Source organism: Talpa occidentalis, unplaced genomic scaffold (assembly GCF_014898055.3).
Source record: "Talpa occidentalis isolate TD23 unplaced genomic scaffold, MPIMG_talOcc4v2.1 talOcc4.4, whole genome shotgun sequence".
In the NCBI taxonomy this organism is placed as follows: Eukaryota; Metazoa; Chordata; class Mammalia; order Eulipotyphla; family Talpidae; genus Talpa; species Talpa occidentalis.
In genome coordinates, this window is record NW_023604295.1 from 135437940 (window position 1) to 135510028 (window position 72089).

A 72089-nucleotide genomic window follows, 5' to 3' on the forward strand; every position below is an offset into this window, starting at 1 on the left:
TAAAGTATTATACAAAGTAAATAAAGTAAGGCTAACTATTATTTAAAAGTTATAGAATCCTTTTATTGCTGTGTAGGGTTACTCTAGGATTTCCAGGGATCTTCTCTGCTCTAATCTGTTATGGAAAACTTGCAGACCAATGCAAAAACCCTAAGGCAGTTCTCTAAACTGTGGGCATAATTGGAGATTCTAAGGTCACTCATATTTAAAAAAATTTTTTTTCAATCCATATTCAGATTTTGCTTGTTATTGCCGGTGAGCTTAACTATGAGGATTTTAATTTCTGAAGGTTATTATTAACAAGTACAGTAATTCCAGCTGTATTCAGCAAATGAGTTAAGATTCTTACAGAAAAGCAAAAAGGAATGTCAAAACACAGAACTTAAAGCTAAAATGATGACTTTTTAAAACTTTTATATAATTGTTTTTATTAAGGTAGCATTGGTTTAAACACTGTATATAATTCAGAATTATATGTTCCGTCTACTTCAGGTATATGTTACCACACCACACGCACCTCCAGGACACCCATTTTCCCCCACCAGAGTCCACTGTAAAATTACAAATTCTTGGCAGCACATATTCATTAAGTTAAAACATTTAGCGTATGTTTATTTAATTCACATTTTAAAACTCATAGTTTCTATTAATTTAAACATATATCTTGACTTCATTTCTACTTACCTAAAATAATGGATTAATCAGTAAAACGATAGATCTTTGAGATTAACTTGTAAACATTTGAGATAAAATATACTAGGGAACTGAAAAGATAGTATTAGACTAAAGTTGCTCTCAGAAAGAGAAAAAAGGGAAAAAAAAGTATTTCTGTCTTTCTTAGTTTTCTCATAAATCCTAACAAAGACACTCATAGCAATTAACATTTGCTCATTTTATTCCAAATTTGCTGTATACAAATAATTTTAAAATATTAGAGAAGTGAACAATTTGAGCAGAGATATAAATTATAATTTAAAAGTTGGTCACTTTTATTATAATCCATATAGGTAAAAACTTGTATGGCTCCAATATAAACTGAATCTGAGATATTTATGGTAATCACTTCTTTAATTTCTGTGACTTTAGAAGATGTTCCTGTATACTATATTCTCTCCTGCCTCAAGTTTTTTTTTTTTAATGATTTCATTAAGATATATTGATAGTTCACCTTCATGCAACTCAGTAGTTTCTACTATATCCACAGACCTTTTAATGTTTTTATCTCTTCTTTCTCCTGTTCTTTTATTAGCCTTCCTCTGACCTACTTCTCAACTAAAAAGTAGTTTTATTAGAAAGCTAATGATATGAAATGACCTAGTATTGCTGTTGGTAAAATACCGCAAAGAGTAGCCCTAACTGAGCAGTATTGTAGTACACTGGGTAACTGTTATCACTTCACTTTATTAAAACCCATATAGGCTAAGGAATAGGAGTAATAAAAAGATGTCTTGAGGATAATAAGAAAATATCAGTGGATACATTTGCCTCCAGTAGACTCGGCATCTAAATTAAAAGTACTAAAGGGAAGTCTGGAGTCCCTTTATATTATCCACAGTGGTAATTCTCGTGAAACCTAAATTCATAAATGCCTGCCCTGAATTTACCTACTGTGGTAATTTATGAATCAGATAGTAGTAATGTTGCTGTAGTAAAGTTTTCATGCATTTCTGACACCACATGGAATTGTATATAATTGGGAGGATATAAATCAGGTTTCCTATTAATGAAACTATGTGACCTTCATCCATGACACATATCAAAAGGAATGACTGTTAGATGTGGATTCATAAATTATAGGTTGTTGATAATTCTTCACACATTTAATAAGTGATTCTGAATCTGAATATTGGAACGTTTTAGAACCTGAAAATATCAAAAGCATTTTAAATTTTCTTTTAGACTAAGCATTCATTTTACATTATTCTGCATTGTCTCAAAACTAATTTACAAGTGTTAAATAATTTAATGTCATCCTGATCTCCCCTGTACTTCAGTCAGACACTGCATAATGAAAACCCCAAACAGATTCACTTCTTTGAGTTAATGCTTTCTTTAGGATTTTACATGTAATCATCTAGAACTGAAATTTACATTATCCTACTTTAATTTTTTATAAGATGTATTTCTTTATGCATAGAAGAACTGGGGTGTAGTCCAGGGTGCCAGGGGGTGAGAGGATTCACCAGAGACAGAGTGGGGAGCAGAACAGGCAGATCCCCTGAAATACACTGCTGAGAGGAACAGCAGGCAAGACAGGAGAGGTCTGTTGCTCCATGTGGGTTAGCTCCCTGGCAAGGATCTAACTCAGTCCCTAACCGCTACGCCGTCAGGGAGGCCCAACATTATCCTACTTTCAATAGAAAGATTTTATTGTTCTCTAGGATTCTGAAGAGATAAATTGTTAGGAAGATTAAAACCAACTTATCTATTAATGATAAATTTTATTCTTTTCTCTCACAGGAGGTTTCTCCAACAGTAGAAAGTATAATTTAAATATTTTGCATAAATTTAATTTGTGAGATAAGTTTTGAATGGCATGGAAAGACAAAAATATTTAAGCATCATTATTAGAAATTTATGTGTCTTCTAAAAGACAATAATAATCCATTGCATTGTATCTTACAAATGTATGGAAATAATTCTATGTGGAAAATAAGTCCACTAAACTATATTAGAATACTTTTCAATATCACATAAAATGTCTGCTAAACTAATGGTTAGTATTCATAGATTGTCTCTATTGACTAAATTTTTTGATTGACAAGTTAAGCTACCAGAACATACAAATATTCAGTTTGAATCTTCCATCTTCTAGCCCTTCGAAATTTGGCTCAGAAATCTGAAATAATGGGGCATATTCAACCTCATTTTGTTGTGGATATTCTAGATAATAATACACAAGTCCCATAATGTGTATTAATTTTCCTCTGATCTACTTCTCATTTAACCTGATGTTAAATATTAAATTATATATTGCATGCTATTTAGATAAGAACTACCCTTACACTTCAAAGTTCTACAGAAGTTTTACAGAAGGAGTAAAAGGAAAAAGGCATTTGTCTATAAACACACAGGAACATTTACACATTCTCTCTCTCTCTCTCTCTGTCTCTCAAGGCCAACTATTTATAAACTTTCTTCTCTTCTAGATTGAAATTATTGATGCCAGAGCATGTTTACACTGTTGTCATTATTTTATTATTATATTTCATTAAATATAACACGCTGGTATGGATGAGCAGACAGCCAGAAGTTATTGTGCAGCTGCATAGCAAAGCTAAAATTGTGTTCTTCATTGGCTTGTATCTTGACAAAGAGAGTGGAAAGTTTTGCAGGAAAATTTTAAGGCAGGTTTTTGAAGTAATATAATATACAGAGTTTAGGGGGAAAAAGACAAACTAATTCTATTGCTAGGTTACTCATCCCTTCCAGATCTATGAAAGATTTTACAAGCAAAAAGGAAAATAAATAAGGGGAATGAAATTTGTTCATTGTCTGGATATATAATAGACCCTTGTAAATAACACCAGTGATGTTTTAATAAAGGTTCCCAGTTGCTTTTGACATCATAATCTTGGACCCATTTAGACCCAGGAACCCAAAGTCTCCTGAGCATCTGTGTTCAAGAAATGGGAGGCCAAAGCTCTTCAAATATAAAAAAAGCTTACTTACTAGGGGACTCTAAGGACTTACTAAATTTAAGAACCACTATCTTCAGGGCAAAGAGCACATGGTCACCTACTGAAAATTGTTAGAGTTTGGTTAAATTGCTGCTTAATGAAATTTTATATGTGCATGTCCAACTCAAATTAAAAGGAAATCTCTTCTATTAAAGTGATTGTGATTTGGCTATCAAAGGAAGTCACCACCTGGCCTTTTCACTTCTCTTTGTGGCTTTTGTGCTTACTGCAGAAGAAAGGGATGTGTGGAGGGTTGTGGTAGTTCTATTTAGTAAACATGGTGCTTATTCAATTTAGTTTAGGACAAAATTAACTGGCCCTTCTTAGTTATTTTTATTTTATTATTTTATTTTTTAAAGTTTTATTTATTTATTTTTTGATTTAATAGAAAACATTTTATTTATATGTTTATTTTTTTAAGTCTTTATTTTTTAAATAAATTTTATTTTTATATTCCCCATACAATTGCAACCCCCTTATTTTGACCCCGATCCCTCCCTTCCCCGCCCCCCACCCCCTATAGAATGTCTCTGGTTCATAGTTTTTTGTTGATTTTGATTTTCACTTTCTTATAGTTATACATTTTCCTGGTCCCTTATTTAAGTTTTCTATATTCCTGCTATGAGTGAGACCATCCGGTATTTTTCTTTTTCTTTCTGGCTGATTTCGCTGAGCATGATCCCTTCCAGCGCCATCCATGTTGCTGCAAATTGCATGTGTTTATCTTTTTTGAATGCTGAGTAATATTCCATGGTGTATATGTACCGCATCTTATTTATTTATTTATACAAGCACTGGGTACAGTCAGAAGCGCGGGAAGGTGAGATAATTCACCAGAGCCAGAGTGGGGAACAGAACAGGAAGACTGATGAAGAAATACACTGCTGAGGGGAGCAGTGGGCACAGCAGGAGAGGTCTGCACACCATATGGGACCTTCTCCGGGGGTTTGGGGATCGAACCAGTGCAGCAGATGCTTCGGGCCCAGTGCTCAACCGCCACCGGGGAGGCCCAGTTATTTTTATTTTAGCTCGAGGTTTTCAGTTAAAAGGGACAGAAATTAGAGATTGATATATTTTATAAAAAAACTACATACAGCAAAGAAATAATATAAAGAAACTCTTCATTAGCCTCACAGGCACACTCATAAAATTATGTGTCCTTATCATTATATGTCCCTCTCATTTTTACTAGAAATTCTAGTAAGTTAAATAACTTCACTCATGTGTGGAATATAACAAAGCAAAGGAAAGGATCAAAACAAGTCAAAACAAACCTTTGAAGCCTGACAGCAGAACTCAGGCTTCTAGAAGGGGAGGATAGAAAGGGTCAAAGTGGGAAGGGAGCTCAATGGACTATGATGGAAGATTTTTGGTGCCTTGGTTATGGGCGCACACAGTGTTGTAAAATAGTCTTACCTCAATAAACATAATTAAAAAAAAAATGAACAAAAGAGAAATTCTAATAATCCAGCATCAACTTCAGGAGTTCAACCTTTTCAATTTCCTCCACTGTTAAGAAGCAGCTAACAAGCTGCTTTATTACTAGAGATTTAAGAATTCAGTTTCACAGTCCACGTTTGATTTGTCTGTTTATTTCTGCTTCTATTGCTATCCCACACTTTATAGTTTCCTTATATTTCATATCTGAACTATCTTGAAACAGCTATGATTTGATTCATTTTTTAAAATCTATATAAGAATCAATTAAAAGGGAAGATAGGTCTGTGAGAACATTCCAGAGCACTGGGCCTTACTTATGCCCAGTGTAAGGAAGGCTGTTACCTCTGACTAAGAGGCAATATGAGATAGAGACAGTAATGATCTCATCAGAGAAATCTACCAGAAATCCTTAAAGGAGATTGCTTTGGAGGTTTTCTGGGAGTGTGTGTACGTGTGTGTGTGTGTGTGTGTGTGTGTGTGTGAGAGAGAGAGAGAGAGAGAGAGAGAGAGAGAGAGAGAGAGAGAGAGAGAGAGAGAGACACTTTGAATGTGTTGGTTTAGGTTTGCATATGAACAGAGAAAGGGGAGAGAAGGGGAGGGGGAGGCAGAGGAGGGGTGGAAGAGGTGGTAGAAGATTTTCTTCATCCTTAGAGGTGATGCTTTCACTAATCGCAGAGTGTTCACCATCTGGTGATTGCTAGCCAGTGAATACAGTAACCAGGTGAGAGATCTGTTCCACAGCACCTTTTTACTTGGAGTTGTTAGGGGGAGCTACTTTTAAAGCAAAGTAGGAGGCAGAGTTTCCTACTGGGTTGAAGCTGTTAAGTGTCTTTTCACATGTCAGGAGACTGTGCAGATTCACACGGGTTTGGCTAGTTTTGCAATTTAACCTTCAACTACACAATTCCTGCAAAAAATTTCACCTGGAAAAGAATAACTGAAAGGTCATGCACTCAGTGAAATTTCACATATTTCAATTTTCCATGGGTAAAATTTTGTATGGACTAACAATACTTCTCACCTATGTGTGTGTGTGTGTATGTATGCATGTATGCACACACACATATACCAAATCCATTAAAACAGTTGAGATATAGGTGTTTTGTGAACTATGCAGCAGTTGTGAGTTAATGATATTATTTAGTTTTCTGTGTTAGATAGTTCGGGTGTAAATGCCAAGTCTTCCATTACTCCCTGTGGTTTAGAATTGTAAGTATTTTATTAACGTCTTTGAAGATTTTAGGAACAGCAAAGCAGATTGCAGTTCTCTCTACTAAATAGGTTGCTTTTGTCAAATGATAACAATTGTCACACTAAGAAATGCTCATGAAGTTGCCCTATCATTTCCTACTTGGTCCCTGATTATCTTTTATAACTTGGGAATATTTCTGAGTGAAAACTACAAAGAAACAAAGAATCATGACTTTTTGCAGAAGCCCGTAACTAAATGCTATAACCCTGCGTTTTCATTCCATTTCATTTCATTTCATTCTACTGCACAGTTCTTCTGAGCAAGACTGGGGAAGAGACTGTTATTAATGTAATTACATGATGGCACTTAACTGAATATTGTCATTTTACTTTCACTTGTCCAGTGACATCTGTTTATTAAATGTTCTACCTGTAAAAAAATGTGATTGGGTATATTATCAGCATGAGTAATGAACAAATTGTACAACTATTTTGTAGAGGTTCTTTCAGCAGATTCTCTTTGTCCCAATATAAAAAAGGAAAGAACTTTACTACTTATTGAAATGCTTGTTTTCTTGTCATCTCTTCTTAAGGTTAAGGGCTAAGTTCTATTCATTATATTTAATACCCATCAGAATGTCTAATACAAGACAGATTCTCCACAATTATTCTTATAATAGCTGGAGTAATGAATGAGTGGGTGAGTGACTAAGTAGTTGGAAGGGATTTAAATGTGTTTCTCTGTCAAATTAGTGCACTACATTCAAATTTGAATGTGAATCACCTGGGTATCTGGGTAAAAAGTAGTCGAATCAGAAGCCCTGGAGTAGGCCTGACATTCCTGATTTCTAACCTATATAATGTCAGCTCTTTCAGTATATGGGATCCATTTTGAGAAGCAAGGTTGAAAGTACTGTTGCAAGCGGTAGATTCCCTAGTTCTGGATTTTCTTGAATAAGATGAACAGTTTCTAACATTTTAAATGAGGGGCCTCCCTGGTGGCATAGGGGTTAAGTCTCAGTGCTATCACTACTATGCCCTTAATTCATGAGTTTGATCCTGGATAGGGAGCGAATCCATATATGGAGCAGCAGACCTCTCCTGTATTGCCCATTGCTCCCCTTAGCAATGTTTCCCACTCTCTCTGGTGAATTCTCTCACATCCTCTGCACCTCTGGCCTATACCCCAGTTCTCTATGCATAAATAAATGAAACAAATCTTACAAAAATAAATGTATGCCAAGTCCCACTACAAGACAATGTTTTTAATTTTCATATTTGAAATTTAATATTAGAGTTTAGGTAGCTGCTTTACATTTATGTTTTTAAATTTATCTACACTTTATTTTTTCACAAAGCCACAGCAAAATACATATATGTATGCAACACAATAGTTATTAATTGACCAAGAAATTATATATATAATATATATATTTTAGAAGAAAATATTAAGTCTACTTAAGCAATTGTTCTCAAAGTATATGTTGTGGAACAGTGCAAATACTGAAACAAGACAAATCTAAAAATTATTTAGATTTTAAAATTATTTTCTTGGTAAAAATTATTTTCTTGGTAATACCAAGATATTTCCACAAAAATATTTGTGGAACAGTGCAAATCCTGAAACAAGACAAATCTAAAATTTATTTAGATTTTAAAATTATTTTCTTGGTAAAAATTATTTTCTTGGTAAAACTAAGATGTTTCCACAAAAATATTTTTACAAAACTAAGATATTCTTTGCTTTTTCATCATGTTGATAGTTGTTCTGACAGTGCAAAAGGACTAACTTTTTAGTTAGTATGAATCAAGGCAGTCAGGTGTACTTGTTATTGTATTCTTGGCCTTATGGTGTTCAGTCAACACTGCTCCAAAAATGTGGCACCTTGGTATATTGATTAAATTGACAAAAGTTACTTAAGATACAGCAGGTGCTGAAAGAACTCTGTTACACTCCTCTGTGCCTGTAAGTAGGAGGTAAGCTCCCCTTGTGAAAAAGTACCTTCTCTGTAGGGGAAAAGTATAAGGCATCTTTATCAGCACTTACAGAAAATTTAAGGCGTAAAAGACTAAACAGACTATTTATGATGTCTTTACTTCTCTAGAAGCGCAAATCATTTTTTTTTCTTTTCAATTCTTGTTTACAAAAGACATAAAAGCAAAATTTTCCACTCACTTCTCTAGTTCCCATACATACATCTTCATATATTTGATTTTTTTTTCTCTTGTTAATATGTCAGTATCATTATTAGATTAGCCAAAGAACCTACAAGAAGGGAAGAAGAAAATTTTTTCTTCTCTCACTGCCAATCTCACTGAAAAATGTCATGGTGAAGCAGTTCAAATTGTATTTACTAAATCTTGACTTCAGATCCATGTCTTTTAATATATTCTGTATGCTGAAAGAGGAAGTATGCAAATGGCACATTTTCTGAGTAATGAAACACGGCACTTGTCTTAAGGAAAAACTCTTGTGCAATTGTCTGATTTCTGAGCAAAACCAGTGGCTGTTTTCACAGAACACAGTTTACCTTAAAGGAATTACAAACTATAATTTTTCTGATTTGGGAGTGTGGCAGATATTTTTTTGAAAATAAATTACATGAGCATGTAATACATGTCAATACAAACAACTGACAGTATTTTGTTGCCAATGATAGAATTTGATATTTCAAAGAGGACTAGACTTTGGAAAATTGTATCTGCCACTTTGAGTTTGACAGCTTACTTATACCTAACACTTCTGTGATGAGAAAGATGGTGATATTTAAAAGTGTGATTTATTTTGGATATTATATAATGAAATCTGTCAACATTTGGAAGATATGAGTCATTTACTAAAGCAATATTTTCCAAATGACCAATGCATTATGTTAGAAAATCATGCTTGGTAAGAGCGCCCTTCATAAATAAGACTGATAGAATTTAATGTAATAAAATACAAATATTTCATTGATATGGTTTTAGATTCTTCACTGCAGCTAATATTTTAAATAACATTTGTCAAGTGATTGGATATAGTATCAAATACATATAATCTACAGTATCAAGATGTTCTGCTAGATGAATAAAATTTCAAAGGAATCAATCCTGCTTTCCTACAAACTGATATAGGTTTGTGAGTTTATGTGAGTCTATGAAACCGTTTTATAATGCCTATACATATAATCATATATGTATAATAAATGTCTTAAATGTGTAATAGTTAATGACTCATATAATTATATCTAGTTTAATTTTAAGTCACTATTTATTGGCACATTTGTGAGTAGGTATTTGTGTTTGGTTTTATGTTTATTGCAATCTTAGGCATATCCACAGATTCTGCAAAATTGTGAATACACATCTGAAAATGTAATGAAATAAGTAGTTTATAAAATTTATTTTAATGCTTTCAATATCTTCACTAGTTAAAAATTTAATTTACTTACTAATCTAGGTATATTGTTTTAAACATCAAAATTATTCAAATATTTGTTGATGCTTTTGTTAAGTTTAGAGTCAAATTCAAACTATTCATTGTTTTTAAGAGTTCTCAAAATATTGGTTTTATTTTCTTCTTTTTTTCCAATATTCAGACAGAACAATTCTTTTAGAGTAAAAATAAAATACAGTACAAAATTTGTCAGTCATAATGTGTGTAATGATACATAAAAACATATTTTTGCCTCTTGGCTGTATAGTCTGTGTTATAGCTACCTCAACTTTGTTGCAGCATGAAAATAGCCAAAGACAATAAATGAATATGTGAATTAATGTACTTTTTTGGTTATTATAGCTTTGTAACATAGTTAAAAGGCTGGGAGTATACCACCATTCTTCCTCTTTTTCTTGGAATAATTATTAAAACAATATGGTACTGGTATAAAAATAGACAAATACCACTGGAACACAAAGACCAGTGGACAGATTGAAAGCGCAGAAATAAACCCACACTAATTTGATAGTTAATCTATTACAATGGAATCAAGAATATACAATGGAGAAAAGAATGAAGATTCAACAAATGGCATTGAGTAAATCTGACAGCTACACTATTTTGCACCTTAAACACCCCCCTCTCCCACACACACATACTAAATCAAATTGAATTAAAGACTTGTATATAATACCTCCAATCATAGAAGAAAATTTAGGCAAAACACTCCCTCACTTCAAGTAATGTCCACCAAGGGAAACAAAGCAAACAATAAACAAATAGGATTGATTACATCAAATTTAAAAGCACCCACTCAATGAGGGGCTTCCCTGGTGCATTAGGGGTTAAGTATCAGCACTGTTACGCTATCACCTCTGTTGCCTGAGTTCTATCCCTGGCCAGGCAGCTAACCCACATATGGTGCAGCAGACCTCTCCTGTCTTACCTGCTGCTCCTCTTAGCAGCGTATTTCAGTAGATCTGCCTGTTCTGCTCCTCACTCTGTCTCTGGTGAATCCTCTCACATGCTGCATCTCTGGCTTACACCCTAGTTCTTCTATAAAAAATAAATAAATAATTAAACAAACAAATAAATAAATAAATCTTTTTTAAAAAGCTTCCACTGAATTAAAGAAATTATCATAAAAATGAAAAAAATAATCTGCTGAATGCAAGAACATAATTTTACATCCTATATCTGATAAGTAGCAATTATCGATTGTGTGCAAGAAACTCATACAACTCAACAAAAAGAAAACAAAGAAACCAATCAAAAAATGGACAGAAGATCTAAATAGATACATCTCCTAAGAGGATATACAAATGTTCACTATGCATATGAAAAAATGCTCATCATTGCTAATCTCCATGAAATGCAAATCAAAACCACAGAGAGATACTACCTGATATCTTTGAGTATTCATATGTAGAATGCAGAGAAGCAAAACTATGGCTCAGATAGGACTAAACAATCCAAAACAAATCCTAGAAATCTGAATGCAACTATTCCTAATAACCTGGACATGGAAACCCCGAAATGTCCATTGATAGATGACTGGATAAAGAAGTTTCAGTGTATACTCAATGGGGTATACTCAGCTAATAAAAAAGATTAAATTTTGCTGTTTACTGCAACATAGATGAATCTTGAGATTTTTATGTTAGGTGAAGTAAGGCAGAAAGTAAAAGACAAATACTGGAAGGTTTCACTATGCGTGGGATATAATAAAAAAGCAAAGAAATTAACAAAATACAAAAATAACTTTTCGTGTCTGAGCAAAATATGCTGTGATTCTTCCTCTCAGAGAGGAAGGGCAAGGTAGACATGAGGAATGAGTGTGGGGTGTGATTTGATGGTAGTGAATGACCCTAAAACTGGTGGTGGGCGCAGTATGTTACACGCATGTCAAAATATGAAGCTGCACCTTTGATATTGACAGAGTATTGTAAACCAATGATAAATCAGTTTTCAGGAAATGAAAATATAAGATGGCTTTTGTATTTATGAAATGATAAATTTCATGTGTAGTGCGGGTATCAGGGTTTTGAGTGTAACTGACATTGCTTTGCCTGGTTTTGATGTGTATTCCTTTATATTTCCCCTGTGATGTCAGCTCCATGGGGACAATGACTATGTTTTGTTTGTTGTGTTTTCTCTGTAAGTGACTTGTGGAGAGCTGGGGTCCCTAGTGATGGGTTCAGTGTCCCATAAGCATGTCTCTTCTCTGCTGCAGTTCCCAGTGAAAAATGGAAAAATGAACAAGCAGACTGGGTTCTGTGAATCTCTGTATCTTTGTTGATGGGGACCAATAGCCATAATAAATTATTTATTTCATAGGATTTTTGTGAGGATTCAATAAGAGAATACTTTAAATAATGTACTTACAGTAGTGTGTATTCTGTCTATTCAATAGAAGTTACCTATTACTATTAACCAGTTACAATTATGTATTTGAATAACCACTAATTAAATTAATATGGTGTTTTCCCCATGGTATTTTTTATTACTTTAATTTGTATACATGACAATATTTAAAATTAAGAAAACAACAACACATTTAGGCTCTTACTGTGTTAATGGGAAATTTAATTCTACTTGATTAAATTTATACAGGAATCCTGGATGTTTTCCTCTTTAACCGAAATGTTGGCTTTTTCCTCCCTGAATTATTTGCTGTGATACTGTAATAGCTTTAAAGTTCCACTTAAATAGTTTTTAATTACTATTATCTTTTTCACAATAATACTTAAAATGAAAGATAAAACCTATCAATTTAGACTCATATTCTCTTAATGGGAAATTCATCTCTAATTGTTCACAATTATAAGGAAAGGCTCAATTTATCCATATATTGTACTGGAATAGCTTAAATTTTCCCTCTAATTGCATACTGTGGAAGAGAAAGAATTCTTAGTATCATCTATTATAAAACTCTGTGCTGAAGAGCTTCTGTTGTCCCACCTGATTTACTGACTAATGTTAACCCTTGACAAGTAGTCTAGGATCCTATAAAGCAACTCTTTTTACACAGTCCTCTCATTTCATGCATAGACAAATGTTCCCTGCACTCCCATGCTGGCATGGGGGAGGTAACTGCTCCCCACTTTAATTACTCAGGATACTGTCCTATGCCATGTGGGTTTCTAAACCCTGCCACAATTTTGAAATGATTCTTTTGCTAAATTCTCCTCCAAATATCCTAATTTCTCAGGCTACCGACTGTGATTGCACTCTGTACAAATAAGAGAAAAAGGTTTTGAGAATAGGAAATATTTTTTTTTCTTTACACTGTAGATTAGAGGCAGATAAGGACCTAGAAGTAAGACCTTCAGTTATGATTAGGATGTTTTTTGAAGATTTTCTTAATTGTCTTTATTAGCAACTCTGAAAAAAATGAATAGAGTCATATTTCTGTTTATTCACACACATGCGCACACACACATACACAGAGTTTATGTACCACTGTGGACGCTGAAAGGTAGTGGTTCAATGAGGAAATCTAGCATCAGATTGCTTCGATAGAAATTCAGCCTTTACCACATTCTAGCTATAAAAGGGTAGAAATGGGTAAGTCCTGGATTTCTATTTATAAAGGAGGAAGAGAGGCGTAGCTACCTCACAGAGGTTTTTTGAGGTGAATTGAGATTTCTAAGACGCTTAGCAGATCTGAACTCACATAAAAACATAAATATTAATAAATGCCTACCATGTTATCATTCTTACTGATAGTATTAGCAAACAATGGTAATATGATTTTGATAAAATTATTTAGTATAGAAACAGAATTTACTTTGTTCCCTTTTATCTCATTTACTGAATTTGTTCACTTGAGTTACTAGTATTAAATTATTCAAAATTGGATTGTTACAATTTCTTCCTTTAATGTACCCACTGTCCTTAAAACAACTGATTTTATGTACAATTTGAAGGAATGTATATTCTTTGGGTTAGATGAAAAAGAAATATAACTACATAAATAGTAGCTACATTTGCATCATTTTATATTTGAAAACCATTATCTTTTAACAGAATCTCTCCTCTTCTCTCTGGGTTAGGATATATTGGATACATTTACAGTTTGTATAAATTTCCTGAGTCTAAATTTTAGACTATAACTGTAGATTTGTATTTTTCTTAAGATTTTATTTATACGAGAACTGAGTTATAGGCCAGATGTGCGGGAGGGTGAGAGGATTCACCAGAGACAGAGTAGGGAACAGAACAGGCAGACTGATGAAATACACTGCTGAGGGGAGCAGTGGGCGTGACAGGAGAGGTCTGCCGCGCCATGTGGGACCCTCGCCCGCTGGCTGGTATCAAACTGGTGCTGCAGAGGTTGCAAACAGGTTTACAGGACTGCGCTCAACTGCCTGCCACCAGGGATTGTATTTTATAGTCACAAAGATGTATGCAGTTAAGGAAAATATATTTATTGTGTGTGATAAAATATTTAATCAAAATTTGTAAAATGGCTCTGTTTTTGTTTTAAACAAACCCCACTCTGATGAAAACTATTTTCGCATGCACAGATATATATTGGACACTCTCCTACTTATTACTTTCTCTTAATTTTATTTATTTTTTCTTTTTCTTTTAATAATGTTAGTAACCATACTGTGCTAATACATAGTGAAATGCATTTTATTTAGTTATTTGTACAGAAAAACTGGAGTGTAAGCCAGAGATACAACGGGTGATGAGAGAATTCACCAGAGACAGGGTAATGAGCAGAACAGGCAGATTTACCAAAATGCATAGGTACTTAAGAGATGATGCCTCACTAAACACTTTTCATTTGCAACAGAAAGAAATTGCTGCTCTATCACAGTAAAATTAAGTGCTTCTGATTTTGGTCTTATTTTTCAGTACCCATTTAGTAACTTCCTCTTTGTCCTTTGAGCTTAATATGAAATGGAGTGATGATATGGTAAGAATTTAGAATTTCAAGGATTCCCATGGAATGGGTATATTGACCGATTGTTGAGTGCTATAAATGATTAATTGCATTTTATGTGAATACATCTGTGTCCATAACGCTGACTTTAGTTGTTGTTATGTTCTTGCCTTGTTCTATTCATTGAAGCAGCTGACTTATTTAATTATATAAAGCAGCTGTTGTACAAGGGCAGCAGCTGTTTTGCATAATGTTTATTTACTCTGCCATAATATAATTTAAGAAGCCATTATGATTTCATTTTTAAGGCCAATCCCATATTCCTTTGTAGACTTTGTAAGCAGTGAACTTCTATCTTCATCAGACCTTGAAGTGACAAAGTACTTCAAATGAAATCACGATATACTGCTCTGATTTCATGCTTTATGAGTTATGAACCAAAGTGTGTACTTTGTTCTCCACTTTGCAATAACTATCTGAAAAAGTAAGTGTAAGAATTATAAAGCACTCAGTGAAATAATACATTTAAGCATTTATATTATGACACGAGTGTGTGTGTTTAGTTGGTCTTCTCTCTGTTCTTGTCTTACCCTATTTGGCAGGTCAAAATGAGTATATAATCAACATACCTAAACATAGTAAAGGTCATACTTGGCAAACCCATAGCCAACATCAAACTTAATATGAAGAACTGAAAGCTTTTCCTCTGAGATCAAAAATAGGACAATGATTTCCACTTTCACCTCTCCTGTTTAATATGCTGGAAACCCAAGTAAAAGCAGTTAGACAAGAAAAGGATATAAAAGGTATCCAAATTGGAAAGTAATAAGTAAAACAATCAATATTTGGAGATGGCATGGTAATATAGATAGAAAAGTTCAAATAATCTAGTAGAAAGTGATTCAAATAGTGAACTAATAAAGTGTCAGTCTACAAAATTCATACACAAAATTCTGTTGCATTGCTATACGTAAATAATGAAGTAGCAGGAAAAAATGTCAGGAAACAATCTAATTGATTGCATTAAATAAAAGTAAATAATATGGTATAAATTTAACCAATTCAAAGATATCTATATTGAAAACTATAATACATTGTTGAAGGAAGATATTCATATTGAAAACTATAAGACATTGTTGAAGGAAATAGAAGACATGAAAAGTAAGGAGAAATTCTGTCCTCATTAACTGGAAGAACATATTAAATTTATTACATAGCAATGCAACCTAAAGCAATGTACAGTTTCAGTGCAATCCCTAACAAAATCCCAATGGTATTCTTCACCGAAATAGAACAAAAACATCATGAAATTTATTTGAAACCATGGAAGAACTCTAATAGCAAAAACACTCCTGAGAAATAAAAGGACAGCAATGGAGGTAACATGCTTTGTGATGTCAAACCGTAAAAGAAAGTGATAGTAATTAAAATACCATGTTATTGGAGTAACCACAGACACATGGATCCATGAAACAGAATTGAAAGCCCAAAGGTAAAACCACACACTGATTTATGACACAGGAGACAAGAACTTAAAATGGAACAATGAAGATCTTTTAAGTAAAGGTGTTGGGAAAACTGGATAATTAGCATGCAAAAGAAAGAAATTAGACTACTGATTAGCACCAGTGCAAAATATAATTCAAAAAAGATAAAAGGCTTGGATGTAAGAACTGAAACTGTAAAACACATAGAACAAAACATAGGCAATGTAGTCCTTGACATCAACCTTAGTGGTGTTTGGAGGCTCAACTTCAAAAGCAAGGAAGCAAAAGAACAAATAGATAAATAAAACTATCAATACGTAAGACAAACAGCTTCTGTACAGAGAAATAAACGATCATTGAAATGTAAAGACACCTACTGAATGGTTGAAAGTATTTGCACATCATGTATCTGACAAGGTGTTAATATATTAAATATACAAATAACTTATAAAAGTTAACAAAGACAGACAACTTGATTAAGGCATGGACAGAGGATCTAAACAGCTACTTTTCAAAGAAAACCTACAGGTGGCCATTAGGCATGTAAAAATATGTTCATCTCTTATTTTTAAATAATACAAATCAAGGGCCTCCCCTGGTGGCACAGCAGTTGAGCGCTGGGCTGCGAGGCTGCCCACAGCCTCTGCAGTGCCGGTTCGTTCCCCAGCTGCCGGCGAGGGTCCCACAAAAAAAAATACACATTAAAACAATAATGAGATATCACCTCATACCTGTCAGAATAGCTATTATTGAGAAGACAAGAAACAGCAAGCATTGGCAAGAGAAGGGAACCATAGGTAATGTAAACTGGTGCAAATATTGTAGAAAGCAGTATGGGGATTCCTGAAAAAAAAAAAAAAATAAAAGTAGAATTCCATGTGGTCTAGTTATCCCACTTCGAGGTATTTACACCCCACAAAAATACTAATTCCTAGAGATAGTTGTACCCCCCATATTTATTGCAACACTATTCAAAATAGTCAAAAATTGGAAACAACCTGTTTCCAACCTAAGTTGTGTCCAAACAACCTTTGATTGACAAATGCAAAAAGATGATAAGGTATTTATATACAATGAAATACTACACAAATATAATAAAGATGAAACCCTTCCATTTGAAAAAGCATGGATGGACCTAGAGGTCATTATGCTTAGTGAAAAAAAGCCAGTCAGAGAGAAAAAAAAAAAGATTGATTTCACCTCATATGTGATAGAGAAAAGAAACAGATAAGTTAAATAAAAATTAAACTTTGGAATATAGAGAACAGTTTAGTATTACTGAGAGACACTTATTTTCTATGTGGATAATAATATGGAGGCTGGTATCCTAAGGAAAAATTTGTTGTGAAATTTTTTTGTATATAGAATATAAGTTGCTTTATACATACAGGATATTGTGCCTATCATCTTGCTTTCATATTTGCAAATCATAGATTCTTAGTATCAGTTTTATGTACTGATAGATTTAGGCAGTTCTATACTTTCTTTGGTATATGATTTATTGTGTCAACTCATCCTTGAAAAAACTACTGTAAATAGATAAATTGATATTTTCCCAGCTAGACTGTACAGCATGAAATCTATGTTCATTTATAGAAAATGAAGCTGATATAGGAAATGCAGAAAAAAAGGGTATTCTGTGCTTTTGTTAATATATTGATGTGTCTCATCAACAATAAAATCTGACGCAGTTGGATTTAACAGTTACTGGTGTGCCAGGATTTTATGGAGGAAAATACAGTGACTTTTGTTTCATTTGAAACTTTTTTTCACTGATTGGTTTGTGAAATAAAAATTGAAAAAGTACTAACAAAAATTGTTAAATGAAACATTTATTGAATGTTAGGAACAACAAAATAAATAGCAAATGGTAACAGTCTATGAACTTAGTGGCCAGAGTGTTAGGGGGAAAGGATGTCCTGAGTAAGTTCTATACAGTCTTTGTGGATGCCATCCCCACTCCATCAAGACACTGGGAACTACAAATCCCATGATCCCCAAAGGGAGGTTGCGAGGACATAAGCTGGAGTTAAGCAGCCATTTTCTTGGTTTGGGTATTTAACTGGACATGTGAGTGGGAGCAGCTCTTTTTGGCTCATGCTCTTGTCTAGGCAGGTTTGGTCTTGGTGGGTCATTTGGGATTCCAGGTCAGCAGAAAGGGTAGGATGCATCTAAGAATTTATCTGCCTCTTTTCTCCCTGAATTGTACATTTCCTCATTCCCCTTTCCTTGTAAATAAACCTTTTGTGTGTGCCTGCAGTTTAAGTTCCTTTTAAGCGCACAGGTTAGGGGACCCACAATCAGGCAACCCATTTCATATCGGGGTTGCCCTGTAACAAGTGGACTAAAAGGAGGTGTTGGTGAAACTTGGCTGAGATAAAGCAGAGGTGTAGAGAGTGTAGTAGGGCTTTGTAGACAATGGAAACATATAATCACCATCACTTGAGTATAAACCTGTAAACAGTGGAGGAAAATTCGATAGTACCTTAAAAATGTACATATTAGTAATCTCTTAGTCATTTCCTATGCTGGAGACATAGTAATGTTTGTGCTAAAAGATATGTATAGCAGAGTTTTTATAGCAGAATTGATAACCAAACAACTCAAATATCTCAGTAAAAAATATATTGTACATCCATTGTTGGGTTTAATATAGATTTTATAGAGAATAACTTTTGAGTTTATAATGATTAGGAAAACTTCCTAAGATATTTATTAAGTGAGAAAAGTGAGATACAAAAAAAATATGAATCCATTTATTTGACAATGCAAATGATATATGTGTTTATATATACATATACATATTCAAAAATGGGAAAAAATAAAAGAAGTATTAATAGTTTCATACCTGAAGTTATAAACCAAATCATTTTTCCTCCCCTTTTGACTTTAAGATGGATTTACATCTTGTAAGTTTTTGTAATGGTAAAAAGAAAATTACAAATTAACTAAAAATAGAAATTAATAAAGTAGACAATGAAATTATTATACATATAAGAAAATTAAAATATTATGAATTTTATATTTTATATCACATTCTTAGGTATATCTGTAAGGATATTTTCTGGTCTCACATATATATAAATATATATATTTTTATGTTTATATATTTGAATATATATATTTGAATTGAATTGAATTCAATAATGTTAGGGTAGGTATTGAATTGGCTCTTTTGCTCTCCTGTATTTGCCTACTGTTGGTCAGCTTATTAGTCCAGAAACCTCTTTATATTTTTAGATAACTGTGGTTGAAAGAGGTTTTAAGAAACTGGTTCAGTGTTCATTATATTGATATATATATCAATATATGAAAATTCAGTGTTCATTATAATGAAAATGGTTGTTATTTATAATGGACAAGACTTAAGAAATTGATGAATTGACTAAATTGAAAATACGTCAACAATAAATTTATAACTGTAATGCCAGTTTTAAAATTCAAAAAAAAAGTTAAAATCAAAAGATCTTCATTTAACTTCTGCAAAATAATTTTCATAGACTATACTGAGTTAATCCAATTTTCTAGTCAATCAGAGTGCAATTATATTTAGATGAGCTATAAGCTATTAGAAATAACTAGAGTTCTATTTAAATATATGCTTCTGAAATTTGCACAGACATTAAAACTTAATTCAGAACCTTTAAACTGGCATGTTATAAGGTACAAAGTCAAAGTATTCAGAAAAGAATATAGGTAACTTTGAAAGCATAAGGCAATTTTATTATGTCAAGTATGTATACTTTCATAGAAAATTTCTAATTAAATTCTTTAAAATTTTTTTGTTCTCTTTCATTTTTCCCACACCTTTGAGGATTATATTTGAACATTATTAAAAAATGAAATGTAAATGTTATTTCTTTAAAATGACTGTAGCTATTTTGACTAAGCACTAAATTATATACAGGATTTATGGGCATTGGATCTGTAGTTTAATCCATAGCTCCATTCCTCTCCATTCAGCATATTGTCCTTGATTGTTATTGCAAGGTCTGAGCACACAATTTTTTTCCTGTGTTAGATCATGGAATTATTAGGGAAGTTTTTTTTTATGTTGAGGTAAACCTGACAAGAATGTGACAATGCTCAAATACATTTATTTATATGCAGTAGGTAGTGTGACAGTTTTCAGTATTATTTAAGAAACTGTTTGTTCTGTATAATTGGAAACAAATTCAAGTAAAAAAGTAGCCTTAAAGTAATTGCCAGCTCAATATAATAATACTAGCTCATCCTCTATTTATAAGTTTTCCATATAAAAAATTTATCATGAGGAAGCCAGTCATAACTATCTAGATATAAAAAAATGACTTGAGTTGTATGAAATCCTGGGACTTCTTTTTTCTAAAATATTTGAATACTTAAATAAATGTATTTTTTATTTAAAATTAAAACAACTATAAATGTTCTTTTTATTTTTTTTTTTATTTATTTTTTTTTAATTTTCTAGAGGCATGTCTTATTTATTTATTTATTTATTTATTTATTTATTTGTTTGTTTGGTTTATACAAGCACTGGGTACAGTCAGAAGCGCGGGAGGGTGAGAGAATTCACCAGAGCCAGAGCGGGGAGCAGAACAGGCAGAAGGACAGAAGTACACTGCTGAAGGGAGCAGCGGGCGGCAGGAGAGGTCTGCGCGCCATGTGGGACCCTCCTCCGGTGGCCGGGGAGCAGCCGGGGATCGAACCGGCGCCGCAGTGGCCGCGGGCAGCTTCGCAACCCAGCGCTCAACCGCTGCGCCACCGGGAGGCCCTAAATGTTCTTTTTATTAAGGTAAAGCAAAATTTGAATTTTAAAAATTTATTTATATATATTTTACATCATTGTTCATTTTTGTACAATGTATGCTCTTTTCTCTCGGGTGTAGTCCCAGTAAATTCCCACCACCAATTCACTTGTGAACCATTCACCATAATCCCTTGTGTTCTTCTCTCCCCTGTTTTGATCCCTTACCTTCTCCCTCCTCTGAAGAATGTCTCTGATTTATTTTCTTTTTTTGCCTTTTAATTTTGTTTTATTATTATTTTTCCTGATCCCAAATTTGGTCGCCCTGTAGTCCTCTGATATTTTATTCCTCCAAAACCATACAATACTTTTATTTTTCCTTCTGGCTTATTTCACTGAGCATAATCCCTCCCAGCTCCACCCATGTTGCTGTGAATGGCATGCATTTATTTTTTGTGATTGCTGAGTAATATTCCATTATGTATATATACCACATCTTCTTGATCCAGTCATCTATTTTTGGGCATTTAAGCTGTTTCCATATCTCACCTATTATAAATAGTGCTGTGATAAGTATAGGGGTACAGGTATCCTTTTGAATTAATGTTTTTGTGTTCTTTGGGTAGATTCCTAGGAGTGGAATTGTTGGGTCATATGGTACCTACATTTTTAGTAGTTTGAAGAACTTCCACACAATTTTAAAAGTGGTTGATCTAGTTTGCATTCCCACCAGCTGTGTAGGAGAATTCTTTTTCTCCACATCCTCATCAACATTTGTCATTGTGTTTATATATATATATATATATATATATATATATATATATATATATGCTGTTCTTACTGGTGTAAGGTGGTAACTCATTGTGGTTTTGATTTGCATTTTCCTGATGATAAGGGATGTTGAACTTTTTTTTTTTTTCATATATCTGATGGCCCTTTCCATTTCCTCTTTGGATAAGTGTCTTTTTAGCTCTTCTGCCCATTGTTTTTAAAGATTTATTTACTTATGCATCCAAGAACTGGGGTACAGGCCATTGGTGCAGAGGTAAGTGGATTCACCAGAGAGAATGGGGCACAAAATAGGCAGATTGACTGGAATACACTGCTGAGGGGAGCAGCAGGCATTACAGGAGAGGTCTTGCTGTGCCATGTGGGTTAGCTGATGATTTTTTGTTTCCATTATAAATGGTATAGTTTTCTTAATTTCTTCTTCAGATTGATTGTTTGCATATAGGAAGTCTACCGATTTTTGTGTTTTGATATTGTATCTTGCTACTTTACTAAACTGGTTTATTATTTTAATTAGTTTTTCTATGGAATTTTTAGGGTTCTCTATGTATATTATGATATCATATTTGTGTAAATAGTCATAGTTTTACTTCTTCTTTTCCTATTTGGAGTCCTTGTTTGTCTTGCTCCTAAATTTGAAAATTTATCTGTAATAAAACTTAATAAATTGATCATAATAGAATTTAAGCTACACTTCATGTATTATTTGTAAACCATAGTACTTAGCATATTTATGTGTAGTAACATTAATTTAATTGATCTCTTCTGATTTAAGTATGGTATTTAGACTTTTTTATATTAAAGGCTGGTTTGAGGAGTGCTGGGTGATTATAACTGATAGCAGTTATTTGTTTTATTTTTATTTGACTTCTGTTAATTTTATTATTGAAGTAGCATTATTTTATAATGTTATATAATGTTTTTAACATTATATAATTTTCAAGCATGCATCATTAAAAACCAAGTTGGCCACGTGCAAAGTTCACCACAGAAAGTTCATAAATACAACAGTTATTTAAATAATAATTACATTTAGATTACTCTAAAGTAACTTCAGTATGGAAGAAAGTGGATGCCTAATGTTGCTATATTTTTCTCTGCCTCAACATTACTAAGAAAAATCATTTAAACTTTTCATTTACTGTTCTCAAGTGAAAAATGCAAAGTCCTCTTTTCTTATTTCTTCAGGAAATCAGAAAAGTGAAAAGTATACAAAAAATTTTCCTTTGAAGTGACTGCAAAATGACTTTTTTTTAATAAATTTTATTTTTATATTCCCCATACAATTGCAGCCCCCTTATTTTGACCCCAATCCCTCACCTCCCTGCCCCCCACGCCCCATAGAGTGTCTCTGGTTCATAGTTTTTTGTTGATTTTGATTTTCACTTTCTTATAATCAGTCATTTTCCTGGTCCCTTATTTAAGTTTTCTAGATTCCTGCTATGAGTGAGACCATCCGGTATTTTTCTTTTTCTTTCTGGCTTATTTCGCCAAGAGCATGATCCCTTCCAGCGCCATCCATGTTGCTGCAAATTGCATGTGTTTATCTTTTTTGAATGCTGAGTAATAGAGAACAACTTTCCTTCCACAGAAGGAAAACAAAATTTAATATTCAAGAAGCATCTTTATAATTTGTCCTGCAAAGAGTTTTTTTACTTGAATTTACTTTGTACATGCATGTATATGTTTGTACATTCATCCCCTGAATTGCCAGTGGTGTGCTATAGTGCTATAGTGAAATAATGGAGTCATTCACCAATTATAGGCAGTTAGGGTGTCCATAGTCTGCAGATTATTTAAAAACAGTAATATAACAGGAAAATTTTGTCATTTTTTAAAATCACCATGTGAATGCATGATATCAGTAAAGTGCTCTCTATGTATAAGATTTTGTTTTTCTAAGTTTTAAATATTGGCTGATTTTGTTTTACTGTTTAATTTTAATTATATGTATATATGTGTGTCTATCTCATCCCTCTTCCTCTCTCTGTCTCTCTCTATCTCTCCTTCCCTCTGTCTCTCCTTTTCCTTCTCTCTCTCACAAACATACACACGTACACACATACACCATGTATAATTACACATATGTAGGTTCCAAATCCACATCTTTTAAAAACTTTTAACAGACTTTGTGTTTTCCACAAAGGTGAATTCGAACTTCTGGCAGAAATACCAGTTATATGGGCAATCATGAAATATGTGGAGTCAGCTGTTGGCATTCAATTTGTGAAGACTAGCATTCCTGTCTCCAAATCCTGTGACCACACATAGTCCTATAGTTAAAAAGTAGAATTGGAGAGGCATCCCTGGTGGCGCAGCAGGTTTTGAGCACAGCGCTATGAAGCTGTCCACAGCCTCTGCAGCGCGGGTTCAATTCCCGACCGGCCAGGGAGATACCCACATGAAGCAGCAGACCTCTCCTGTCTCGCCTGCTGCTCTTCTTTGTAGTCTTTTTGGTCCTTATGGTCTGCTTCTTCTGCTCCCCGCTCTGTCTCTGGTGAATCATCTCACCCTCCCGCGCCTGTGGCCTGTGCCCCAGTTCTTGTATAAATAAAATAAATCTTAAGAAATAAGTAGAATTGGAGAAAACAAATGATAGAAGTAAAGTGGAGAAAAAAACTTGACTTCTTCAGGTAAATCTTGCTAACAACCTGGAGACTTTTTGTTTAATATTTAAGACAATGAACTAGAATATAAGAAACAAGGTATACTATTGATTTGGAAAGTGAAAATTCTTATTCTTCTTGAAACATTTCACTGAAATTTAATAATGCTTTTAATTTTGTTCATTTTTAGTTGTTGTTTATGGTAAAAAGAATAAATATAGAAAAGCATTATTGCTTTTTTGGCATGATTTCTACTCAAAATAATTTTGTTGTATAAAGTAGGTTGTTTAAAAAATAATTCAGTTGTGAAATCAAATATGATAGGATGCTGATGATTGAGGGAAAAAGAAGACATATAGATAAACAACGGTGCCTTCCAAAAGAATAACTTTCTATTCCACAAAATCAAGCAGCAACAACAAAAACCACACAGACACATGCTCACATGAAGCGTGATCTTTCACTGTAATTGCTATGACCTCTATAAATGAGTGGCCTTCGGAATCAAATTCTCTAGTGTTCATTCAGGCGACTGATCATCTTTAATTTTATATGTTAGAAGGTCTTTATATTATACATCTTGGAAATATATTTTCAAAATTTAAGTATTTAGCAGTTTTTGAGTATATTCTCAAAGCAAATCAAAAAATAATAGGATATCATATAATCTGTCTAGTGAATTTGTTTGATGGGCAAAAGTGGACATTGAAATACACTTGAAGTTTATGTCTGCATACGAATGTCTTTTAGGTCATACTGTAATTTCTTGATGAGTATAATTCAGTACTTATCACTTGTGTTAAACAAATTACTAGCAAAAAAGCAAGTGAAAACAATTTTATAATAATTTTTTTGCAATTTAAAATAATTTTTTTGCAATTTAAAATATTAAAATGATGTGGAAAGACCTGGATGAAATAAGGAAACAAACAGATAATCGGGTGCAATTGTATGGGGAATATACCAAAATGAAAATGCATACATTGTGCAACCCCAAACCTACATGGGGAGTTAAATTATAATAAAAAAAATAGATCAAGAAAAAAAATATCCAAAGCTGTTTCTATCATTGATTTTTTTCCTCATTTAGTTTCTCACATATCATGTAGCACAAATATCACATAGAATGTGTCATGATTGATTAAATAGCTTTATATACTTTGCCATTTCTTAAACTAATCATTTTGAGAGATGTATATATATATAAATATTTATAAGAATGATACAAGAAATTTTATGGCATTATTTGTAACTTCTATATAAGGAACTTAGAAAGTCCTTACCAGCATATGATTGTCATTCTGGAAAGGCATAAAGTTTCATTTAATCTTTCTTGTTTCAAATGACTATCAATATCCGTGAATTTTTACTGAAGGACTTTGCTCAAAACGTTGTATTCAGACTGAGTCATAGCCAATATTTATTTCAATTTCAAGTAACTTTAGAGTTATATTTAAAGACAATTAAAATTAATGAGATTATGAGCAAGATATTGTACCTGAGCAGAAAATGGTAAATTACATCAATACATAATATAGCACCCTGCATTACCATCAATAGTTATTTGTAAGACAGAGATAGAAAGAGGGAGGGATAGAGGGAGAGAGAGGGGGGTGGGGATTATGAATAGAGTTTGAATTGTCTATTTAAAAATGATGGATATAGAATTCATGAAAATGATAATATAAAGATATTGAATTCCAAAGTATATAAATCAGTATATAAAAAGTTAACTTTTCAAAGCATGCATTGGATATATTACTTCACACCATATTTAGAATAATCATGTGAATTTTACAAAATTGATATGATACCTACATTTGCTATTAAGGAAACTCAGGATATCTGATTAGCCCTAAGCCAATTCGGTGAAGTCTCCATTGGTACCCTTTTCCTCTGACCCTAAGGAAAGAAGCGTTCATGCATCTACTGAGCATATGTCTAGCATATACTCAGTATATGGTCTTCTCTGGAAATTCATGAAAAGATAAAATATGGAGGAAATGAAATATTGTATCAAAGGATAATGACTTTGATATTTCAATTTTTATTAAATTCTTTTTTAACAATATTCTGTAAGGTTAAATATGGAAATGTATAAAAGTATTAAAGAGCTATATTATTAAGAGAAATGTATCAATTTATTATTCCCATAGTACAAGTAAATCCTTCAAATCTGAAAGTAAAGATACATATCATTGTTAACATTCTAAATTTTTGCTTCAGTCTAAATGGTTATTGCTTAATTTTCTTTTTTTTAAGATTCATTTATTTATGCATACAAGAGCTGGGGTACAGGCCATAGATGCAGGGGGGTGAGAGGATCCACCAGAGAGTGGGGAACAGAACAGGAAGAGGTAATGAAATACACTGTTGAGGGAAGCAGCAGGCAAGACAGGAGAGGTCTGCCTTGCCATGTGGGTTTCTCCCTGGCCGACTAGGGATGGAACTTGTGCTGCAGAGGGGGTGGACTGCTTCATGGTGTGGTGCTTAACCCCTTGCACCACCAGGGAGGCCTTATTGCTTACTTTTCTGCATCTTTACTTACTCTCTTTAACATATTGTAAAAACATACCTGCATTTAAGAATGAAAGAGCAATAAAACTGAGATTAAAAACTGATGGCTATTTTTTGTGAGCACTAAGTTACACTTAGACTGATAGGATGCCTTCTTTGCAGTGAAACTCATAGGCAGGATGTAAGCCTGAGTCAGAACTCTTGGGTGTTGCTACTAATGCATTTCTTCAAATAAAATAATGTTTAGCCTCTGAAGTCCACAAGACAGATGCCTAATTAAGTGAGTTTAGAATCCTCGCGTGGTGAAATTAGGCTTGTGCTTGATCACTTTGTACTTGATAATAAAGTGAATTATAAACTGTTCACTTTACTACCCTTGGCTCTGACCTTGGGAATTACAAGGAGGGGCTGTAGCCATCTCTATCAATATAGAAAGTAAACTCTTGCAACTGCTAGAATTAGAGGCCCAATAAAGATCTATCATGTGGTGATTCTTCTGAGTAAACAGTAACTAGTGTTCAGAGTGGCAGTTTTCATAGTAACTTCTACAATGCCTATGGAATTTTTATTTTTTTTTAAAGATTTATTTATTTATACAAGAACTTGGGTACAGGTCAGAGGCATGGGAGGGTGAGAGAATTCACCAGAGACAGAGTGGGGAACAGAACAGGCAGACTGACTGAAATACGCTGCTGAGGGGAGCATCAGGCGCGACAGGAGAGGTCTGCCGTGCCATGTGTGTATCTCCCTGGCCGGCGGGGAATCGAACCTGCGCTGCAGAGGCTGCGGACAGCTTCACAGTGCTACGCTCAATCCGCTGCACCACCGGGGAGGCCCAATGCCTATGGAATTTTGACACTTGAAACTTTAGCTGAATGAAAGCAGGATTGATTCACTTTCCTAAGTGGTTCTCCAACTGATCTGAAAGATTGAGAATGGCTTCTAAGAAAGGAAAAGCTTTCAGAATGGATAAATCTGGCTTAAAAGATTTAAAGCATAATATATCCCCAAATGGAAAGATTAAAGAGTTTACCTGAAAAACGAGTCTTCATATAATATCAAATCTTTTTTTTTCCTCCAGGGTTGTGACAAATATAAATTTTGTGATTAAGGATTATAATAGGAGTATGATACCTACGTTTTATTTCTTTCTTGCTATGGAGTGAACTGAAAAATAACCCTAAAATTCATTATAATTTAATTTTTATTTTCTCAAAATTATCTGATTGCCTTCTGTAATATAAAAATATTGTTAATAGCATGATGCAGGTTGTGATAGTTTGCTAATATTACCAAAGGGAAATACAGAATATTGTTAAAGGGAAATATAGAATTTAATAATCATTCAAATAGTAATGATGCTATTCAATGATACCTTATTTTGCTTTTGAAAATCTGGTGAGTATTATGGCTAATTCTATGTGAATAAATTATCATTTGCATGGTTTCATACATTTGTTCTAATTTTGAACATGTATAGAAGTTAAAAATTCCCAGAACCTTTATAATTTTAGCTAAAATTGTAAAAAAAATCCTAAAATTTCATCAAGAAATTGGTTTAAATGCGACTAGAGGGCCTCCCAGGTGGTGCAGCGGTTGAGCACTGGGTTGCGAAGCTGCCGATGCTGGTTCAATCCCCAGCTGCTCCCCGGCCACTGGAGGAGGGTCCCACATGGCACGCAGACCTCCCCTGCTGCCCGCTGCTCCCCTCAGCAGTGTACTTCGGTCCCTCTGCCTGTTCTGCTCCCCGCTCTGGCTCGGTGAATCCTCTCACCCTCCTGCTTCTGACTGTACCCTGTGCTTGTATAAATAAATAAATAAATCTTTAAAAAATAAATAAATAAATGCGACTAGAAGCTATACAGCTGAAATCAATATAATATTATATAAATACAAATTGTGATACTATGAACAACAATATATTGCTTTGACTGCTGACTTAAAATTATACAACAAATTAGTTATATATCTTTTCTATTTGTAAAACATGGGAAGATTTTTTTAGCCTTACTTTATTGTGGAGAATAAAGTAGTTGAAATTAAAAAAAGAACATTTAAAATACCCAAGTGGTTTTTCACTAGAATGTGTTGAATCAATAAAATAAGCAGTAGAGTGGAAAAGATAGAGCATCTTCTAAAATGACTATATGAATATTCTTTGGAGATTACAAATTAACTTCAGAATAACATCAGGAAACTAGATATCTGTTTTGTTACCTGTTCATCTTCTCTAATTGCTGTAGTTGTTTACACTTAGTGGCTAAGGTAAGCATTTCAAAATTTTGAAGAATCTTGGAATATTAGATAAAATTACATCTGAGGAAATTAAAATCAAGATAGAACAAGATAATTTAATAAAGGAAAATAATAATTATAAAAAAAACCAAAATTAACAGGCAACTATAAGTCAGAGACATTCTGCAGGGGAAGGGTGAGAGAGGAACAAAACAGGGGAGGGACGAGCATAAAGGGAAGGGACTATGGTGATGGCACATGATGAATTGATGGTCGGAATTTTACAGGGACTACACCTGAGAGAAGAAAGCACTCACTGTAGAAAAATAAATTATTTTTTTTAAAAGTCTCAGATTTTGAAGCATAGCTAAGATTATCAGTTTTCTGTCATATACTAGATAGGTTTATATTCATTGACAACAGCTCTTACTTATTTCTTTAGACCATCTTAGTGATGCAATATTCTGAAAATAAACTGATGATAACAATTCTCACTCACCTAAGTAGGGAATGATATTACTATTTGGATAATCAAATATAGCCCTTTTTTCCCTCTAGCAATGGACCATTCTCTAGCTCTTGTCAAGTTTATTCAGTACCAGCATGATAAAAATACAATATGGTTGTAAATAAATTCCATACGCTATGAATACTGTCTTTAAATAACATGTAATTACCTGAGTAAAAATTACCTACATATAACTAAACTATAAGGACCATAAAGTGTTAAGAGAACACAATCTACAAATGGAGAAAACAAAACTTGTATAGCTTTTGATTTCATATTATATTGATCTGCTTGAGAATGATTTTTGCTCGAATCTGATGTGGTGTCTCCAGAAGTTTATATGTGAACTGTGCTAAGAAGCTTTTTCTGTAGTCTGGTATAAAATGGGGAATTGATTGGGCCACCGGTTTTACAGTTGCATTGCAAAACATGATGCTTTTTTTTTTTGAGGTTTTATGTTGTGGATCATTAAAACAAATTTTTCTAAAATGCTTTTTATGAGCTTAAGAAAAGTTAAATGTTAGCATCATTATTTCTAATAATAGTAGTAGAAATATTATAATGAAAATGATTTGGAAAGCTGATGGCATTATAGCACACAACACACTCAAAGAAGAGACAATAAGACTACTTCTGACATGTTCACTGTTTCCACCTATGTCTTACTTTTTTTAAGAACAATATTAAGGATAGGGACGCATTTGTATATGTTCATGCATGCATATAGACATAGTATTTGTCATGTGTTGGCATTGTTGCAGTCACTTGGGGGTTTGCCTAAGGAAACTGTGTCCTTGAAGATTTCCTCAGAACCTGAGGGGTAGGTTTTGCTAACTCAGAGGATTTCTAATGCTATCGGGGTACTAATCATCTAGAACAACCTTTCCAACTACTTTTATAACCAGATATTTCAAAGGTTTTACAATGTACTTAAAACCAGACACAAAGTGTTATAGGACAGGGAGAGGGGCAGCCCAAACCCCGCAAACCTGCCTATTCTACATGGGTTCTGCCATCCGCCGCATCAACACAAAACATAGGAGACTTTAATGGGAAGGAACTTTAATTAAACTAGGAAACAATACAGGTAAGGCAAAGAGTCTAGTTTCTAAATGAAGCACCCAAAGTTACCCATCCCCTCGTGGGTAAAAGTCCATCCATATGAGATCGGCCCAGAACAAGGCCCCAAAGTCTACCACAAGTCTAAAACATCTTCCAGTGGGGACCCACAGAAAAGGGTCACAAACAACTGGACAAGCCCGGAAGGAAAAGAGCAAAATCAACATCCAGATAAAAGCTGCCATGGTCACCTCCCCACGGGTCTCACCCACATCTGTGTCACCCAGTCCACGACCAAAAGACAAGCGCAGTTTCTTCACGTGTCTCTAGGCTCCATGCACCTCCTCCAGGTCTTCTGGCTCCATCCTGCTCCTTCCTTCCTCAGTCTCTTCTTCAGCTTCTCCTCTTCCTGCTCAGCTCCACCCTCCCCTGGGTGGGGCAGGGAACCTGGAACTTCCCCCTTTCCTGGGGACCACCCTGTTACAAAAGCACATATGTATTTATCCAAATTGCTAAAAATGTAATTCTAGAAAAAACACACTCGTTAAGCAGCATTCTTCCCAATTAGGCCTAATAATTTGACTTTGAAAACTTTTGAGAAATAAGTCAATATTGATTCTCTGGTCAGCTTTGAAATGACTTTCCTGCATCTGATCCATTGGATCATTAAAAGGAAAAATTGTTAACCACATGACTATGCAATTTATATTCTGTAACTGGCTGCCTCAAAGTTCTTTACTGTATTCATTTTCACTTGGGATTCTAGCCAGAAACTGACAGCTAGAGGACACCTGTCCACTGGTTTTTGTATATTGCAAGTAATGTCAAAAATACTGCCTAAAAATTATGATTTTTCTGCCTATCATTTTAACCATATCAAAGGCAAAAGACATTGACACTGTGATTTAATTAATATGTAAGAATGTGTTTGTTTCCAGCATAAACTGTAAGTTATCATATAAATACTTCAATATGTTTGTGGATATTGCATTTTTCAAGAATTTATATAATTGGTATTTAAATGTATCGGTTGCCTACCTTGATATTAAGAAGCTGGGGATTTTTTTTTTTTTCTATATCTTTTTTTTTTTTTTTTAATAAATTTTATTGTTATATTCCCCATACAATTGCAGCCCCCCATTCTGACCCCAATCCCTCCCCTCCCACCCCCGCCCCCCTAAAAGTGTCTCTGGTTCATAGTTTTTTGTTGATTTTGATTTTCACTTTCTTATAGTTATTCATTTTCCTGGTCCCTTATTTAAGTTTTCTAGATTCCTGCTATGAGTGAGACCATCCGGTATTTTTCTTTTTCTTTTTGGCTTATTTCGCTGAGCATGATCCCTTCCAGCGCCATCCATGTTGCTGCAAATTGCATGTGTTTATCTTTTTTGAATGCTGAGTAATATTCCATGGTATATATGTACCACATCTTCTTGATCCAGTCATCTATTTTTGGGCATTTGGGTTGTTTCCAAAGCTTAGCTATTGTAAACAGTGCTGCTATAAACATAGGGGTGCAGGTGTTCTTTGGAATTGATGTTTCTGTGTCCTTTGGGTAAATACCTAGGAGTGGAATTGCTGGATCATATGGAAGCTCTATGTTTAGTAGGTCCAGAAATCTCCATACAGCTTTCCACAGTGGTTGGACCAGTTTGCACTCCCACCAACAGTGCAGAAGAGTTCCTTTTTCTCCACACCCTCGCCAACATTTGTTGTTGCTAGTTTTTTTAATATGTGCCATTCTCACTGGTGTAAGATGGTATCTCATGGTAGTTTTGATTTGCATTTCCCTGATGACAAGTGATGTTGAACATTTTTTCATATGCCTGTTGGCCATTTGCATTTCCTCTTCAGAGAAGTTTCTTTTAAGCTCTTCTGCCCATTTTTTGACTGGATTATTTTCTTTGTTGTTGTTGAGTCTCATCAGCTCTTTGCAGATTTTTGTGATCAGTCCTTTATCATTAGTCCTTTATCATTAGAACAAAAATGTTCTCCCAGTTGGTGGGGTTTCTCTTTGTTTTTGTTATTGTCTCTTTTGCTGTGCAAAAGCTCTTTAATTTGATGTAGTCCCAGCTGTTTATCTTTGCCTTCACTATCACTGCTTTGGGTGATGTGTCTGTAAAGATGTCTTTGATGTGCAAATCACGTAGTGTTTCGCCTATATTTCCTTCTATATATTTTATGGTTTCAGGTCTTATGTCTAGTTCTTTAATCCATTTTGAGTTGATTTTTGTGTATGGTGTGAGGTGGTGGTCAAGCTTCATTCTTTTGCATGTAGCGACCCAGTTTTCCCAGCACCATTTATTGAACAAACTTTCTTTGCTCCAATGCATATTCTTTGCTCCTTTGTCAAAGATTAGTTGACCATAAATCTGTGGGTTTATTTCTGGATTTTCTATTCGATTCCATTGGTCTGTATGTCTGTTCTTGTTCCAATACCATGCAGTTTTGATGATTATGGCTTTCTAGTATAGTAAGAAGCTGGGGATTTTGATAAAAGAAACTCAAAGTAGAAATGGAGAAGAGACATTGCTGTGGTTTTAGCCTAGAAAAAAATAGAAAGGTATAGCAAATTAATTTTTAATCTGTAATAATTTTTGTTTCCTCAATTGACCTCAGAATTGTCCTATAATTTTTTTGCTATCTTGATTTACAAACAGACCTTGGACTGTGATTTTGGAGTGGGGTTTTATGACAATATGAAGGTGACAGGTTCCCCATTAGTATTGATAAGGAGGGTATGGGAAACAACTAGTGGGCAGTGGTGTCACACTAACAAAACTTACATTAGTCATTAATACAGATAAGACAGAAGCAGACACTAGACCTGGGATAGTAAATATGTGCTGAGCTTGATGGCAATGATCACAAAACATTGTGGCTTTTGCTGATGACATTTCAAGTTTCGCAGAAAAAACACTATAGGCTTAATGTGGCTAATAGCCACCTTGAATTATATTGTGAAACATGGTGGAGTTTCCTATAATACTTATATTTTCAACCTCAAGAAACTGATTCTTAAAGTACAAGATGTGATTTTGTAAAAAGAAATATTTCTGCCAGGATAACTAAATGTGCAATCTTATGTCAAAATCAGAATCCTGACATGGTAGGAATAGAACCAAACTGGATATATTGGGTAGATGAGCTAAGGACTCCTGAAGTTCTCACTCTTATCCAGATCACCTGACTGGCAAAAGCAGTTCTTTCTCCTTTGCACTGCAGGATGGAAGACAGACAAGTCAGGACAAAATGTTGGTCAGTAATAACTACTACCAAATTCAATTCCCCTCAGAGATGATCCTGTGAGGCAAGAGTGAAGAAATGTTTCCCTAATGGATAGACGTTTTATTTTATTTATTTTTTTTATATTGAGGGAGAAAGCCATATTACTCATCACTCCCACTATATGAAGGATAAGTGGCTAGATTTGTGAATCTGTAATGTCTGAAAAACAGCATTTGGAGTTTGTCAGTGATCTGGAATGAATGAGGTTGAAAAGCAGACACATGGAAATCTGGAGAAGATATATATAGATGTGGATCTTTAAAAATGAGTAGAGATGCTTACAGATGGAGTCTAATGGTAATACCAGAAATGATCTAACGATATATCATAGTCACTATTTCCTTGGCCTAAGGGTTATACTTTAGAACAAGAGAGGTGTAAAAATTGTCTCATGAGTAAGAAATTCCCCAGTTCTAATCGCAGTAACTCCATTACCCAGAAACATTAATACTGATTCAGTGGTGAAATAGCCTTTTGAAAATCCAATGTGCACTCAGGATACCTTCTTTTAATGACAATATAAGGTGCTATATCCCCAATACCTAAATGATTCAAGGAACTAAGAGTTTGAAGTAGGGTTTACCTGTTTACCATAACACTTTAGGGATTAATGGAATTAATCCATATATAATAATCCCTACATAATAATATAATAATCCCTATATATAATCTCATTATACCCAGAGTCTCCTTTTTAAAAAAGATTTATTTATTTATTTATACGAGCACTGGGTACAGTCAGAAGTGCGGGAGGGTGAGAGAATTCACCAGAGCCAGAGCGTGGAACAGAACAGGCAGACTGACGAAATACACTGCTGAGGGGAGCAGTGGGCGTGGCAGGAGAGGTCTGTTGTGCCATGTGGGACCCTCGCCCGGAAGCCGGGGATTGAACCGGTGCTGCAGATGCTGCAGGCAGCTTCACAGCCCAGCACTCAACCACTGCACCACTAGGGAGGCCCATACCTATAGTCTGCTGACTCTTAAAGGTGGATTCTTTCAGTGAATGACACTGCAGAAATTTCATTGAAGAGGAAAATATGATTTCCACATTGCTACTTTAGTCTTAATCTTGTAAAATATAATCCAAAGAAAAAAGGCACTGCACTTGGTGATAACTGACCTGTTTCGCCTGAATATCTAGGGTTGTGGACATATTCACTTGTGTCTTATGTTTTTTGATGGTCATTGGTAACTGTAAGGGGGAAATTGCAACTCTACAACTAGAAGGAATCTAAGGACCCCCATACCTCTTTGGCATGGTGTGGAGTCAAGATTAAGGTTAAGTATGCAAGCCATGTAGGGCATAACTGATAGGCAGTGCTCACTCTCCAGGCACACCTCTTGCAGAACCCTAATAGTGAGCATCTGAGGTTTTGCTCCATGGAAACATGACTTGTCCCACCTGTTGATTTGGATTCTATTTCCATTCTATCAATTATACTAGCCAAAATTTGGGATGAGACTGAAGAGAAATCTAAAAAGTTAATGAAAGGAATAGATGATGAAAACCTATTGTATCAAGTCTTTTAAGACTTCACAACCTTCCGCATCATCCCCTCTTCATGAAGAAGTAAAGGCAAATTATTGAGATCAGGGTATCATGAGAGGATGAAGTGAGTCTAAAGGACACAAGGACTGTAATGGATCAGCTCATGTGCCATTGCAAGTGGTCTTGATCTTGCCTACCTCTCCTCTGGACATGGCAGCTTGGCCTCCGGTCCTAGTACAGTTTGCATTATTTCTGTGGTAATGAAGACCCAGTCTGCTGGATTTGCCATAAAATTTGGGCCTAAAAACCCCATGTGTGCCTATACTTCCAAGGAGAGACTGGTGCACACAAGCTTGATAAACAAGCCCCAGAAGCTTTGACCTCCCCAGAGCCTGATGTGGTTTGCAAGATGACATAACTCCAAAGTGCAAGAGAGTTGGTTGGTCCTTGTGTGAGCTTAGTCTTGTAGGAGATGGAAGCAAGAAGCAAGCAAAGATAAATTGTTTGTTCATCCTCCAAATCTATTGTAACTGAGTGTTCTCAGATGCAATGATTTTTTTTTAATTAATGTATTTATTCATACAAGCACTGGGTACAGTCAGAAGTGCAGGAGGGTGAGAGAATTCACCAGAGCCAGAGCAGGGAGCAGAGCAGGCAGAAGGACCGAAGTGCACTGCTGAGGGGAGCAGCGGGCGGCAGGAGAGGTCTGCGCGCCATGCGGGACCCTCCTCAGGTGGCCGGGGAGCAGCCGGGGATGGAACAGGCACTGCAGAGGCCATGGGCAGCTTCGCAACCCAGGACTCAACTGCTGCGCCACCGGGGAGGCCCAGATGCAATGATTTTTAAAGTCCTATCTGAATATGTACCAGTGAGATGCAGCAACCAGTAGCATTGTTATGCATTTGTGAAAAGCATGGTAATACATTTGTTATATTTTCTTTGCTTCTTCTTTTTGTTTTTTAAATTCTTGCCTAGGAATTTCCCTTTCCACACCCCTGTCTAACATTTTCAGGAAAGCTTTTGTCTATGCTCTTTTTCTAGAAATCATCACAAAGATATCAATCATGGACTAATTTTGTAACTTTGCATTCTCGCCACAATTTTTTCTTCATAAGATATTCCTGACAAGAAACAAATAAATCAACAGTATTTGAGGGAAATAAGCTATCAGTAAGCAAGATATCCTCCCAGCAGCATATCTTACTGCTCTATTAATTCTGGTGTGCAAGTGCTACAGGGTGAACCTCCAACACGCACTACCTGGCAACAGCTGACACTGCATCACACTGCTAATTGTGCATTACTTGCTCTAGCCAATCAGAAAATAACAGTCATAAACTGTCTGCAGCTAAGCTGTACTGGGATATGTTATTTGACTGAAAAGATGATAATTTTTTGCTTGTTTCAAGAGGAAACAATCCCTCCAAACAAAACATTTGAAAGAGAATATTAAGAAATAATAATAATAATAATAATAATAATAATAAATAGATGACCTTGGTAAGCTAACCTTCTATTTGTACCATGTGGACAGAAATGCCATTAAATGGAAAAGGTAAATTTCCATCTTTTATCACACCTAAATTCTGAAGGTAATAAAGTGGGTATTCAGTTTATAAACTGGTGACTGAGCTGTTCCACCCACAAAAAAAATTTTTAGTTGGGCCTCCCTGGTGGTGCAAGAGGTTAAGCACTGCACTGTGAAGCAATCCACAGCCTTTGCAGCATGTGTTTGATCCCCGGCAGGCCAGCGAGAAACCCACATGGCGAGGCAAACCTCTCCTTTCTCGCCCGCTGCTCCCCTCAGCAGTGTATTTCAGTCAGTCTGCCTGTTCTGTTCCCCACTCTCTCTGATGGATCCTCTCACCCCCACATCTATGGCCTATACCCCAGATCTTGTATGCATAAATAAATAAATCTGAGAAAAAACAAAAAAAAATACTAAATTTCATATTTCATCATCCAGAAAGAAAATACTAAAAGTTTTAGATATCATACTTAAGAGCCAGAGGTTATTTTTTTTAATGTATGTAAAATGTATTCATGTTTTTGCTTTGTAGGATGCATTCCCATGTCTAAAGTGTTTGCATTTTTTTTAAATGTATTTATTTATACATACAAGAACTGGGGTACAGGCCAGATGTGTGTGTGTGGGGGTGAAAGGACTGACCAGAGACAGAGAGGACTTGCCAGAGACAGTGGGGAGCAGAATAGGCAGATAGACTGAAATACACTGCTGAGGGGAGCAGCGGGCGAGTCAGGAGAGGTCTGCTGTGCCATGTGGGTAGCTCCCTGGCCAGGGATTGAACTGGTGCTGCAGCAGCTGCAGATAGCTTGATAGTGCTGTCTTTAACCCCTGCACCACCAGGGAGGCCCTAAAGTGTTTTCATTTTGAAAGTTTGAATTTATAGTATTATGTAGATTACTCAACATAAGCCAAGACTAACCTAAAATTCTTAAAATAGTGTTATCTAGACATATATTTATAGTTTATTGTGTTATATACCTTACCAGAAATATCTCTTTGAATATTGCTGGAAACCTATGTGAGAGATATTCTGTCATTATTCTTTTTTTTTTTTAAATTTATTTATTTATTTACACAAGCACTGGATACAGTCAGAAGCGCGGGAGGGTGAGAGAATTCACCAGAGCCAGAGCGGGGTGCAGAACAGGCAGGCTGACGAAATACACTGCTGAGGGGAGCAGCGGGCACCGCAGGAGAGGTTTGTTGCACCATGTGGGACCCTCGCCGGCGGCCGGGTATTGAACTGGTGCTGCAGAGGCTGCGGGCAGCTTCACAGCCTAATGCTCAACCGCTGTGCCACCGGGGGCCCTCTGTCATTATTCTTACATTATTAATGTAGTAGAAAAAATTTGAAGGACCTTACGTTATTCTTACATTAATTATAAAATAGCTGAGTCTTACAGGGTTTATTAATTACTTTGGCATAACTAATAACTGACAGAGCTGAGACCCAATTTCAATGATATTAACTCCAACATTTTTTTCTAAGAATGAATTTACAATAAATTTGATAATCACCCCCATTCACTAGGATCAGGGAATCTTGTTATTCTTTCATTTCCTGTTATGGGGCATGTTTCTGCTGCATGGAAGCAATTACCCATCTTGTCGCCACTGCCTGAAATTCTTTGCAAACATTCACCTGCCTGGCTAGTCATTCAGGTGTTGGTCAAAGCAACAGTAATTGTTTTCACTGAAGATCCTGTGCTGCTCAACCTATCCTTTCCTCTATATTGTTATCATCAAAAGCATCATCCCATTTTGTTTCCTTCATATCATGTATTACAATTAGAAATTAACTGACTCATGGATTTATTTTATTACTTTATATATTTTTTATTTTCACAAATTGAATTAATAGTTTTCTTGAATGTTTTATTCATTATTGATTATTTTTTGACATGTAAATAACCTTTTACTTGTTTAGTCCTTCAGAAATTTTTCTGCTACATTAATAAGTGCATATTGTGTTAGGAACAAATTGTTACTTCAAGTAATTCTGTATTTTAAACACTAGGCATAAATTCAGTTCACAACGATGAGTAATTGTTAGTGTACACTATATAAACTCATTAGTTCCAACTATATAATACAACTGTAGAAGTTGCATTTTCACAGAGAATGTCTTATTGTCAACTTGACATTTTTATTCTTTATTTCTTGAAGTCATAGTCTAATTTCCTCATTCCCAAGTCTTATCACATAAAAAAATATATCACACATACACAAACACTCACTCACTCAACTCACTCACTCTACTAAAACTACTGTCCATAAAGTTACAAGTTATTTCTTCCTCAGCAAAAGCAATATCCTGGCCTGATAATTCCAGCATTACTGGCATCTAAGACTTTGATTCTTATGACTTGTTCAGTACTTCCCACTGTGTTTTTTGCCTTTCATTATGTCTTGTAATTATTTTTTGTAATTGATAATTGGGTGGCATGATATATTGGATAAAAAGAACTGTGCTATGTAGTCCTTTAGTTATGAAGTCATAAGTTATGGAGTGAGGATGAAGCATTTAAGTCTAGTGACTAGAACTCATTTGTCCATGTCCCTGGACTGTGAACCTCACCAGTGCTCCTTTTCCCTCCACCCATTTTGTGGGGCAGGATGGTTGGAAGTGTCTAAAGTGGAGTATTTCCTTTCCCAAATCAGCTAGTGTATGTTAAGACCCAGGTAGGCTTTAGTAGATTCGTTTCTCCAGGAACAGGCATTGTTAAAAACAGAATGTTCTGACTCATTTCAAAATGGTTCTCTTTCCTCTCTTCCTGCCAGAGCATAAGGAGGTTTCCTCTGAATTCCTTGTGAGAAACTGGTATAGTTCTGGAGGTAAAAGACACAAAGATACAGATCAGCTTTTCAAACCCCAATATGTTTTTTGCTTTTGTAATTAATGATTCTCTGCATTTGCTTATCTGTTTAATGTTGGGGAAAGAGATTTGTCATGTGACCTCACTTCTCTGACAAAGCCAAGAAAAACTGTTGTTTTTTTCAGTTTATTCAATGTTTTTACTTGTTCTAAGCATGAATGAATGACTATGTCCAAGTCTTCACATGTCAGACCAGACCAGAATTGCACAAGTACTAATGTAATCTCATGTATTTGTTTTTGTTCTTGTTGCCTGTGCTTCTAGTGTTGTACCCAGGAAATCACTGCCAAATCCAATGACAAGGGATATTCCACCTATGTTTCCCGTTAGGATTTTGATAGTTTTGAGTCTCATGTTTAGGTCTTTTATCCATTTTCAGCTAATGATTATGTATGGTATCAGCTAATCATCCAACCTTATTCTGCAATTGTTTTGGCAGTTTTTCCAACACTATTTGTTCAAGAGTTAAGTATGGATGCTTTGTATGTCTGAATAGTGAGGCACTTGCAAATTATATTAAGTATGTAAATACAATGCTTATAGAAAAATATTGATGACATTTGGGTTTGAAATTATATTTACCTTTAAATGAATAAAATATCTTTAGAGAGATAATACCAAAGTATCTACCAGGAACACTTAATTCAGAAAATAGAGGTAGAATACTGGTACAGAGAAATAAGAAAGACATATTTGACAGCATGTTTTTTCTATCATTTTCAATGTTTCATCACATAAGCAAATTACTTTAAAAATCTTTATCACATAATGTTTCCCTTTCTATTAAGTTATTTTATTTTTATTTTCTTTCATATTTGATTTTTTCCTAAAGTAATTGTCCGTGCCCCCCCCCCATCCATCCCAATATTCAGGGTCTCTGATGCCTCAGAGAATTTAAAACTTTTGACAGTAAGGGATAAATCACATTAATTCTGATATGCACTGAATAGAAACTCAAGCATTTCATTACCTAAAGCAATTCAGATGGATTTTATTAAACTTAGTTATTTTTGACCTGAATTATTTTTATGAGGTCATTCAATAACTCTTGCAATAAAGATGAACATCAGTTCAGTGAATTGTTATTGAAAATGATTCTGTTTATTTAGAAATATGGCTACAAGTAGAAAATGCATCTAGAATCTTTAATAGGTAATATATTTTTATAGAGACAGAGACAGATGAGAATGTAGTGCCTAATTTTGAATTCTGTCACTAAACTACAAATCATATCAAATAGCTACAATTAGATGGATGGATTTGATTCTTATCCAGTGAGTTGGGGAACTCAATGTTAGTAATTAAATAATATAGTAGGAGAGCAATGCATTTTATTTGCCCCTCCTATCTTCTTTTATTAGTAAATCTTTCTAACACTGCTTCCAATGCACTGTATCAATTTAATATTTGAAAACATGACTTCCTACTGCAAGGTCCCCCTGCCTTCTTAGCTAATACACTTAAGTGTATGTTCTAAGATATTAAATCCTGTGTAACCTCTACTAAAATGCTTTAGGGCTCAAAATTGATGTCAAGTGTTAATCAAAATCTTTTGGCAAGTATAAAATTGAATGGAATGGCTTGGTTCTTGAATTAAGGCAGATTTTTAGTCCCTAAAGTATAGGGCAAAACCTTGGCATATTAGAAACACATTCTCTGGCATTCATTAAAAAGGGCAATGAGGAACATAAAATGACTGCCGCTCTTATGTGCCAGATGCATTAGGTACGTAGGTTTGAACATTAACCTTATAATTTCATGGATCTAATTGTTTTCTCTCTCTTAGTCTTTGACAATAAAACAACATAAAGATTTTTATCAGTTTGACTCTTCTTTCTGTCTATCCATCCACCCATCCATCCATCCATCCATCCATCATCTGTTTAATATATAGCTATCTTCTTTCAAAACACATCAACCCATCATAACTAATTTTCTCTGAGAATCTCTAAGGACTCCAGCTTAGTTAATTTTAATTCTTTGATTCTCATGTTCTTCCTTCCCAAGTCCATATATAAGTAGTACTAAAACTATTTTTATAAGAAAGGCAAAATTATTTGATCTCTAAAAAATATGACTTTGGCATCAAGAAAACATGATTGTTAGGGTGTTTGTGAATAACTTCCAACACTAAGAATGTATTCCTTTTTTAAAGGAATAAGCATCTTTGTAACTTGGAAGAAATAAAATTCAAATGCTATTTTATTTAGTAATAGCTGGAAATTTTTTTGGAAAATCAAGACACTCCTAATGAATGTTAAGACATTGATTTTTTATATTTTATTTTCAAGGAAATAAATATTTCTATTTGAAAATTAATTGCCTGCTATTTTACTTATTACTGCCCTACAAGTTCAAGATTCATGTATCTCTGTGTAAGAAGTTGTTTGCGAGAACTTTGAAAAAATGTCAGTATAGTCCCTAATGTTATTTATATGATAAATATATTTATATATTTACTTTTGCATTTATCAGTCTGAATCAAGTCTTATTTGTTTCAAATGTAGTTGTTTTAAACAGCATATAAATTATGAAAGTATTAAAAAGTATAAATTAGATATTTTGCTGCATTTTTCTTACCAAAACACACTGCAATAACTACCATTGCACAATATGTTGTATTAGATGTATTTGAAACTGCATTGTTCAGAAAGGACTTTGTCTCATGCTATTTACAATACACTAAGCATATGTATGTTTATATTTAAATTCATCTGTATTTATCTTGATTTTGAATTTCATGATCACAATTTTACAAAAATACTAAAGAATAGTAACAATATATTTTGTTTTTGTAAAAAGATGTATCATTTTTATTGGTGTAACATTGGTTCATAACACTGTATATGATTTAAAGATATAGATTCACAATTCTACAGATATGTTACCATACCACACCACTATCATAACAGCAATAATCATCCTTAACAATCCAAATTATTATCATAGGGTAGGGCAAAGAAAACAAAAACAAACTTCGATATATAGGGCTAGGTGGTTTTGGGTGTTTGTTAACACATATATAAGGAGATGTGAACTTATATATGATATTATAAACCGATGTTACCAAAATAAACAATATAATTAAAAAACAATAAAAAAGTGTTTAAAAAGGAGCGATGCACAGAAATTAATGAACTGCAACTCTACCAAATTCTCAAGGTGCACCTTTTCCAAGACTCTGCCTGGGCAGTAACTAATGTGCTTTGTTCATGCTTCAATTTCTTTTCTATCTTTTTTTTTTTTTTTTCCCTAGTGAAATCCAAATTCATTACTCTTTGTGTGCCTGGCCTTTGGGATTTTCTTCTAAACCCATTGTTTTTCCTGGCCCCAAAGAACAGTTGCTGAAATTATGCCTTGGTTGCTAAAAGGATTTCTCAACCTGATTCTCACCATTGGTCCCAAGGAAGTTTCCTTTCTGAGTTAAATTCTCTTAAGTAAATAGTGAACATTTTACACCTTGATTTTTAATAGAGTCATAATGCCATTTGATTATTAGGAAAAGATGTAATTTTAAAGATTTATTTACTTATGCATAGAAGTACTGGGGTGTAAGCCAGAGGTGCAGGGAGTGAAAGGATCTACCAGAGACAGTGGGGAGCAGAACATGCAGATCTACTGAAATACACTGCTGAGGGGAGCAGTGGGTGAGACAGGAAATGTCTGCTGCCCCATGTGGGTCAGCTCCCTGGCCAGTGATTGAACTCGTGCTGCAGTAGTTGCAAATAGCTTGATAGTTCTGTCTTTAACACCTGCACCACCAGAGAGACCCCTGTGAAAAGATAATATTTAATTGAACTTTATCACTCTAAATTTTATATACTTGTATGTATTCCATAAGATTTTTTATCCTAACAAAATCCTAAATGGACTATTGATTAAATAGTACATACATGTTGAACTTCATAAGAAATTGGCACAATACACATTTTACAAAGCCATTAGCAATGTGTGTCTTCATTAATTTCTTCCTTGTATAGTTTTTTTTTTTTTTTGAGAAAAATGCTATAAATCGTTGTTAATCTGGTTGTAATATATCTAGCTCTGTGGCTATTTTTACTGTTTTTTTTTTTTCTCACTAATTTCAGTCACCTGATCATTATGGGAAAATTTGTGGAATTTTCTTTAAAATGTTCCTATTATACTTACTGTATTTCTTTGACCTGTCTTTATGGTTTTACTGCATATGGAAATTTTCTACCATGACACTTTGATTTCTCATACTTAATTTTTATTTGGGGCTTCAGTTACACATATGTCCATTTATTTGGTCACGCATGTTCATGTTTTCAGTCTTGGATTGTTTTTATATCTAAGTTTTGAGGTCACTAAACTTTTGCAATCTAATATTCAATTTATCCATTACAGTTTATTTTTCAACTCTAGAAGTACCACTTTGGTATTTTTTATTTTATTTTATTTTTTTTTGTGTGTGTGGGGGGGGGACCCTCGCTGGTGGCCGGGGAATGAACCAGTGCTGCAGAGGCTGCAGGCAGCCTCGCAGCCCAACGCTCAACTGCTGCACCACCAGGGGAGGCCCCCACTTTGGTATTCTTTATAAATTTCTTTTTTTTTTCTGATTGTTTTCCACTTATGCCACAAACAAGTGGTTCAAATTCATTTTAGTATTTGACATTATTATTTCATAATTCAATTCTCTCTTTTTGTGTGTGTTTCTATTGATTGATTTTTCTCTTTACTATGGATGATATGGTTTGTTTCTTTTCATGGCTGCTAATTTTTGATGGACTGCTTGACATTTTAAATTGTGTCAGCTTACCATTTGGCTCACTAAATGTTTTTAGCTACTTCTTCCCTGCTCTTAAAATCATCCACTGAATTTAATCTTGGTTATCAAATTTTTATTCATAGACATGCAACCATTCTTTTCACTAATTAAAGTGTGAAACTTTGTACAGTACCTCTAGCTCATCTTTCTCTTAACATCATAAATTTGTATTTGATAATCAGCAATTGAAAATAATCAACAATGTGAGTCATGGCCCATTTTTTAACTTGGCTTGCTTATGGAGAAGAGAGTCTTTGTATGTTGTTTATCTTTTGCTAAATGTTAATTTCATCAAAAAAGATTTTATGTAAAAGCAATAATGATATTAATTATGGTATATTATTCCAGAGAGGTTCCAGGTCCATGCCTGTCTCCTGAGGTTAGTTTCCTGAGTCTATTCTGAACCAGAACAAAACTGTTTGAGGCTCAAGATTCCCTGAATAACTTAGATAATATAGAGATTGGTGGCTTTGTTTCCACTGCAGGGCTGGTGAATATCCAGTGTTGTGACTATCAATTGTAGGCTCCCTATCTCCTTGTGGAGGAGAAGGTTCTCTTTCAGAATCCTTCCTTCATCCTGATTTATGAAATCTTTGAAAACAGAATTTAAGTTTCTTCATACTGATAAACATACTCAGAGGAAAAGCATAAATCCAGGCTCTTTACTTTTATATTTTCATTTTAGTCATAGTCTGTAAATACCTGTAGTTGGGCTCTTTGATGGCTTTAAGAAGAGTTTTGTCAACATATATAAGATCTCCAGTCTTTACAGTATGTTTTAGAAGAGATGATCTGAAATAATTTGCTTTCTATTTTTGGATGCAAGAAGTCTACAACTTATTTTTCCTATCTATTCTTTGTGGCATTTATACCTTTGGAAATATTTTAGGATTTGGAGACCTTTTTGAAATGTTCTAATATATGTAAAGTTAAATTATCATTGAACTTCAAGAGATAGTGATAAAAAAGGAATTATATATAGTTTTACAAAAGAATGAAGAATTAGCATGTCTTTGGATATTTGGTAATAGTCAAGAAATAGTAAACTCAAACTCTCTTGAAAATGACAAAATTTATTTAAAATGTATAGGGATAGCTGATATCACTAAACTTAATATAAGCATTCAAAAAGAATGAGAGGGAATGTTATGCTGAGATCAACACTGTTCCTATAGATTAATACGTGGAACCTTACAGTTAACTCTCAGAATTTTCAACAAATAGAATATTCAAGAATTTGAATTGCATTGTATATTCCTTAATTAAAATAGGACACAGATTCCTGTTGAACAAAATTTGACCCCCAGGTCACACTGGTGGTTCAGATACACAGAGAGCCACTATGTGGACTCAGGATTTACATATGAAAAGTCAGAGCAACACTAGGAAAATTTCATCAAGTAACTAGCAGTGCCCATACACTGGGTAGTATAGGGACATAAAGGAGAACATGATCTTATGGGACCATCTCCAAACAGTCCTGTTTTTGAATTCCTGTGAGCTGTGGTAGAAAGAAAAGATTTATATCTAGGGAAAGCCTTTAATAAAGAGTAGAGGAGTCATTCCTGTTGACAGTACCAGAATGAATAGACAGAAGTTAGTAACAGCACATGTATGGTAGGAGAGAAGCAGTGTGACTGGTATTAAGAAAGGCGATGTGAGCAGTAAACACCAAAGCATATGGAGTTAAAAGTTGTCACCTCTGCTGATGTATGAGGATGCTATCAATCCCCTCATAAAATCCTAAAGGGAATAATTACAGTTAGGGCTCAGGATAAAATGATTGAGCATCTTGATAAGAGCACAGTTATTAGGTCATAACCTTGTCTTTTTTGGAATATTGCTGTATGAACATGATTTATTTATAGCTACCATTTGATGAAACACTTGATATGTAGCAAAATATATTCATCAAAATTATATCATTCAATAAAAAATTTCAAAAAGATTTTATTCAGAATCACATATGTGCATAAAATGTTAATGTTCAAAGAGTTTCATGCTAAAATGTCAGCTAATATCACTGAATTTAATATAACCAATTTAAAAAGAATGAAAAATAAATAAAATAAATGTTAAATAAAGAGAAAAAACATCAATGTGAAATTTCTGTATTAGCAGTGGAGGGTCAATGCGCTGCTTAATGACCCCAGTGCCTACAATTATTCTCAGATAATAAGAGAGGTTTTAGAGGCACATTAACTCTTTCAAACCACTAGCCACCTAATTTGCAATTAGGGAATATTTCACAAAAGATACAACAGAAGCTGTTAAATGTTTTTAAATATTTCTTTAAATTTGAACTATAAAACTTTATGGAAGAGTGAAAAGCATAGTTTACAGATGATTATCACAAAGCAAATGGATATAAAGTGTGAAGGACTTTCAATTTTAGTGCATAAATAAAATGCTTTTTCCCAAAACATGGGAGACTTTTAGGCTTTATGATACTTTGAATAAGCAAACATTTTACTTTATGATCAATGTAAGTATAACAATGCTAGGTTGGCTTTATTTTCCTCACCTCAAATACTTTTCAAAGCATCATTTATATTTGACAGAGATAAGCTTTAAACACAAAATGAACAGTGAGTTCTCTAGGGTAATGTTAAGTATCCTACTTAGATTTACTTAGACACAAATAAGAATACATGAAGTACTAATATTTTTACAAGGACTGCTTAAAGAATATTCTGTGTTACTATATGCTATTACATTTTCTAAGGACAGAGAAATAAATTTTTACTTATTCCCGTTGTTTTCCTCAGCATTGGCCTTTTGCTGTTATTTAATGGTTTGTTATTATTTTAAAAACTATGTATAATTTAGAAACAATACAAATTTTTTTTAGTTTGATATGAAGCAATACTTATTAAAATATTAACTTCTTTTCTATGCCCCCCCCAAAAAAAGTATACAGTGTCTCCAGTTTTTCTTAGGTTTGCATTACCATAAGCCACCTATTTTTAAATGCTTTAAAAATGCTGCTTTCATAAAATTCTGTCAGAAGAGCAGAGCCATTTTTATTTCTTCCAATGTCTCCAATATTTATTTTGAAAATTTAAGAAAGCCTTGGAATTTATTTAAGCAGATCTACTACCACTTCATATTTACTCAGACTCTGAAATATAATTTGAATTTGATGGGTTCTCCCCTATCTTAAAGAAAAATATTTTATAGCTGCTCAAAGATTTTTGATTAAATAAACATAGTGTTGTCCAGTGTCCAATAAAATTAAAATATTCGGTAACTTCTAATGTGCTGTGTATATTCAACAGCTCTACTTGGCACATGCTAGGGAGGATTAGCATATATGATTATAAAATGCACAAGGTACTGATTAAGAGTAGAAGCTCTGAGGTGATAAAGATCAGAAATTACATTTTTACCCTCTCCCCTTTCTAGTTTTTTGACTGTAGAAAATTATGTTTCTAAGATTCACTTCCCACTTGGAAATGCTAACACTGTATTTTTCTTAGTGTTGCTCAAGTTTAAAACAGAATTTATGCTAATACAATTTTTACCTACCATCCCTAGTACAAATTGACCACTAAGAAATCATCATTAGTTTTATTACAAAATTATCTCACTAAATTTTGTTCATTGGAAATACAGTATTGGTCAACATAAGGTATAGCTGTTTAAGAATGTAAGATAAATATCCTTTAACATAACAACTTTATTGACTAATAAATAAAGACATTAAACTCCAGTTGGGCAGAAAACTAAGTCATTCTTAGATTAAATTTGCTAAATTCTTCAAGTTCAATCCTCAAATTTGAAGCATGGTGCAATTTTTTAGTATCATTTTCAGCTGTCAATTAAATTGACTCTGGTTGTTATTTCTATTATGGAGAGGATTGGTTTGACAACCTACTCAATTATTTTGAGACAAAGATTTCTGACATTAATTTGTATGTGCCCAATTACTATTTTCAAGCATATGTCTCTATATACTTACTTATTTGTTATGCATGGCATGGATGCATATATATTACACATTAACTTTTTTTCAACAATTGAAAGTTGCATTTCTTTGAGTATAGAACTCTTGCTAAAGTGAAATATAGTATAACAGGTAAAATTCTAGACATTGAGCTATTTGACTTCTAGAGATTTATATTTGAGTCATTTAGCTATTTGTACCCATATTATAAAGTTATAGCCCTTTCAGCAGATGGCAAAGTGAATAGAACATAAATTGTTCTGTTTCTCATTACTTTTGGTGGACTAAACTATCAATTCCAGCCACTCTGGTCTCTCTATACCATGTCATTCTCTTCAAAACTATCCTTAGTTACTTCACTAGATATATTTCAAGTGATTTAAAAAGAAAGGTAGCAAATGTGTGGGGATTGGATTTTTAAAAGTTTAACTGATTAAAAAAGGAGAAAAAGTTTGAAAGCTAATAACATCAGTTCAAGGAAGAGTATCTTGTGTCTATGAATTAATGAGTCTTAGACTCTTCATAGATCGAATATTTTTAAATATATGTAACCAATTAGCATAGATTCTTTCTAATGATAGAAAATAATCACCTAAAAATTATTTTTGTTTGCTTTATCGTTGTGGTTTTCATTTAAAAAGCATGCTCAGTACCTAAATATCCCTAAATATTGCATATAAAGAAAAATCTCAATGCATTCATTATAAACTAAATAATGACTTCCCATAACAGAGGGGTTCAGTTATAATTGATGAACCCACACCCACACATCATTATCTCACAGCATTCATAGTATTAGGGATCCTTACTCTTGGTGTTAGACATTCTATGGATTTTAACAAATATGTAATGACATGTAACCCCTATTACAGCATCAGAAGGGTTTCACTACTATAAAATACTCTGTGCTCTGCTTATTAATTCTTCTCTCCTTCTTAACCCCTAGAGAACACTAATTTTTTTATACTAATGACTTTATTTTTTTAAAGAGAGTTTTTTTTTAAGATTTATTTATTTATACAAGAGCTGGGGTACAGGCCAGAGATGCGAGAGGGTGAGAGGGTTCACCAGAGCCAGAGCAGGGAACAGAACAGGCAGACTGACTGAAATACACTGCTGATGGGAGCAGGTGAGCAGCCACGCCATGTGGGTATCTCCCTGGGCAGCTGAGAACCGAACTCGCACTGCAGAGGCTGCGGACAGCTTCACAGTGCTGCACTCAACCTGCTGCACCACTGGGGAGGCCCAACACTGATATTTTTTAATATCTCATTAGCTTTGCTTTTACTAGGATGTCATATAGGTAGAATCATGCTATATGGAACCTTTTTACAGATTTATTTCACTTAGTAATAAGAATTTAAGTTTCCTCCATATTTTTTCATAGCTTCATAGCTCATTTCTAAAATAAATAAATAAAATGCGGATATACCACAGTTGACCTGTTCACCTAATTTAGGATAACTTGATGGTTGCTTCCAAATTTTGACAATTATCTGAGAAGTTGCTATAACTATCTCTATACAGGTTTTTTTGTGTACATAAGTTTTCCACTCCTTTTGAAGTGTGATTGCTGGATCTTATAGAGACTATATTTAGGTCTATGAGAAACCAAAAAAAAAAAAAAAAAAGAAAAAGAAAAACAAAACCCTCTTCTTTCAAAGTATCTGTGCCATTTTTCTTCCCCTCCAGCAATGAATGATAGTTACTGTTACTCCAGATCCTCACAAGCATTTGGTGTTTTCAGTTTTGGATTTTGGACACACTGGTGGGTATTTAGTAGTAGTTCATTGTTTTAATTATAATTCCCTAATGCCATATTTTTGAAGTTATTTCATGTGCTTTCTGCCTCTTCATATTAGTATTAAAATGAGTTTGTTGGTATCCACAAAATAACTTGCTAGGATTTTGATTGGGTTTGAATTGAATCCATAAATAAAGTTGGGAAAAAGTGACATCTTAGGACTAGTTAGTATTCCTATTGCCAAATATGGAATGCCTCTCATTTTATTCAGAAATTCTTTGACATCTTTTATCAAGGTTTTGTAGTTTGCCTTGTGTGGATCTTGAACACATTACAGATTTAAACCTATGTATTTCATTTTTTGAGACACTAAAATAAATAATACTATGTTTTAATATCAAATCCATCTCAATCATTGTTGACATGTAGGAGAGTGACTTTGCATGTTAATCCTGTTGTGTTTCTCTTATTTTGCTGTTATTGCTTATTAATTACAGAGGGTTTTGACACTTTTAAAATTTCTACATAAATGATTGTAACTTATGCAAATACAGATAATTTGATTTTTCCTTTGTAAATTGGATACTGTGTATTTCCTTTTCTTATCACATTACCGAAGTTTTCCAGTGTGATGCTAAAAAGCAATAGTGAGAGAAGACATTATGACATATTCCTGCTGCTGGTACATAGAAAGTGTGATTTTAATAAGTACGTAATGTTCATCATAATGTCTGAATTCATCTCTGTGTTGAAATGCCAGTGTGGCAAGTTTTTAGTGTTCTCTGATGTTCAGCACTGTCTGTGGACAAAATTAAAAATTTGGGGACTTCTCATACACCCTATATGGAGGAACTTCCATGACAATCTCAGTTACACAATGACTACATGAATAATGATCTGGCAAATAGAACTCATGAAGCTCCAAATCTACAGGAAGACAAAGAGATTATGAAGTGCTGGCAGGAGCACGATTTTGACACTTCATCTCTGGTGTTGCCTTTATTTTCCCTTGAATAGACATGCCTAACCCCATAACAAGTTCATTATGATATAGTGCAAGATGAGGGAAAATGTTCAAGAAATGTGCAAGATGAGGGAAAATACTCTACCTGGCCCTGAATGAAATATGAACATAGATTCCCTCATATTTCCAAATATCTGTGAATTCTAATACTCGAGTGTATATTAATGTTCATTAAGCTGTTCTTGACAAACACTAGCATACATTTTTATTCTGCGTATGGGCCTCAAGGTTATTTTTTTCCCTCTCTACTAAACAACAGAATTAATTATACCTTTCATTTAATTGCTCTGTGAATCAAAGTATATACATATTGTTACATCAGTTTTGAATATTTTGGCCAGAGTTTGAGGGTAACCTGTGTTACCCTCAAATCCTTTTGTCTCCATTGCCGTCATCATAATTTAAGTCTTGATAAAGTAACATTGCAGTAGTTTCCCAAATGTTCCCCTGATTATTTTTGATCTTCTTCAATACCATATATTTCTATCAGATTGAGCTCCCAACCACTACATGAGTTGCTGATTCCTCTTGTCATTTTATTAGCATTTCTTGTTTATTTATTGATAGCATTTATTACTTTGTAAATTGTTAGTTTCTTTGTCTAATTGAGTCATCTCTGGGGATTATATTGTCTCTCCGATCTGTGTTCCTGAACTCTTAATATAATTAAGATTTTTCATCATTTTATTTCTAATAATTTTTATTGAAGTAACATAGCATTATAGTATTATATAAGCTTCTGGTGTGCACTGGTATAAATCAGCATCTGTTACATATTTCATAAAGTTCACCACTAAAATCCCACTCTGTACTTCATCATACAGTTGGCCCCTCTAACCTCTTTCCCTTTAGGTAACAACTAATTTGGTCTTACTGCCTAAAAATAATTTTTAAAAGATTTATTTTTATTTATTTATGCATATAAGAACTGGGGTGTTGACCAGAGGTGAGGGGGGTGAGGGATGAGAGGATTCACCAAAGACAGAGTGGGGAACAGAACAGGTAGATCCACTGAAATACACTGCTGAGAGGAGCAGCAGGTGAGACAGGAGAGGTCTGCTGCACCATGTGGGTAGCTCCCTGGCTGGTCAGGGATCGAACTCATGCTGCAGAGGCTCCAGATAGCTTCATAGGGCTGGCTTAACCCCTTGTTCCACCAGGGAGGCCCTATCTCTTTATCCTTAATCTGTCTTTTAATTTATCTAATAAATGTTTCTTTGTTCTTTTTTGTTGATCTCGTTTGTGTGTTCAAGAGTTATATAATTTTCCTTAATACATTCCATCATTACTTTGACATGCTGGTCGATTTCCCATGTGACCATTTATCATTTCTTACCTACTCAATATACCTCTCTAACCTTCATGATTATTTTTCTTCCGTTTAAATTGGATTTCTTACTGACAAAATCCCTGCTTACCCTTTTCAACATTATTTTCCCACAAATAAGGACTTTCTCCATCCGTTTTGCCATCAATATTCTATTCATCTTTACTAGTGTTCTCTGTGAAATCCTCATTATATACTTCAGATCACTTTTTAATTTTTGCCATCATTCTTACTTTCAAAGACTTTTTTTTTCCTTCCTCATTTGTAAGGTAAAAATAGAGAAAACACAAGTTTGGCAATTAGGAATTTCAAGTCAGATTCAGTTTTGACATTTATAAACTGAAGAATCTCTACTTTCTTTCATTTCTACTTCTTTATCTATAAATATGGAACAACAACAGCATTCATGACTATTTCATAGTTTTCCAATGACTAATAAAATTCTTGTAAACATGATAAACAATCTGCAAATTGCTTGGTGAATGTGAGAAAATAACTTCTTTTGGTCATTGTCTCTTTAAATTAGCATAATTAAGTACACTTTTTCTTTATGCTACACACACATGTATATATGCACTCTTACACATGCCTCTTATAAAATGTATAATTTCTTGATAATAAAAAATAGTGTCATATGTGCTGCCAGTATATTACCTTTTGTGTCACACAAAGCAAGCTTTGATGGAATACTCAATAGATAATCCCGTTATTGTTTTTTCAGGTTAATTTAAATTTTGCATGCCAAAAATAAACAGACTCAACATTGCATCATCTTTAAAAGTTTTAAAATAATTTTCAGTAGTGAGAGACTTTCTAAGTGTTTGTAACAATTACTTTTGTACTGCAGATTAGAGAAATTTAGAAGCTTTACGAAAATCTCAATAGAACATCTCATCCCTTTATGAAAATAACCATGGGGCAATAGTGAGAAATGAAAAAAAAATTATACCTGAACTAGAAACCTATTTTGTTTTAATTGTTAATTAAAATTGATCAGAAAAAAATAATCAGAAAAAATATTAGACAAAACCAAGAACTCTTCTTTGAAGAGCTAATTCAAGAATTTTTAAAGATAGTTCTACTCTGTTTATATGTGTTCATTTATGTACATGCCTGCAACTATGATTTAATAACATTGACTTATGTTGAGAGCTTATGGAATGATGTAATTACCTTAGAGTCACAGTTCATACAGCATACACTACTCACAATCTTGTAATGTTATGACAAATTTTGACATTAGTGTTTTTTTTTCAAAGATTGTATTTTAAAATGATTTTTAATAGCAGAGCTACTATACTGCATATTCTTTTCTCATGTTCATCACATCCTTGATGCTTTAAAATCATGCCATGCAATAGACTTCATGAGCCTGATATTCTTTTACAGTTTTTTAATCCCTCTATCTTTTATGTGAATCAAGATTATATGCAACATGTCTTTGTGCATACACAGGAGAGATTAATTTTCTTAGCTTTCTACTTATGGTTGTTTTAACAGCCTGTGCTTTTGCAGCCTAGATAGAAACTAATTTTCAGTGAGAACAATGAAAAGATGTGGTCTTTGACATTTGCATGGCTGTTTGCAGTCTTTTCTTCTCCATGACAATTAGAACTACTTTCTTTGCAGGAAATTAGGCCTTACTAAATTAGGGAAAAATGGATGTTAAAAGGATGGGTTGCTTCTTTATTAAAATTATATAAGGGCCTCCCCTGGTGGCACAGTGGTTGAGCGCTGGGCTGCGAAGCTGCCCACAGCCACTGCAGCATGGGTTCGATCCCCGGTCACTAGCGAGGGTCCCACATGGCGCAACAGACCTCTCCTGTCCCCGCTGCTCCCCTCAGCAGTGTACTTCGCCAGTCTGCCTGTTCAATTCCCTGCTCTGGCTCTGATGAATTCTCTCACCCTCCTATGCTTCTGACTGTACCCAGTGCTTGTATAAATAAATAAATAAATCTTTAAAAAAAAAAAAAAATATATATATAAAACTTTAAACATGGCCTTGAATTGTAATTTATTTCAGCAGTTTTCATTTCATGGCTCAGGATGAATTGAGTGTTGCCACCTAGTCTATACCCCTGAAACATCCAATCTGCTCTCAGTGTTCCAGTTCAATTGCAACTGAAAGAGTTTGGGGCTTATTTCATATCTAGAGTAGCTGTTAATCAATTTCTATAATCATACAGGAATTCATGTTAGATTAAAACCAATAAAGAACTGGTATTTAATCCTTGTTTTAATCCTGTTATGATATGTTAGATAAAAATCTCTTATTGCCATGGGTAATCTAAAACCATGCAAGGATTATTTCATCTTCCATGTGCAATCTAGTGCCTTGATTTTGTTTTATTTCCTTGTTAAGGTTTTTTTTTCTTCTTTTTAAAATTTTTTTGTCAAGTAAATTTGTGGTAAATGTATTATTAAGAAATTTGTATAGACTTTAGCTGTTCTGGCTGAAGATATACAGAGTTGTCAACAGAGGGAAATATGTCATTAAATCATGCACATTGCAAGGAACATTTTCTTGAAAAGCTAACTGAAAGATACACTAGCGACAGTGTGTCAGTGATATTATAAAATTTACTACATATTCGCTTAATATACTGCCTTATAACATATACATAGAAATTCTGAGGCCTTTTAAAATCTGATACTTAAAATGATTAAGTTGCACTATTAAAGTATCCCCTCTATGATTGGCATATATAGCAGGTGGATTAACATAACATTTTTATTTAGTACATTTTTCTAGAAACATAGAATTTATTTATACATGTGAACATGACATTTTTTGACTCTTAAGTACTGACATTTTTGAGAAAATCCTACCTTTATCCTAGAAGGTAGAAAACAGATCCTCCCTCTGGTATTATACGCTTTGGATCATTTCTGTCATGGATCAGAATATGTGAACTGAAACATTTTTATTTTGCAAAACCATAATGGTGTGTATTATTTGATAACCTGCTTTACATTATATGAATTTCATTGGTAATGGGTGATCAAGTATTATATTCAGTAATTCATGTTGGTATTTTTTTCTTTTGTTGTTATAACAAAATCCATCCTATTAATAATTTTAAGGGTGAAGAATTTTATATCTCTAGTAATATTATCATTGATATGCCAACCACAAAATCATCATGCAATGTTTTACCTGGCAAAAAAACCTGCATATGGGGCCTCCCCAGTGGCGCAGTGGTTGAGCGCTGGATTGCGAAGCTGCCCACGGCCTCTGCAGTGCGGGTTCCATCCCTGACCCCTGGCGAGGGTCCCACATGGTGCAACAGACCTCTTCTGCTCTCCTGCCGCCTGCTGCTCCCCTCAGCAGTGTATCATCAGTCTGCCTGTTCTGTTCCCCGCTCTGGCCCTGGTGAATTCTCTCACCCTCCCGTACTTTTGACTGTACCCAGTGCTTGTATAAATAAATAAATACATCTTAAAAAAAAAATGAAAACCTACATCTGTCACTTCTGTGTTAAAAAGAAAAAAATCAATGGAAAGTAAAGGTTATAGAACTCTGAGTCAACCACAGGGTTCTGTATATGAAGCTTGGCTGCTGGGACTCCTTCCTGTTTTGCCACTTACCAGCTCTATAACATCCAATAACCCATAGTATATTAACCTCTCTAACACGAGAGTAACAGTGGTACTTATCTTGTAGGACAGTTGTGATGATGATCTGTGATAATTACACAGAGTGTAGCAGAATACCTGTAGCATATTATGTGCTCAAACAGTATGAAGACAATTTTCTTGGCATTATATAAGATTTCAATATGTTGTTTTATCACCTGCCATCGGATGGGAAATCATGGCACAAAATAAAAAGGAGGCATCTAGGTCAATTGCTGGACAGGATTTGCCTAAGTTCTCCATTCAATATATCACATCTTATTTAAATATAGGAGTTATATTGAAATATTTTTCTGAGGGCTGGCATAGCACATCTGCATACTCATTTGAAATATGATTTATTGAACAAACTGATATATATAGTGAAAGTGTCCCTGTGTGAACCATTTACTAATTTTTATTTCCAGAGTTAGTTCATGGCTAGAATAAATGTGATTTGAAAAAGACTGATTTTGCTATTTTTTAAAGATTTATTTATTTATTCATATAAGAACTGGGGTGTAAGCCAGAGGTTTGGGGGGTGAGAGGATTCACCAGCGAGAGTGGGGAGCAGAACAGGCAGATCTACTGAAACACACTACTGAGGGGAAGAGCTGGCGAGGCAGGAGAGGTCTGCTGTGCCATGTGGGTTGCTCCCTGGCCAACAGAGGGATCAAACTAGTGTTGCAGTGACTGTGGATAGCTTGATAGTGCTGTCTTTAACCCCTGCACCACTAAGGAGGCTCTGTTTTTGCTATTTTTAAGGCTTACATCTCATAGAATACAGGCACCTAAGAATCATGCACTAATTGTAGCTCTTGAATAATTATTAGTACCACAAAGTACAGGGATTACTGACTCTTCATCTAGATTCTGTGACTATTAAAATTTCATATATTTGCCCTCACTTATATTTCATAAATTGTATCTCCATACTTACTACTAATTGGGGACATCAGGGAGTACTGTTAGTTGTGCATAACAGTACTGAGATTAAATTTTAGTATTTTTATATTCTCTGATTTCTTAGAGTCTTAAAATGTAGGATTTTAGGGTGGTGCTAATCAAGGTGTCATTGCCTGTGACAAGCTCTGTTGAAGTCTTGCTTATATAAGCCATATTTTACAGCCCCAGAATAAACTTTCCTCAAACTTATTTATTTTTTGCAAAACTAGGTGATGGAAAATGAGAAAGAATTGTCAAAATTATGAAAAGCTAGGAGTGTGATAGTTGTAAAAGCTGCTGATATTGGCTGGAAAAATCCAACAATATATAGGAAGGTCAAAATGTGCTTTGGGACTCTTGCATATTACAGAATTTTGATTTAAAGCTAGGCCTGACTCCAAATTTTCATCTTCTAAGGATTCTGACTTATAATCAAGCATGATTAATAGACAGATACTTTATTGAATTCTTTAATGCAATGTATTGCTCATTTAAATAATTTGTTAATTTTTCATTTTTGAGCAATGAATGCAACATGATTCTGCTCTTCTCATGGCAGGTCACAGACAATATTTTAGAGGAAAGTGACTTTCTACATGGATTTACACCCTTGGTATAATAATAATTTCCCTATCCTGATCCCTGCCCCCAGTGGTTACTCAATCCTCTAATATCTGTTCATTAATTCACAAAACACACAGACACACTAAAAATGTGTTAAGATGCCATGCAGTTCTCTAAATAGCATATTAGCACACTAAATATTTATGGAATTAGCAAAATTTCTTGTTTCCCAGAAATCTCTTATTAGGTAGTGGGCATTTAGCTATCTAATTTTATTTTTTATTTTATTTGTTTAACTATCCTATTTTTCAAAAATATTTCTTTTTGCATACAAGAACTTGGGTACAGGCCAGAGGTGTGGGGACAGTGGTGGTGAGAGGATTTACTGGAGACAGAGTGGGAAACAGAACTGGCAGATTGACTGAAATACACTGCTGAGGGGAGCAGCGGGTGTGTCAGGAGAGGTCTGCAGCACCACGTGGGTAGCTCCCTGGCCAGGGATTGAACTCATGCTGTGGATAGCTTTGTAGGTTGTCTTAACCCCTTGTGCCATGAGGGAGGCTCAGCTATAATTTTATGCTACCTAAATTTAAATTTAGGGTTCTGAGGAGTTACCTCACAAAGATTTGGAATATTAAAATATCTATAGATGTTTTAATTTTTATTTTCCTATATTAAACTCTGCCAATATTACACCCATTATCTGTTCATTTCTACTTATGTATTTTAAATTTAGATCAGGTTATAGATATAAATTAGGGCCTCCCTGGTTGCACAAGGGGCTAAGCACCGCCCTATGAAGCAATATGCAGACTCTGCACCACGAGTTTGATCCCGGCCAGGGAGCATCCCACATGGTGCAGCAGACCTCTCCTGTCTTGCCTGCTGCTCCCCTCAGCAGTGTATTTCAGTCAGTCTGCCTGTTCTGTCCCTACTCTGTCTCTGGTGAATTCTCTCACCTCCCGCATCTCTGGCCTGTACTCCAGCTCTTGTATGCACAAATGAATCTTTAAAAAAAATTGATATAAATTAAATATCTCAGTTATGTAAACAGGAAAAGCTTTACCATTCTTTTTTTAACTGTATATGAATGAAAGCAGTAATAATAATGTGTTTATTATTATTGAGTAATAGTAATGGTCTGAGAGTTAAATATATACTATGTAATATATTTTTCACCTTGACTTGATAAGTATACTATGATTCTCATCAAATTATCTCACTCTGGGTTTTAAATCTGTTTTTATCACCCAGAAGATCTCATCTGCCAATATTTGATTAGAGGATCTAGCTACCTAAGACAGGTTTTCCCAGTTTGATAGATAATCTGGAGTTTCAAGGCTATTGATCGAAGCTGCATTCAAGTAAAAAAATAGAATGAAAAAATGTGGAAGATCATTTTGATTACACTGAAACCTGTGACTTCTGTTTTCTGCTGCCTTGAGTCCAAATAGCAAAATATGTTCCTGTCTTATCATCACAAACAGATTCCTTTATAGTGATTGAAAAATAAACTTCGAATGAGTTCCAGCTTGATTAGGATTTTAAAATCTCATTTACGAATTAAAAAAATACCTTGATTCATTCTCTTCTTACATTTTTATTGAAATAATATTAACTCAAATCATTCAAAAATGCATTTAGAGTAATGTTACCCAATGTACCTTGAAATTCTTTGTTATATAGAACACACTAATCATTAAAATGTTCAAATGAACCAAATATAGTAACATGCAGACTAAAAATGAAGTTTTCTTAACTGATTTTGATTATTCACTATTTATCCATCTACTTTATGTCTCCATGTATTGGACCACAATTGGGATTTTGTGGACACCAAAGATATGTGTAATAAGTCTGAATGTATTAGTATACACAGGAGTCCTGCACTATAGGTATTTTAATAAAATCATAAGCCAAATAAGAGTATTTACAATACATATGTATATTTGCAAGCATCAGACAAACATTTAGGTAAAACTTAATTTAAAATACATCTATATGAAATTAAATGAACACATTTTTTGTGTGTTGTTTGGTGATCTTTGAGGAATACATACTTCAGTGTAATTAATTGCCAGCTGTATAAGGATGTTTTCATGATTCCAAAATCTCTTCAGACTCTTTAGTAATATCAGTTATTTTATCCCTGTAAACAGACAAACTCTGTTCTGTTTTCAGTCACTAGAGAGTCATTTCCATTTCTAGAACTTAATAAAAAGAGAAGCGTACAGTCTGCACTCTGTGGTGTCTTTGTTTTTCAACCAGCCTTTGCTTCTGAGTCATTACTGTGTGTATTAGGAGAACCTACCTTTTTTATTGAGTAGCATCCTGTGGATTGGATACCCGTCTGCTATGTTTATGCATAGACAATTTGGGTCTGTGTTCAGTAAAACTCTTGTGGAATTCATGTACATGAATTGGCATCTACATTAACTGCCACTACAATTTTGATAGAGATTACATTCTATCGGTATATTACTTTGGACAAGATGCACATTTTAATAATGCTAATTCTTTCAATTCATAAGCTGAGAATCTTTCCATTTTTTTGTGTCTTCTATTTATTCTAACTATGTCTTATATTTTTCATTGTATAAGTTTTTCAACTTCTTTGATAAATTTATGCTTTAGATGTTTCTTTCTTTTTGATGCAATTATTAACAGGATTAACAATTTCTTTCACTTCATTTTTTAAAAGATTTATTTATTTATGCAAGAACTGGGGTACAGGTCAGAGGCATGGGAGGGTGAGAGAATTCACCAGAGAGATCGGGGTGCAGAACAGGCAAATGGACTGAAGACACTGCTGAGGGGAGCAGCGGGCAAGGCAGGAGAGGTCTGCTGTGCCATGTGGGTAGCTCCCTGGCCAGCTGGGACTCAAACCCACACTGCAGAGGCTGCAGACAGCTTCACAGCATGGTGCTCAACCTGCTGAGCCACCAGGGAGGCCCTCTTTCACTTCATTTTTGCATATAGGAATGTAAAGTTTTGTATATAAATTTTATTTCCTGCTACTTTATTGTGGTGATTTGTTGTTTCTAATAATTTTTATTGGACTCTTTAGGATTTTCTATGTATATATGATGTCATCTGCAAATAGTAAATTTTATTTTTTTTTCAGTTTAGATGTTTTTATATCTTTTTCTTGCCTAATTGTTATAGAGAGGACTTCCAATACTATGTTGAATAGTAGTGGTGACATTGGACAATCTTGTCTTGTACCTGATCTTAAGGGAAATGTTTTCAGATTTTCATCATTATGATACTAGTTGTGGGTTTGCCATAAATGACCTTTAGTATGTTGGTATATGTTTCTTCTAACCCTGTTTGCAAATATATGAAACCAGGACACTATCTCATACCACATAAGCAAATTAACTCAAAAGGCATTGAAGACTTGGATGTAAGACTTAAAATGATAAAATATGTAAAATAGAATATAGACAAATGCTCTTAGACATTGGCTTCATTGGCTTTTAGTCTGTGGGGACTTGGCCTACAAAGTAAGGGAAACAAACACAAAAATAAATGAATGGGACCAAATCAAACTAAAAAGAATGCACAGCAAAAGAAACCACTATTAAAATGAAAACATATCCAACTGAATGGGAGAATCTTTTCTAAAATCCAAGATCTACAAAGAACTAGTGCAACTCAACAAAAGAAAACAAATGACCCATAAAAAATGGGTAGAAGCACTGAGTGGACACTTCTCCAATGAAGACATACAGATGATCAATAGGCATATATAAATATATATATATAAAGCTCATCATCACTTATCAACTGGGAATTGCAATCAAAACATTGGGATATAGTCTTATACCTGTGACAATGTCCCCTATCAAAAAGACCCAGAACAACAAATGCTGGTAAGGATGTGGAGAAAAAGACATTTTTTTTTTGCTGTTGACAGAAATGTAGACTGGTCCAAAACTTATGGTAAATTGTATGGAGATTTCTAAAATGTTAAAAATAGATCTACCATATGATCCAGAAATTCTGCTACTGGGCATCTTCCTGAAGAATGCAAAAATACTAATTCAAAGGGACATATGCACTCCTATGTTGCAACACTATTGACAATATACATTATGGAAACAAGAGCTGAAAAACTGCTGAATGGATAAAGGCGATGCAATTACATGCGCACACAATGCAATACTACTTAGCTATGAAAAATTATGAACTTTTGCCTTTTGACATGAAAGGGGATGATCTGAAAGTGATTTTAAGAGATACAATTTAGAAGGAAAAAGACAAGTGCCAGATGATTTCACTCACAGGTGCAATATAGAGAAACAAAACAAAGGACCAGGCAAAGCTAATTCAAAATAAAAACCTAGAAATCTGACTGAAGAATTGAGGTTACCAGTGGGGAAACTGGGAGATGGGGCCCACTGGACAGTGATGGATGTTTATGGGTGTTTTGTTGGTTGGTGTGCTGTGGTAACATATATCTGAAAAAGTGTGAACCTGTAGCCCTAAATCATTTATAGTGTTGAAAACCATGTTACCGCAATAAAAAAAAAAGTACAGTAAAAAATTCTTAAAAAATAAAATTAAAAGTTTTACAAATCCATAAAAACATAGTTGATTAAAATATTAAACTATCTTTTGATACATGCATTTTCCCTAGTGCTAACAGTAATTCAAGTTCAAGAAAAATAATGCTAAATAGCCAAAAATATAGTGTTTAAATAATGAAATAATTTAGGCATTAGAAAAAATTGGAGTAATAAATATGTCTTTCAATATTAAAGAGAAGTTATTAGTAGATAATATTTCAAAGATGATGCAAGAAATTGCATCAAAGTGCTTTAATGGTAAAACTATTTAAATATAGAAAACATTTCATCAGTGAATGTATTAGGATGATAACTTTTAAAATGTTCAAAATATGAAGTTTGATGTAATAAAATTACAAATTATAAGCGGAAGTCAACTATATTACTTCTCTACTGTGGAAGAAACTACCTATACCAATATACTAGTAAACCAATAAACTAGTAAGATAAATAATTTTAGAACTAGAATGGCTGAATTTTACATTAACAAAAATACTTTGTAGTAACCAATAGCAGTATGTGATATAGAACAAGCCACATATTAACTGGAAGTGGTTAAAATTCTATAGTAATTAAAATAGTCTAATTATAGTGAAAGAAATGGAAGGACTAGCAACAACCACATTTGCATAAAAAAGTTCATTACAAAGTAGTTTTTTTTAATAAATCAAATTGTGTATTACTTAATAAATGTAATTGTAAATACTGAGTAATCCCTGGAAAAATTCAGTGGATCTTTATGCCTCATCTAACAATAAAATTATTCCAGACATTTCAAATATTCAAAAATCAGCAAAAAGCTATTAGATTCAGAGCAGAAACATTGGAAGAATTTTTACAATGATACAGAAGTCACGTATTTTAATATATGAAAATAAAATTATGTCATAAGATGAATGACCAATTAATTGGTTTAAGAAAATGAAACTCACATCTCAGATACAAGATTGATTTCCTTAATTTCCAAAGAGTTTCCAGAAAATCAATTTTAAGACAAATGCAGTTAAATAAAGAGGGTGGTGTTATTGAGAAAAGCAAATGCAAATTACTCTTCAATATATATTCTCTCTCTCTACTCCCCCCCTCACACACACACTGAATTGCATTTCTGATAAGAAATGAAAGTCAAAAATACTTAGTAAAACTATACTTTCTACCACTTTAAAAAAAATCCCCAAATATCTTCAAACATTGATGGTGAAATATAAGTCTCTGTTAAAGGCTAATTTTGCAATATGTATAAAAGTAAATATAAGTAAAATTTTATGCACACACACACGTTTGATCAAATAATAGCACACTTAGGAATTTAATAGGCAAGTTTGACCATATGTGAGTTATGTATGTACTTTTTTTAAACATTCTTTTTTAAAAAAAAAAGATTTATTTATGCATACAAAGAACTGGGGTACAGAACAGAGATGGGGGGTGGTGAGAGGATTCACCACAGACAGAGCGGGGAACAGAACAGGCAGACTGAGTGAAATACACTGCTGAGGGGAGCAGCAGGCAAGACAGGAGCAGCAGGAGAGGTCTGCTGCATGATATGGGTTGCTCCCTGGCCAGCCTGGGGTTGAACTCGTGCTACAGAGGCTTCAGATTGCTTCATATTGCGGTGTTTAACCCCTTGCGCCACCAGGGAGGCCCTAAACATTCTTTTTAATAGCAATGTTTAAGGAAAAAAGAGGGAGTGAGAGAAAGAGAGGGAGGTAGAGACCAGTTGACTACTTAATTAACTTATTACAAAGCTAATAAAAAGAACAAGACAACTTTATAGAAACTGGTATGGAAGAATAGCGTATCCTGGAATTTTCGAAAAAAGCTGCAGAGAAGGTAATTCAGCTCATCTATCATTAAATAATATAATATGTCACAAAACATTTGTTAAGTAGAAATCTGAGTGTCAGATGGTTAGCCACAGTTCAACGAGGGAACTGAAATTAAGAGCTCTTAATTGTCAAGTACTGGAGGACAAACATGGTTCCCCTTAAGGTGCCATGTAGGAAGATAAAGGCAGAGAGAAAGGCTGGACCTGGAAACAGGCCCTTATTAGACCTAGCAGGTAGAGAGAGTGCTTTGGGAATCCTGGGCTATGGCTGGTTGATCAAAAAGGACAGGACTATATTAAACTCCATAGGGGCTTTATCTAAGTTACATACATAGAAAAGATCTGGGCAGCAGAGGTGACATTGATCAAAATGGCCCCTTGGGGAATCATTTCAGGAACTTAAATTTACTTGTGACTCTGTGGGATCATGTTTAGAGCATACACTTGCAGAATTGGTGAGTGTCAGTGCAAATCCATTTGGTCACACAAAACAGATCTCAAGGCAGCCACAAAATGGAGTTGTTTAGCCAAACTCCATTCTGTCATTTACATGTTATGTCTCAGAAAGGTAAATGGCAGTCCTCTAAGGTAGGAAATATATATTTAAGAATCTAGTACGGGGCAGAAATACAAACTTTCCCATTCTTTGTATCCTGTTATTACAAGTGCATGTTCAAAAACTAGTGGAAGTTTAAACATATATTACTCTTTTCATGCTTGAACTGTTACAGGGCAACAAGGGGAACTAAAAGTGGCAAAGCACTGCCAAAATAGTAAATCAGTCACTGATTTACTGTCTGTAAATAGTAAATCAGTCACTGTCTGAGTTCTTCACCTGCACGCACAATTGCAAGACTACTTAGGTTCAGAGAACAACAATAATGGGATTTATTTAACAAACCAGGGAAAAACAAACAGTTACTGAGGCCAAAAATGGCAGTTTACCTCACCCGAAGCAGTGTCCATCGTTTTTAAGTCCTAAACAAAAGAAGCTAAGATGGCATCTTTCCACCAGTGAGGACACAGAGCTGCTCTCCCCAACTATAGGCCGCATGCCCAAGATGGTGTCTTCCTGCCTGGAACACAAGCCAGATTATAGACCTGGTTCCAGCTCACAAAGACTACAGAAGACACAATAGGAGATGTTCCCGGAGCTGCCCAGTTGCCCCAGTGCAGCACCAGGCAAGTGACACTCAAAACAGCAGCTGCAATGGCTGAATGACCTGGCAAACAGCCACAGCTCAGCGAGGTGCCCGCTCCAGGTCTTTGCCTTCTCTGCCAGACTGGAACAGCAGCAAAACCAGGAACAGTTTCAGTCACTTGGCTAATTGCAAAGCCTCCAAACTTGTCCTCTCTGAGGTTGCTGTTGGAGGCCTCTCCACGTTCAGAGGCCCACACCAGCCTACTGGAAGATCAGTGCAGGGACAAAATCACTGACCACAAAGACTCTGCATCCGAATGCTGAATGCTGAATAACCCACACGGGCTTCTGCAGTCCCTTATATTTCTTATCAGTCCCTCAACCCCAAAATGCATAACTTTTATCATTATCCCTGGGGCTATCGATCCTCACCAACAACCCCCTCCAGGGGTCATCACCTGTAACAGTCTTTGGCTTAGCCATTGGTTACAGAACTACACAGTAAATCATATGTATGAATAAATTAGGTCAGTTGTTATTTATCTTAGACACTTATTCCGTATAACCATGTTGACACTCTGCATGAATTGTAGGACCTAGGGCCTGACTTCCATGCTTTATTACTAATTTGAACATTGCAGGGGAACAAAATATAGAGGAAAACACCTATTTTATATGTGGAGGTGTAAGTATGACAAACATAGGTAAAGGAACAACAGTTAGTGAAATCAGTAAGAAAATTACCTAAATTAGTCTGTGGATGAAGTGATCATATCATTGGGATGTGCATAAATTATAATAAAAAATGAGAATCATTCCCTCATATGCCAAGAGGAGAGTCAAATGCTGTTTAGAAATCAAGCAAAAAGTTTATGATCTAGAGAATTGAAAGAAACAATGGTTTCTGCCAGATACAAATTGGTAGAGTTTCAGAGATTATCAGGTCCACAGAACCATATGAGAGTCAATTATATGGAGTAATTTTTTTTTTTCTAGTTTAGCTGTGGATGCATTTTTTTAAAAAAAGATTTATTTATTTATGCATGCAAGAGCTGGGTGGCAGGCCAGAAGTGTGTGAAGGTGGGTGAGAGGATTCACCAGAGACAGAGTGGGGAACAGAACAGGCAGACCGGCTGAAATACACTGCTGAGGGAACAGCAGGTGAGTCAGGAGAGTCAGGAGAGGTCTGTTGCACCATGTGGGTCACCTCCCTGGCTGGGGATCAAACTCTTGGTACAGCGGTGCGGATAGCTTTATAGTGCTGTGTCTTAACCCCTTGCTCCACCAGGGAGGCCCCTGTGGATGCAATATTTTTAAGATTCTTGATGATAGAGGTTGGGTGCAAACATGTTTTTTTTTTTAAAAGATTTATTTATTTATACAAGTACCAGGGTACAGGCCAGATGCGTGGGAGGGTGAGAGGATTCACAGAGACAGAGTGGGGAACAGAACAGGCTGATTGACTGAAATACACTGCTGAGGGGAGCAGCGGGTGAGTCAGGAGAGGTCTCCTAAGCCATGTGGGATTCTCGCTGGCCAGCAGGGATCAAACCCATGCTGCAGAGGCTGCGGACAGCTTCACAGTGCAGCACTCAACAGCCTGCACCACCAGGGAGGCCCCAGATGCAAACATTTTTATTACATATGTTCCTGTACATGTAAGGGGCACCCAGGGACCCCAAACTGTTAAGGGGTTGCATATTCTAAAGGTATCTGGCATCCATGCACATAAAGGCAAAAGCAAGCTCTTAGTGTGAAAGATCTTTAATAGAACGAAGAAGAGAAGTAAGGATAATCCTAATAAAAGGTTCCCAGTATAATACCCTGAATTACCCTTTTCATGGGCAAATGCCCAGCAAAACAGGGTCAGCCTGAAGCACAGCTGTTGCCACAAGTCTATGGCACCTTCTGGCAGGCAACTACATCAAAGGGGTAAGGCAGCTCTGGGGCAGAAGGAACAAAATCAAAGTATAAGTCAAGATAATGGCTGCCATTTTCTCTGCCAAGGAGAGCCTTCCCATGTATATCTCACCCAAGTATCTCTTCCAAGTGTTTCTACCTGTCTCCCCTCTACATGTCTCTTCCCAAACCCTCCTACCACCCCTGCCAGGTTCCTGGGTGCAAGTCAGAGCTGAAGAAGCAGAGCAAACATGCTATTAGTTACATAACAGGAATGGCTGTTTCACTCCATTCCTTGTTCTTAGTAGCTGCCATTCAGGAAGACCAGTTCACGGCATAATGGAAGTTGTAATTCAAGGCAGCTGCCATTAAGTGTGATCAGGGTAAATGGTACCTATCCTTCATGGAGGTGTGTCTAGAACACTTACAACACAATCCATCCTATTTGCTAGGCTATTTCTAGAAATATTTTACTTGTAAGGTTTTCCACTCTATAAATCATATGATGAATTCTGCTTTCCTCTGTGTAGGAGCATATACCTTACTGAAGTATTGCACAAGTGAGCCAAAGTTTTCTTTTGAGAATGTTTTTAGTAGCAAGTGGAAGCAAAGGAATAGATTAGAAATTCAATTAGGGTGGGGGTGGGCATAGAAATACAAAGTTTCCTATATAGATAGAGATTTAGATAGAGGCATGTATCTTGAAAAGACTGAATCTATCAATAAATAGAAAAGTAAATAGCCAGGGGGGAAATCACAATTTGAAGGCTTGGTAAAGAAACCACCAAAATCTTTGAATAGTAAAAGCAGGTGAACTCCAGACACCCTTTGAACTTAGAAAAAGTATTTAAGTACTTAAGTTTCGGAGATAAGATAGAAGGGAAAGACAAAGAAATTAATTAAACACTTAAAGCTCTAGATGGAAGCTCTGGAAGTTATTTTCATGCCAATAAAACAGTTATATTTAGCTTTTAAGATGTGCCTTGGGAAATTCATTTAGATACAAGGTACCTTTTTTTTTTTTTTAATATTGTAAACTTTAAGCTACAGATGGTGTTTTTCCATGATTGTGGAAAAATGATTGTAAGTGTTCTTGTGTCCAATTATGAAGACATAGGTAATAAAGGCAGCCTTATTTAATATAAAGCACATAACCAGGATTAAGATTCTTGAGTCCTAGACTTAACCTCGAATCTGCTTTGGGACATCAGTTTTGCTCTCTAGATCTCAAGATTTTTTTCCAGTAGTGTGAGATATTTGCTTGATTATTTGTTTGGCCACTTTTTAAAAACTATCAGATTATGATCTGACCTTTACAAGTTTATTCTAGCACCACTGTCTTGAGTTTTATGATATTTCTGTGCATTGGTATGGGACAAAATAAATTATTTGTTTATATGCATTCCCTACTATTTGAGAATCTAATATCGGAAGCAGTCATAAAAGAGCATTTGCTCATAAATTATTTCTAGGGATATTTCACACTCTTAGTTTGGGAGTTGCCTCTGTATAAGATGGCACACATTCTGCCAAAGCTAGGCTTGATGACCCAGGACTTACTGAAGGATATTTTTACTGACAATAACTCCTTCTTGCATGTAATAGAATTCATGAGTCCTTATGACTTATCTCACTTTTGTATACAAATATACATACAGTAAAATAAACTATTTTAGAGTTAATAATAGGTAATTCAATAATTCTGCACAGTGCAGGATAAAGTTATGATTATAGTTTCTGAGAAATTTCAGAAATAGGAGGCAGAAGTAAGTTGAAAGTGAAAACATTTGAGGTTCAGTTTTCTTTTGTAGTTTGACTAGCTTCCTGGTGGCACAAGGGGTTAAGAACCAACCTATGAAGCAATCTGCAACCACTGCAGCCTAAGTTCGATCCCTGGCCTGCCAGGGAGCAACCCATATGAAGCAGCAGACCTCTCCTGACTCAACTGCTGCTCCCCTCATTAGTGTACTTTGGTCAATCTGCCTGTTCTGTTCCCCACTTTGTCTCTGGTGAATCCTCTCACCTGCCCACACCTCTGGCCTGTGCCCCAGCTCTTGTATGCTTAAATAAAAATAAATCTTTAAAAAAAAACACACACATGCAGATGCACAGAAATCCACACAGGTATTTTATGGTGACAGAAATAAATTGGTAATCAATGTGAAATTAGTACAGTCTTATTAGAATATGAAAATGGGTATAAAATTTAAATATTGTGTTTCACTATAAAAATGAGTACATTTTTACAAAATGATTGCTAATAGAATTTCTGATTTCTAACATTTTAGGAACTTCTGCAGACATCTACAGGGTAGATAATAGGGATCTTGGTTTTTCTACCTATGAACCAAGGAATATGAACACAGTTATTTTTTGAACTAGCAACCTAACTATAAACCTAAGTGTCTTTTTAAATTAAGTATTGGGCATTTTTAGTTTAATTGCTAAGCCCTTAAGGGGATTTGTTTTGCTTGCTTTCTTTTTTTCTTTTTTAATCACAGAAGTCAGCCTATCATATTCACAATCTATAAAACAATAAAATCATTAATATGTGATTATTCACTTTATCCTCATACAATTTCCACTACTCCTTCCAAAAAGATAACCAATTTAATATGTTTCATAAATATCTTTAATTTAATGTGTTCTTGCAGGTTTTTTTTTATTTTGTGGGTTTTTCTTATAAATTTTTGGTATCTAATATGCATTAAATATTGCCCAAATCATAAGGGTATTAAAGAATTCAACTGACTGAATCTTCATCAAATGAACATTTCTGATGAACCTATATGAGCTAAAGATATAAAACATTACTACCTGTGCAGAAGATGCCTCCTTCAGACATACTGCCTTCAAGCCATACCCTGAAAGACTAATGTCTCTTGATTTTGAGCTTTATATAAATGGGCTCATATTCTATATGCTCTTTCATTTTCGATTTCTTATGCTTAATATTATTTTTATCAGAATTATCTATGCTATTTTGGGAAGTTATAGTTAAGTCATGCTTAGGCCTCTGGAACAATATTTTTTACACATTTTATTTGGGATGAATATTTGAATTCATCTACAGGTCTCAGGGAACCCATAAATAATAGTTAGATTATCTATATGTCATAGTAAGTTAATATGCTGAGTGAGTTTTCTACCACAATCTAAATATAAATTATGTATAAGTTTTTGAGTAGCAAAAGTTATTTTTCTATAGACATGCTTATTTTGAGTCAGCTTGCTGTCTCTGTGTAGTTTTTTGTCCATGCAAAGGATATCAATTCTAATTAAATCAGCATTGAAAGTTCAGGAAATTTTCATTTTTTTGAAGTTCCTTTCAGATCAAACACCTTATTAATGACTTTTCCTCTGTTGAGCTAGCATGTTGTGTGCTCACTTGCTCTTCAGCTCTCTCTTTCCCTGTCTCTCTGTCTCTCTCTCTCTCCACACTATATATAGATATGATATATATATATGTGTTTATGTATATCAGATATATATGTTTTTTGCCTAGGTTTTCAGAAGTTTTTAAAACATTCTTGATCAAACAATTCTTTGTTAGATAAAATTAACCATTCTGAAATATCATCCTTTAATGAATAGCATGCTTTCAGATTCCCAAGAACACCTATTGACTTATTCTATTTTTAGAATCCAATTGTCATCTGCAATTACCAGCTTCTTGTCAGGTGGAAGGAGTTTGTGCTTGTTTCTTTTCAATTTCGTCGATGCCTTTGCTATGTTTATAGATTCTTGTTTGCAGATGACACACGATAGAACAAGATAGTGAAAAATTGCTGTGTTACAGTGATTTCATTGTAATAACCAACCTGTTTGTGATCCTGGTTGCACTAATGCTATATTGACTGCAAGGATTAAAACTCTTCATCTTTATTTGAATTACCCGTACTCTTATGCCTAGAACCTTCTTTTTCTATTTGATGCCTCTTCTTGAAAAATAGACACACTTGGTTATCAGATATGTTGTAAATCATAGATTGTAATAGAACTTGAAATACAAAAAGAGCCAAAAGCTAAATGAGAAAATTACAAAAAATCAAAATTCTCACAATGCAACTCACTTGTAATCTATAAACCTTGTTTATATAATCCAGTATTTATAAAATAAAGTTGTGATAACAACAGCAAAGATACAGGTGTATAGTAATTATTTTGCATTAATATCCCTTCTAAAGTAAATGTTTTGTCTCCATATTTTTACCATACATGTATTAGTCCATTCCCACAAGTGGGTCACAAGCAGGTCAATAACATGTAAGAGGAAGTGAGAGTAGTAGAGAGGGAGAGGCTGATGTAATTAGCTATTCCCCCCTTTTTGTCAGTTGTTTTCCCTGTGATGAGACATTGGATACATATGGATATGTAAATTCACTAAACTATGACATATTCATGTCTTAAAAAGCTGCAAGTACTGCTCTCTCAGAACAGTGTATAAGACTTGCTTTATAACTACATCTGTAGCAATACCTGCATTACTAGTTTTTTAAACTTGTCAGTTGAAATGAGTTGTTGGAGTTCTTTGTGTTACCAAGTAATCACTTAGAGGTAGTGGATGTTGCCGATACCCTCATAGATTCTATCATGTATGTCTTTATTGGGTCAAAGTGTCATGTCATCCATAAAAAAGTTCTTATCTTTGATGAAATAAAGCTCATCTTTTTTTTGCTATTCAGTTTGTTATTATGAAATTTTGTTTTCAATGTTTTTGGCTCCATAGGTTACGGATATGTATTGGTAATATTTGTTTTATGATTTTACCTATGACCTTTAGCTCTTTAACAACCTATAGTAATTTTGCAGATGTGTAACTTGATAGAAATCTATTTTTATTTTGTTCCATCTGGTTATCTACATTTCTGTCATTCATATTAAACAATCTAGGTTGTGAACCAGTATATTGAGTTCCTAAATATACCTATCTGTGTCTGAATGTGTTTTATGTTCTTCCCATTT